Source organism: Oncorhynchus kisutch, linkage group LG2, assembly GCF_002021735.2.
Source record: "Oncorhynchus kisutch isolate 150728-3 linkage group LG2, Okis_V2, whole genome shotgun sequence".
NCBI lineage: Eukaryota > Metazoa > Chordata > Actinopteri > Salmoniformes > Salmonidae > Oncorhynchus > Oncorhynchus kisutch.
Window position 1 is genome coordinate 61930168 of NC_034175.2, and position 72089 is coordinate 62002256.

General features: G+C 44.0%; 2 protein-coding genes across 3 annotated transcripts in view; both read right to left on the minus strand.

Moving 5' to 3' along the window:
* LOC109869637 (lysophosphatidic acid phosphatase type 6) overlaps positions 1-11455 on the minus strand; it is a 15253-nt gene extending 3798 nt beyond the window's left edge. The window contains exons 1-9 of one of the 2 annotated variants that reach the window (XM_020459918.2): positions 11171-11455; positions 10513-10736; positions 9932-10060; positions 4909-5039; positions 3961-4040; positions 3768-3855; positions 3501-3633; positions 2857-2957; positions 2573-2665 (exon numbers count right to left, since the gene is read on the minus strand). In XM_020459918.2, the coding sequence (XP_020315507.1) occupies positions 2573-2665; positions 2857-2957; positions 3501-3633; positions 3768-3855; positions 3961-4040; positions 4909-5039; positions 9932-10060; positions 10513-10731 (974 nt within the window). In that variant the 5' untranslated portion in view covers positions 10732-10736; positions 11171-11455. Of the gene's footprint in view, positions 1-2572; positions 2666-2856; positions 2958-3500; positions 3634-3767; positions 3856-3960; positions 4041-4908; positions 5040-9931; positions 10061-10512; positions 10742-11170 lie in introns of both variants that reach the window. The other variant, XM_020459910.2, reaches the window with a different exon arrangement.
* Positions 11456-18677: 7222 nt separating this feature from the next.
* Positions 18678-38680, minus strand: LOC109869659 (gap junction alpha-5 protein). Its single transcript, XM_020459932.2, has 2 exons — positions 38009-38680; positions 18678-21658 (listed from the first exon to the last, which is right to left on the minus strand). The coding sequence occupies exon 2, from the start codon at positions 21624-21626 to the stop codon at positions 20448-20450; it is 1179 nt and encodes a 392-aa protein (XP_020315521.1). The 5' UTR covers positions 21627-21658; positions 38009-38680; the 3' UTR covers positions 18678-20447.
* Between the last annotated feature and the right edge of the window lie 33409 nt (positions 38681-72089).

Here is a 72089-nt window from a genome sequence, read left to right on the forward strand (position 1 = left end):
TGTGCCATTTAGAAAATTACATTTGCTACCATCAAGTGGTTGGGTTGAGATCTGCAGCTCAATAAATCTCTTATTGGCTGTGTTTTATATTGCAGTCCTCTAGTACCCCCCCCCACAAACAGTACATATTTTGTTTGTGGCCCTGGACAAGCACATCTGATTCTACATGTCAACTAATCATCAATCCCTTGCAGGCACTCCCTTCTCAAATCAAACCGTAATCTGCACCACTCATTCATGTTGTCACCAAGGCAGCATGATGCATCGTTCAGAAACATGCATCTCTTTTCCATAAAATAGAGTGGGGCGAAAAAGTATTGTCAGCCACCAATTGTGCAAGTTCCCCCACTTAAAAATATGAGAGAGGCCTGTAATTTTCATCATAGGTACACTTCAACTATGACAGACAAAATGAGAAGAAAAAAAATCCAGAAAATCACATTGTAGGATTTTTAATGAATTTATTTGCAAATGATGGTGGAAAATAAGTATTTGGTCAATAACAAAAGTTTATCTCAATACTTTGTTATATACCCTTTGTTGGCAATGACAGAGGTCAAATGTTTTCTGTAAGTCTTCACAAGGTTTCACACACTGTTGCTAGTATTTTGGCCCATTCCTCCATGCAGATCTCCTCTAGAGCAGTGATGTTTTGGGGCTGTTGCTGGGCAACACGGACTTTCAACTCCCTCCAAAGATGTTCTATGGGGTTGAGATCTGGAGAATGGCTAGGCCACTCCAGGACCTTGAAATGCTTCTTACGAAGCCACTCCTTCGTTGCCCAGGCGGTGTGTTTGGGATCATTGTCATGCTGAAAGACCCAGCCACGTTTCATCTTCAATGCCCTTGCTGATGGAAGGAGGTTTTCACTCAAAATCTCACGATACATGGCCCCATTCATCTTTCCTTTACACGGATCAGTCCTGGTCCCTTTGCAGAAAAACAGCCCCAAAGCATGATGTTTCCACCCCCATGCTTCACAGTAGGTATGGTGTTCTTTGGATGCAACTCAGCATTCTTTGTCCTCCAAACATGACGAGTTGAGTTTTTACCAAAAAGTTATATTTTGGTTTCATCTGACATTCTCCCAATCTTCTTCTAGATCATCCAAATGCTCTCTAGCAAACTTCAGATGGGCCTGGACATGTACTGGCTTAAGCAGGGGGACACGTCTGGCACTGCAGGATTTGAGTCCCTGGCGGTGTAGTGTGTTACTGATGGTAGGCTTTGTTACTTTGGTCCCAGATCTCTGCAGGTCATTCACTACGTCCCCCCGTGTGGTTCTGGGATTTTTGCTCATCGTTCTTGTGATCATTTTGACCCCACGGGGTGAGATCATGCGTGGATCCCCAGATCGAGGGAGATTATCAGTATGTCTTCCATTTCCTAATAATTGCTCCCACAGTTGATTTCTTCAAACCAAGCTGCTTACCTATTGCAGATTCAGTCTTCCCAGCCTGGTGCAGGTCTACAATTTTGTTTCTGGTGTCCTTTGACAGCTCTTTGGTCTTGGCCATAGTGGAGTTTGGAGTGTGACTGCTTGAGGTTGTGGACAGGTGTCTTTTATAATGATAACAAGTTCAAACAGGTGCCACTAATACAGGTAACGAGTGGAGGACAGAGGAGCCCCTTAAAGAAGAAGTTACAGGTCTGTGAGAGCCAGAAATCTTGCTTGTTTGTAGGTGACCAAATACTTATTTTCCACCATAATTTGCAAATAAATTCATTAAAAATCCTACAATGTGATTTTCTGGATTTTTCCCCCTCATTTTGTCTGTCATAGTTGAAGTGTACCTATGATAAAAATGACAGGCCTCTCTCATCTTTTTAAGTGGGAGAACTTGCACAATTGGTGGCTGACTAAATACTTTTTTGCCCCACTGTATATGTTAAAATTTTCAAAATCGTTTTCATTGGGAAGGCAGATAAATCAAAAGCAATCACTTTTGCATGTGAAAACACTGGATCTTACTCATCTTGGACAGGTAGCACTGGACGTGCTACCTGTCCCAGACCTGCTGTTTTCAACTCTCTAGAGACAGCAGGAGCGGTAGAGATACTCTCAATGATCGTCAAAGAAAAGCCAACTGACATTTACTCCTGAGGTGCTGACTTGTTGCACCCTCGACAACTACTGTGATTATTATTGTTTGACCATGCTGGTCATTTATGAACATTTGAATATCTTGGCCATGTTCTGTTATAATCTCCACCCGGCACAGCAAGAAGAGGACTGGCCACCCCTCATAGCCTGGTTCCTCTCTAGGTTTCTTCCTAGGTGTTGGCCTTTCTAGGGAGTTTTTCCTAGCCACTGTGCTTCTACATCTGCATTGCTTGCTGTTTGGGGTTTTAGGCTGGGTTTCTGTACAGCACTTTGAGTTATCAGCTGATGTAAGAAGGACTATATAAATACATTTGATTATTATAATTTTTTGTTGTTGATTAATCCACATGCTAAAATCTAGGTCACTTCGTCGTTGGCCAGAGCGGGGCACCCGGTTCACGGCCGGGAGGCAGCTCCGGTTCACGGCCCCATTCAAAATGAATGCAATCAAAAGTAAGACTAACTCACCTTTTGGACTCTGAGGTTGTGCCCTGTAGATGGTCTTCAATGTTGCCCATCAGGGTGTGGAAGAGGGGACCCACACACAGCTGCAGGTTCTCCCTGATCACAACAAGCAAACCTCAGACAAGATGAAGGAAACAACAACTGTCTTGGGGGAATTTATTTCTGAATGTGGAATAAGAAAGCACCTTATGCTCATGAAACAGGGAACTATATTGTCTCTGTTCTACTACCCGGCCCTCTACACAGGCCCATCTGTATTTACATCCCACTACCCTTTGACCCCTGACCTCTTGCTGGGTTCGTAGATGTGACAGATCATCTCCACAGCTCTCTGCTCCACTGTGTTCCTCCAGGAGTCCAGGATTGGTGGGCAGGGCAGTCCGTGTGTCTGATATAACGCACACACACACACACACACACACACACACACACACTTTGTCATGTTAACATCTCCATGCAATGCAAACAAAATGACTAAGTGATTTTGCTGTAACTAGCAAAAGGGAAGGGAAGTAAGGCGCAGGAGAGCAAAACTGGGTATTCAACGGAGCAGGTATATTGATAAAACCCCTGGAAACCAGAATAATAAACAAATGGGTACAAAACCCATCGCGCACCAGAGAAAATGTGCACATGCACTTACAATAAACAATTCTGTACAAAGACATGGGGGGAACAGAGGGTTAAATACACAACATGTAATGAGGGATACTGAGACCAGGTGTGAGAGAAGACATGACAAAACAAATGGAAAATGAATCGATGATGGCTAGAAGACCGGCGACACCGGGCGCCGCCCGAACAAGGAGAGGAACCGACTTCGGCGGAAGTCGTGACAATATCACTATTTATACCTTTGGATCTCATAATACATTTAGTCAAGAAAAGGTTTGAAATTAAGAATATATATATATTTGTTGCATTGTGTCACCTCTCTGGCCACCATGTCATCCCTGATGAGGATGAAGTCAACCCGTTGGTGGCCAGCGATGCCCAGAGCACTCTGGATGCTCCTCAAGTCTGCAGCGATGTCTGGCAGAGTGGACGACTCCGCCCAGCGATGACTACAGCACACACAGACACAGCCAATCACAAAAATCAACAAGACAGAAACAACCAATCACAAACATTAAAGAGTGAGAGATCCAGCCAAACACAAAAATGTATAGGAAAGGGACCCAGCCAGTCACTCACTAACCCGCTGAGGTGTTTGAGCAGTCTGCACCCGTGGTAGTTAGGGTACAGGATCTCTGACTCTGCCTCAGTCGTCAGAATGGAAACCATGTCTTCAGAAGAAGAGAGGGGGAGCAACATTAGGAGATCGGAAATACTGGTCTTTGACACACACGCCTCCTACGCACATAAATAAACAAACATACAGTGACACCTACCACTCTGGCTTTGCTGGAACAGCCCTGCCACCAGGCACTTGGCAGACTCTATGGTCCTTACAATGTTAGTGGAACGCACACTGGGAGAGAGAGACGAAACGGCATATATATTAGAAGAATATATCAATGTCTTGTACATGTACTGTGGTATTATGTCTTCAACCTTTATGTTACCTAGCCTGATGTTACCTAGGTGACAGCTCAGGTGGGCCTTTATGCTTCAGCAAAAAAGGAAAGGAGGGGTGCTCAACAACAATGACAAAATCAATCTCTGTCTTGTTTTGTTGAGTGCTCCAACTCCTTTTTACCTCGAATTAGTCCATTTGGAAGTTTTTCTGAGTAAGCCATTCTCGTTACCTAGGTGACCTATACGTTAGCTAGGCTGATGTTACTTAAGTTACCTTCATGTTACCTAGATGCGGATCTGAGTTGGCTACAGAACGTGACTACCAGGCTATTGACAAGAGCACATGTGGCTGTGGTACATATCAGACCTCTGTAGGGCTGAAGGTGGGGGTTGAGAAAGGCTATGGTACTTCCTAGACCTCTGTAGGGCTGACGGTGGAGGTTGAGGAAAGCTGCAGTACTTACTAGACCTCTGTAGGGCTGAAGGTGGGGGTTGAGGAAGGTTGTGGTACTTACTAGACCTCTGTAGGGCTGAAGGTGGGGGTTGAGGAAGGTTGCGGTACTTACTAGACCTCTGTAGGGCTGAAGGTGGGGGTTGAGGAAGGCTGCAGTACTTACTAGACCTCTGTAGGGCTGAAGGTGGGGGTTGAGGAAGGCTGCAGTACTTACTAGACCTCTGTAGGGCTGAAGGTGGGGGTTGAGGAAGGCTGCAGTACTTACTAGACCTCTGTAGGGCTGAAGGTGGGGGTTGAGAAAGGATATGGTACTTACTAGACCTCTGTAGGGCTGAAGGTGTGGGTTGAGGAAGGCTGCAGTACTTACTAGACCTCTGTAGGGCTGAAGGTGGGGTTGAGGAAGGCCGTGTCCTTGATGTACCTCTTCCTCAGCCTCTCTCCCAGCTCATACAGCTGTTGCATGCCCACCGTGGTCAACTGACCTGGGTACGTACCCCCCTTCAGGGGAAAAGGACAGGGGTCAAAAGGTTAGGTTTTATTTATTCACACCAAAGAAAATAAGTGAAAGACAAAACAGTACAGATAAAAAAACTGGAAAAAACAGTGTGCGGGTGAGGCTGGAAGCCCAAAGGGCTGACATGAAAACCACACCACAAATAAGCAAATATATATATATGTTCAATCAGTTAAAAGCATTTGAATTATAATTGTACATGACATACTCAGTATACTCAGCCTATTTATATAATGAATATGAATTCGGAGGGCAGAAATGATTAAATATTAAAGCATTAGACCTCTCACTAAAGGCAAGTATAACGACCACTGCCTTGCTAAAGAAGCTGAGGGTAAAGGTGATGGACTGGCCAAGCATGTCTCCAGTCCTAAACCCTATTGAGCATCTGTGGGGCATCCTCAAATGGAAGGTGGAGGAGTGCAAGGTCTCTAACATCCACCAGCTCCGTGATGTCGTCATGGAGGAGTGGAAGAGGACTCCAGTGGCAACCTGTGAAGCTCTGGTGAACTCCATGCCCAAGAGGGTTAAGGCAGTGCTGGAAAATGATGGTGGCCACACAAAATATTGACACTTTGGGCCCAATTTGGACATTTTCACTTAGGGATGTACTCACTTTTGTTGCCAGCGGTTTAGACATTAATGGCTGTGTGTGGAGTTATTTTGAGGGGACAGCAAATGTACACTGTTATACAAGCTGTACACTCACTACTTTACATTGTAGCAAAGTGTAATATTTTCAGTGTTGTCACATGAAAAGATATATTCAAATATTTACAAAGATGTGAGGGGTGTACTCACTTTTGTGATATACTGTATATATTTACCCCAAAAATATATGGGGGATTGGAAATGATGCAGACAATTACATTGATGGAAGCAACATTCTTTCCGCAATATTAAGCTGATCCACCCCCCAAAAAATGTTATATTTTTATATATTTTTTAAATAATCAAATAAATCCATTTAATAAAACAATAAACAATTTTTTTAAAGACAGATCTAAAGAAACATGATATGAAGAAAATGTAGTCCATTTCAGAAGAACATAAGTTGTCCTTATGTTGTGCCCGGAACTGGCTATGCCATATGGCTGTGGGCTACACTAGTTCATATAGCTGACAAAATTTGCTTAGAATTCCGTGGCATTTTCTTATATTATGAAGAAAACAATTGAACATAGCTGAATAAAATAGAAAGGATATTTTCTCCAAACGATTTGAGGGAGTGAGCACATGTAGCTATTCTGTGTATTGCGGTTAGGAAATAAACAGGTCCTCATATATGCCTAATTTAGTTATTTATGCAACTTTAGTTGCGATACAAATGTTGGGCTATTTGTTTTGATTATTAATACATTCTAAGGCTGGATGATGTGACTCTAATGATGATTTGAAAACAGCATGAAAGTTATGAGCTCTGCTTTGTTATTTGCACAGGCTGTACACACTTTATCAGTCTCTCATTCACAATTTGACAAGCATGTTAATGCCTCAAAATTCCCGACAGCATCCCGTTTGTGTGGCCTTAATTGTGCCATTGTGCTGAATATACAAATTATAATTCCCTTCTCCCGGCTGCGTGCTCTGAAGCACCTCTCACTCACATGGCTCTCTCAAATAGCTCAATTCTTATTAGCCAATGCCCGTCAGGTGATCGATCGGGTCTTTCTCAAATGCTACAAGTGAAAAACACATCTGGGATGCAACTGCGCACGTCCTTATCTAATTCCGAGCATAATATTGAAGATATTGGAAGAACTGTCCACATTTACTTTATGGCAGCCAACAAGATGAGTAGGCCTAACGAACAGAAAAAGCACTAGCCTATGTGAATCTACCATCCGCCATGGTACAAAGGTTGACCTATTCTATTCTGTGCGAGAAATAAATATTTTGAACATAGTCTTGGACAGTTGTGGGTTGCGATAGATCCCAAATGAATACAACCACTAGCATTTTTAAGCAATGCGGACTGATGCAACAGATCAGAACGTTTTGCTTAAAATGTTGATAAACTATTAGGCTATTTCTTTACATTATAAGAGCATCAATGCGCACATTGCAGTAGGGTATAAGCGCGAATGATCCAAAATGCAATCAATTAAAAGGAAAACACCATTTTCAAAAGTGACCGCAAATACGATTATGCATGTAATTTTATTTTAAAGGTGCATTTTTATGGTGAAAATTATCTTCCCAAAACTTGAAACTCACGCGCTGCTTATGTATGCCAATTAGGCTCTACAGCCGTTGTAAAGTGGATTAATGTGCTTAATTTTAAGAAGCCATTTGGCCACGTTAGTTGTGATACAAACCGGATCAAAACATATAGGCCTATTGGCTACGTTGCATGGGCTGATCAACTATGATTCGAAAAAAAGGGCATGCACCGTTTCTTGCCTTACTGCACACAAGCTGGGCATTTACTTATTTTATATAGGCTTCATTCACAAGTGATAACATATACAGTACCAGTCAAAAGTTTGGACACCTACTCATTCAAGGGGTTTCCTTTATTTTTTACTATTTTCTACATTGTAGAATAAGACATCAAAACTATGAAATAACACATATGGAATCATGTAGAAAACAAAAAAAAGTGTTAAAGAAATGTATTTTATATTGGAGATTCTTCAAAGTAACCACCCTTTGCCTTGATGACAGCTTTGCACACTCTTGACATTCTCTCAACCAGCTTCATGGGGAATGCTTTTCCAACAGCCTTGAAGGCGTTCCCACATATGCTGCGCACTTGTTGGCTGCTTTTCCTTCACTCTGCTGTCCAACTCATCCCAAACCATCTCAATTGGATTGAGGCCGGGTGATTGTGGAGGCCAGGTCATCTGATGCAGCACTACATGACTCTCCTTTTTGGTCAAATAGCCCTTAACACCTCCAGGCTGTGTTAGTCATTGTCCTGTTAAAAAATAAATGATAGTCCCACTAAGCCCAAACCAGATGGTATGGATTATTGCTGCAGAATGCTGTGGTAGCCATGCTGGTTAAGTGTGCCTTAAATTCTAAATAATTCACTGACAGTGTCACCAGCAAAGCACCCCCACACCATCACACTTCCTCCTCCATGCTTCACGGTGGGAACCACAAATGCGTAGATATCTGTTCACCAGTCTCACAGAGACATGGCAGTTGTAACCAAAAATCTCAAATCTGGACTCAACAGACCAAAGGACAGATTTTCACCATTCTAATCTCCATTGCTCAAGTTTCTTGGCCCAAGCAAGTCTCTTTTTATTATTGGTGTCCTTTAGTAGTGGTTTATTTGCAGCAATTCTACCATGAAGGCCTGATTCAAACAGTCTCCTCTGAACAGTTGATGTTGCGAGGTGTCTGTTACTCGAATTCTGTGAAGCATTTATTTGGGCTGCAATTTCTGAGGCTAGTAACTCTAATGAAATGTTCCTCTGCAGCAGAGGTAACTCTAGTTCTTCCTTTCCTGTGGAGGTCCTCATGAGAGCTAGTTTCATCATAGCTCTTGATGGTTTTTGCGACTGCACTTGAAGAAACTTTGAAAGTTCTTGACATTTTCCGGATTGACTGACCTTCATGTCTTAAATGATGGACTGTCGTTTCTCTTTGCTTATTTGAGCTGTTCTTGCCATAATATGGACTTGGTCTTTTATTAAATAGGGCTTCTGTATTTTTTATTTGTATTTATTTCACCTTTATTTAACCAGGTAAGCTAGTTTAGAACAAGTTCTCATTTGCAACTGCGACCTGGCCAAGATAATGCAAAGTAGTTCGACACATACAACACCACACATGGAATAAACAAACATCCAATCAATAATACACTATATATACCAGCCCTACCTTGTCACAACACAACTGATTGGCTCAAACGCATTAAGAAGGAAAGACATTTCACAAAATAACTTTTGACAAGGCACACCTGTCAATTAAAATGCATTCCAGGTTACTACCTCATGAAGCTGGTTGAGAGAATGCAAAGAGTGTGCAAAGCTGTCATCAAGGCAAAGGTTGGCTACTTTGAAGAATCTCAAACAGAAAATATATTTTGATTTGTTTAACACATGATTCCATATGTGCTATTTCATAGTATTGATGGTCTTCACTATTTTTCTACAATGTAGAAAGTAGTAAAAATAAAGAAAAACCCTGGAATAAGTAGGTGTGTCCAAACTGTTGACTGGTACTGTAATTCCCAAGTGATAGGGGAAAATATTAGACTATCAGACTGTTCTTGATGTAATATTGTCTTTACATATACTAAATAATATATGTGACATTTGTTTTGATTTAGAATGGACCAAAAATATGCACTTATTTATGCACTTAAAAAGCGAATGGAGGACGCTTTTCCTGTGGTTCATTTTCATGCCAGCCAGTTAGGCTATACTCCTGTTGTAAAGGAAAGAAATGTGCTTAATATTAGGAAAGTTGAGAAATAAATGTAGTAGGTCTAGCCTATAGAAACTGATGGGATACGCCTCTTTTTAAAAAGAGGCCATCACATTCTCACGCAATTGCATAGCCTGTAGAAATGTTGCGCAACATGAGCTCATGGGCTCTCATGAAGTGTTTGATAAGATTTTCGATTACATTTGCATTGATGTCAGAGTGATTAGAAGAACAATAGCGTGCTGAGCACCAGGCAGTTAGCAAGTTTGGCAGACTACTAATGACCATCAGCAGCATCAGAGCTTGGAGAAGCCTAATTACTGTGACTAAACAGTCCCGTGGAATTTGACTGCCTTCATGACTCGTGACAGCCGGTGTGGCAGAAATACGGTCACCGTAACAGCCCTAACCATACTTATCAAAGCGCCTACTCCTCGCCCTGACCCTATCTCTTTAGGTACAACTTCCTCTGCTCACACACACACACACTCACACTCAGTATGTTGGCCCGGTAGCTGTCCTCCACCGGTGAGGAGGGCCGTGGACCTCCTTCCAGGTCTGTCACCACGTAGTTGATATGTGTGTGTGCTGGGGGTTCCAGGAGGTTAGGCACCCACTGGGCCTGAGAGACAGGACAAGGAAGTATTTTTAGCTTTTCAGATACTGGTGGCCATACCTTCAGCATGCATTGTCTTGTCAATGAGGCTAAACGTTGAAAAAAATAAAATAAAATATTTTTTAAACCTTTATTTAAGTAGGCAAGTCAGTTAAGAACAAATTCTTATTTTCAATGACAGCCTAAGAACAGTGGGTTAACTGCCTTGTTCAGGGGCAGAACACAGGCAGAGATGGAAAAGGAAACAAGACATCCCACTCCCTCATTTGTTCTGGTTAATGAATTAAGTGAATACATTAAGTAGATCATTTACACCCAGCTGCTAATGCATTGGTGCCTATGGGAGAGCCACCCCGTTAAGCAGACCGGAACTCATATTGTTTTCTACGGTAAAAGGCATGAGTGGGACATCTTAATGTATTATTTATTCACCATATTTGACACAAATGGTCCCTCACCTCCATGACATCCGGTATAGACTTCAGCGGAGTTCGGGCTCCGTGGCGGAACAGGACTTGCACGAGTTTGAGCTCATAAGGAGAAGGTGGTTCCGTGCATGCGGTGGTCGAACCCGTCTGAGTCGTTTCCGTCTTCTTCTGAGACCAGAACATGGATCCAAACGCCATGGATACCGAGCCCAGAACACCTGCTTTGGTCCAGAGCTTCCTCATCCTCATGATTACTGTGCTGCGGAGACAGACCGCACAATTACAACATTGAAAACATATTTAGCTAGCACAGTCAATAATTTACAACGAACCAGTTTATGATCTTCATACATTGTAATGTCAGCGACTCCAGAGTTGATTACCGGGTAGTTATACAACTGCAGTATGGTTGAACCTGGCACTTGATATTTTGGTGGCGATGGCAGCAAGTTTTGAAGCAGGAGCTACGAACAAGCTGGCTGCCACTGAGCTAATGGCTCTTAGCTAGCTAGCCGTCAAGATCGAGCAGTTGCTGCAGACTGAAGGTTAGCTAGCTATCAACAAATGTCAACTCATAGCTAGTTAATGTCAAACGTAAGAAATTAGTCATTCTATCGATTAGGGGTTAGCTAACGTTACATCTCAAGCTACTTGAATGGCACACGGCTTTGAACTCAAATGTACTTACGTTTAATACGCACTGGAACAGTTAACTAGCCAACAAATTTTTCTGATAAAAATCCTCTATGGACTAACTCAGGCTATTTTGAAAACACTGCACCGGTTAAGGATAAAAGGTTTTTTGGAATATGTAGTCCTTTCTGGTATGATCCATGCTTTCAAAGCGAATCAATGGTTGCGGTAAACTACTCTTCCCGAAAAAGCTGCCCACAAACGTCATTTCCCCCTTCCCCCCTTAAACTGTATTAGGCCAGTTTTAAAAATAATTGTATAAGTAAACCAAGATATACAACATTATTTCGTTTCCTATGGGAACAAATGAGCCATGGTGGGCAGAACATACAAGAAGGGGCAGAGCCAAGCACGAGCTAACGAGATCCTATTGGCGCGCTCTAGCAATATCTGCATATTTCCGTGAGAGAACGCCTAGTCTGTGAAGCGCGCGTGACTCAATTTGCCTTTGTGCTCCTTTAAACAACGCGATTTTTGCAAAGGTAAAGTCTACAAACTCTAGTCCACTCTGTTGGTAACATATGTAAGTTTTGGGAACAGAAAACTGTATTGACGTCAAATGTTTCATCGACTTGAAAATTTGCAGAATTTCGGCCAAAATCTTCTCCCACTGCCCGCAATTGGGCTTCCTCTCAATACCATATTTGGTAGGGAATGGAAATGCCAAGCAGATGCTTCACAATACATCCAGTGAAATATCTGTCTCGTTGTTCTATCTGTGCTTTTTTACACACGAGTGGAGGTCCTCGGGACAGGTTGAAGACAGGTCTGTCAAATAAATTTCAAACAGTGTTTACCAAAGTGCCAATATTTATTAGAGTTGGGCAGCAGGGCAATAAATAATGTTATATAAATTACATTCAGCTGGAAGATAGCACAGGCATGATAACACGGTAGGAACACGGTAGGATGATTAACACACTAGTGGTAAAAGCGACCATTAATTCATAACTCGATTTGCCTCTGCTGTCTAACAAAAATAGTCTTAAGAGGACAGCCAGTCCCGGAGCTCTCTGGGGTAGTGGTGGATCAAGACAAAAATACAAATAAGTTGTTTATTAGTTATTACCATGTTATTCGTTTGTTGGTAAAACTCAGGGTACGATGAAAAGCATTTGTTCTCAAATTCTTGAGTACTGGAGCTAAACAGATACTAAGTAGAGCGTTCTTAAAAGTGCAGGTAATAGCAGATAATCCACAGAAGTTACGTGAATATGTCACAGCATGGGTAAATATCCAGCACTCAAATGAGGTTCTAGTGAAGAGGCACATCAAAGCACAGCACACAGTGAAGCCACACAGAGCTATAATATTAAATACACAAAGTTAACTACTAAATGGCTGATGCTCAAGGCTAATTATAAAAATGTAGTCCTTCCCCTTTAAAACACACAATGATGTAAATAAAAACCATGTTCCAAGAAAGTAGTGCTTTACCTGAATGAGCTACATGGTGCCACACCTAGAAACAAACTATATACTTAAAATCAAATTTTATTGGTCACATACACATGGTTATCAGTTACTGCGAGTGTAGCGAAATGCTTATGCTTCACCTTTATTCACCTTTATTTAACCAGGTAGGCTAGTGTGAGAACAAGTTCTCATTTGCAACTGCGACCTGGCCAAGATAAAGCATAGCAGTGTGAGCAGACAACAAAGAGTTACACATGGAGTAAACAATTAACAAGTCAATAACACAGTAGAAAACAAAGGGGGAGTCTATATACAATGTGTGCAGAAGGCATGAGGAGGTAGGCAAATAATTACAATTTTGCAGATTAACACTGGAGTGATGAATGATCAGATGGTCATGTACAGGTAGAGATATTGGTGTGCAAAAGAGCAGAAAAGTAAATAAATAAAAACAGTATGGGGATGAGGTAGGTGAAAATGGGTGGGCTATTTACCAATAGACTATGTACAGCTGCAGCGATCGGTTAGCTGCTCAGATAGCTGATGTTTGAAGTTGGTGAGGGAGATAAAAGTCTCCAACTTCAGCGATTTTTGCAATTCGTTCCAGTCACAGGCAGCAGAGTACTGGAACGAAAGGCGGCCAAATGAGGTGTTGGCTTTAGGGATGATCAGTGAGATACACCTGCTGGAGCGCGTGCTACGGATGGGTGTTGCCATCGTGACAAGTGAGCTGAGATAAGGCGGAGCTTTACCTAGCATGGACTTGTAGATGACCTGGAGCCAGTGGGTCTGGCGACGAATATGTAGCGAGGGCCAGCCGACTAGAGCATACAAGTCGCAGTGGTGGGTGGTATAAGGTGCTTTAGTGACAAAACGGATGGCACTGTGATAGACTGCATCCAGTTTGCTGAGTAGAGTGTTGGAAGCCATTTTGTAGATCACATCGCTGAAGTCGAGGATCGGTAGGATAGTCAGTTTTACTAGGGTAAGCTTGGCGGCGTGAGTGAAGGAGGCTTTGTTGCGGAATAGAAAGCCGACTCTTGATTTGATTTTCGATTGGAGATGTTTGATATGAGTCTGGAAGGAGAGTTTGCAGTCTAGCCAGACACCTAGGTACTTATAGACATCCACATATTCTAGGTCGGAACCATCCAGGGTGGTGATGCTAGTCGGGCATGCGGGTGCAGGCAGCGACCGGTTGAAAAGCATGCATTTGGTTTTACTAGCGTTTAAGAGCAGTTGGAGGCCACGGAAGGAGTGTTGTATGGCATTGAAGCTTGTTTGGGGGTTAGATAGCACAGTGTCCAAAGACGGGCCGAAAGTATATAGAATGGTGTCGCCCGCAGCAAGAGCAACATCATTGATATACACAGAGAAAAGAGTCGGCCCGAGAATTGAACCCTGTGGCACCCCCATAGAGACTGCCAGAGGACCGGACAGCATGCCCTCCGATTTGACACACTGAACTCTGTCTGCAAAGTAATTGGTGAACCAGGCAAGGCAGTCATCCGAAAAACCGAGGCTCCTGAGTCTGCCGATAAGAATATGGTGATTGACAGAGTCGAAAGCCTTGGCAAGGTCGATGAAGACGGCTGCACAGTACTGCCTTTTATCGATGGCGGTTATGATATCGTTTAGTACCTTGAGTGTGGCTGAGGTGCACCCATGACCGGCTCGGAAACCAGATTGCACAGCGGAGAAGGTACGGTGGGATTCGAGATGGTCAGTGACCTGTTTGTTGACTTGGCTTTCGAAGACCTTAGATAGGCAGGGCAGGATGGATATAGGTCTGTAACAGTTTGGGTCCAGGGTGTCTCCCCCTTTGAAGAGGGGGATGACTGCGGCAGCTTTCTAGATCCGACAGTGCAGCAATATCTATCAGGTAATATCTAACAATTCCACAACAAAACCTAATATCTAAAAAATTCCACACCAAAAACCAATACACACAATCTATTAAAGGAATGAGAATATATAAGTATAAAATATATGGATGAGCAGTGACAGAGCAGTTAAGATGTAATCGATAGTAAAGAATAGATAGTGAAGGATACAGTATACAGTATATACATATGAGATGAGTAATGCAAGATATGTAAACATTCTTAGAGTGGCATTATTAAAGTGACTAGTGTTCCATTTATTAAAGTGGCCAATGGTATCAAGTCTGTAGGTAGGCAGCCGCCTCTCTGTGATAGTGGTGGCTGTTTAACAATCTGATGGCCTTGAGATAGAAGGTGTTTTTCAATCTCTGTCCCAGCTTTGATGCACCTGTGCTGACCTCGCCTTCGGGATGGTAGCGGGGGTAACAGGCAGTGGCTCCGGTGGTTATTGTCTTTGATGATCTTTTTTGCCTTCCCGTGACATCGGGTGTTGTAGGTGTCCTGGAGGGCAGGTAGTTTGCCCCCGGTGATGTTGTGTGCAGACCGCACCACCTTCTGGAGAGCCCTGCGGTTGTGGGCGGTACAGTTACCGTACCAGGCGGTGATACAGCCCGACTGGATGCTCTCAATTGTGCACCTTTAAAAGTTATTGAGGGTTTACTTTAATGCCTTACCAAGATCATCAAACAAAAACAAAAAAGAATCCTTCTAGACAGGGAAAGGCATGGCATCTTGGAGTGCAGCACTGACTACCTGACCTGGCTTGGCTTACGCCCAGAGCACACCATGTGCTCCTCATTTATAGGGAGGGGCACATGTGTACTCAATCAGAGCACATTCAACATAGACTATAAATACTCAAAGTTACTACTTGTAACAAGGCAATCCTGACCCTGTTACACATATATAAGCCAACAGTCTATGGTTTTATGTGTGGAGATTTACGTCTTTAAATGTTTCTTCTGGCTGGAAATGAAATGGCATCAATTCCCCTGCTTAGGCCTACTAATCAAATCAAATCAAATGTATTTATATAGCCCTTCGTACATCAGCTGATATCTCAAAGTGCTGTACAGAAACCCAGCCTAAAACCCCAAACAGCAAGCAATGCAGGTGTAGAAGCACGGTGGCTAGGAAAAACTCCCTAGAAAGGAGTTACTAGCCCTGTTCTGAAGTTGATCTTTAGACCCGTCCCGTGTGCTTTAGTGTGGAAGTCGTAAAAATGGTGCAGTAAAATGTGTTGTTTTACAAGGTTGTTTTAACATAGATACAAGTTGGATGTCAAGATGTATTCACATCATCTAATGATGAAGCTGATGGTCATCACTATATGGTCAGACAGGCAATATGGCTAAAAATGAATATCCATTGATGATCATAGTAGCCAATTCATTAAATGTAAGGCTATGAGTAGTGTGAATAAAGGCTATTTGAAGGAACGAGTAAAAGCCCATTTATGCTTGATATGAAAATGTGGTCGGAGGCTTCATATGAATGGTGTGACGCAATTGCGGAGGCTCCAGAGCCCAAATCAGCTCTGTACCGCATCGCCGTGCGCCTCTCAAATGTTCTAACAATACGGAGGGCTACGTATAGCTCCGCATTGACATGATTGGTTGACGGTAGGTGGGGGCGTGGTACGTCCTGTATAAACAAAAACACACTTCCTTGACAACTTCTTTCACAATAGCTCTGCTCTGCTTCGCTAGGTGCAAGAAGCATGAAAGCCCTGAAGTATGAAAGCCCTGCAGAGGCTGCATTGTAGTAAATGCTGTACTGCCTCTTCAGTTGAGCCTTTAAGATTGCATGTAGACCTCCAGTAGACAGGTTAGATATAGGGTGGGAACCATGGTTTTATTTTGTGTTTCCCAGGGGACCCTAATTGAAGAAGGACATGACAGAATGCATAAAACCACCCGGATGGCCAGGGATGGAATTAGGGATTGAGGCCAAAGGCAGGTGCCAGTCTGCCATACTATTTTTGTCCAGACATCATCAGATACAGAGGGTCTGCTGTCCGGACCTCTGGCAGTCTCTATGGGGGTGCCACAGGGTTCAATTCTTGGACCGACTCTCTTCTCTGTATACATCAATGAGGTCGCTCTTGCTGCTGGTGAGTCCCTGATCCACCTCTACGCAGACGACACCATTCTGTATACTTCCGGCCCTTCTTTGGACACTGTGTTAACAACCCTCCAGGCAAGCTTCAATGCCATACAACTCTCCTTCCGTGGCCTCCAATTGCTCTTAAATACAAGTAAAACTAAATGCATGCTCTTCAACCGATCGCTACCTGCACCTACCCGCCTGTCCAACATCACTACTCTGGACGGCTCTGACTTAGAATACGTGGACAACTACAAATACTTAGGTGTCTGGTTAGACTGTAAACTCTCCTTCCAGACCCATATCAAACATCTCCAATCCAAAGTTAAATCTAGAATTGGCTTCCTATTTCGCAACAAAGCATCCTTCACTCATGCTGCCAAACATACCCTTGTAAAACTGACCATCCTACCAATCCTCGACTTTGGCGATGTCATTTACAAAATAGCCTCCAATACCCTACTCAACAAATTGGATGCAGTCTATCACAGTGCAATCCGTTTTATCACCAAAGCCCCATATACTACCCACCATTGCGACCTGTACGCTCTCGTTGGCTGGCCCTCGCTTCATACTCGTCGCCAAACCCACTGGCTCCATGTCATCTACAAGACCCTGCTAGGTAAAGTCCCCCCTTATCTCAGCTCGCTGGTCACCATAGCATCTCCCACCTGTAGCACACGCTCCAGCAGGTATATCTCTCTAGTCACCCCCAAAACCAATTCTTTCTTTGGCCGCCTCTCCTTCCAGTTCTCTGCTGCCAATGACTGGAACGAACTACAAAAATCTCTGAAACTGGAAACACTTATCTCCCTCACTAGCTTTAAGCACCAACTGTCAGAGCAGCTCACAGATTACTGCACCTGTACATAGCCCACCTATAATTTAGCCCAAACAACTACCTCTTTCCCAACTGTATTTAATTTTAATTAATTTATTTATTTTGCTCCTTTGGACCCCATTATTTTTTATTTCTACTTTGCACATTCTTCCATTGCAAAACTACCATTCCAGTATTTTACTTGCTATATTGTATTTACTTTGCCATCATGGCCTTTTTTGCCTTTACCTCCCTTCTCACCTCATTTGCTCACATTGTATATAGACTTGTTTATACTGCATTATTGACTGTATGTTTGTTTTTACTCCATGTGTAACTCTGTGTCGTTTTATCTGTCGAACTGCTTTGCTTTATCTTGGCCAGGTCGCAATTGTAAATGAGAACTTGTTCTCAACTTGCCTACCTGGTTAAATAAAGGTAAAATAAAAATAAAATAAAATAAAATAAAAGATACATGGCTACACATACATGTCCTCTTCCTCAATGACAATGGCAGTATTATCAGAGCACCTGTCTTTTTACTAAAGAAATGTGTTAACTAAGATAATTTAACTGTTAAAATTAAATATGATTTATTTTTCTTTTCTCTGCCCTGCTCTGAAAGCGCCTAATTTCTGCAGTTTAATTTCAATAAAAATCACCTTTGCAATCATATCTCATGAAACAATGAATGGGAACTCTGTCAGGGTGGAATAGTCCATTATTATGAACCAGTTCATGGATGATGAATGACACTTGTTACTTCTATTATAAGAAATACTTGAATTATATTAATATTTATATGAAATATATGTATATGTATGAAAATACATTATTGATCTATTAGGAATTATTATGTATTCATTATTATGGGGGTTGCACAGCTCACAAGGCCTTTTGAGGATGTGAGGCCTGAGGTAATTGCCTCTTCTGCCTAATGGTATATCTGCAACTGTGGACAACCAGATGAGAGCTTGTCTGGAGGCAAGAGTAGAGGTTCAGCGTTGCAATGCCAATGTATTTCTTTGAGGGCAACTATTTTTAGGACCAGTCTGTTGAGGACAAATGTTTGGGCTGGGGTAGACTTTTTCTGAGGATGTATGCGTTACATTGACCTCGTTCGGGAGCATCACATCCATGATGCTTTGTGGGTAAATGGTGATTGACTGATCTACAAATAACAATAAGTAGTTATTTATGATGCAAGGGGATTTGTAGATTAGTCAGTCAGCAGATCGCCTGCACTGTTGGCTACAATGTCGAAAAAGCCCATTAACTTCTGGGAGAACAATTTATTTGACATATTCGTGTTATTGCAGACTTTACAAAAACACAATGACATTGAAATGTGCACAGAGAAACGTCAACCAGTCACCCGTTTGTTGGCATTCCAAAATACTATTACTGTAAATTACTGGTTGTTGCTCTCTATAGAAAAAGAAAATATGATTCATGTAATTACAAAGGGGTCTTTATAGTCCAAACCCCACAAGGCCTAGTCTAGTGCAAAATCAGTTGAGAACTCCACAGATTGTGGTTATGCCTTCTCTATTAGCCTATAGGCCTAGACATGTCATTTTCTGACCAGCCTCACACAGTTAAACAAAAATAAATCACATTTAAACAACGATGAAAAGATATGGAAGAGAGGTGGATAGCTACTAATGTGACAATCAACAGTTGCACAGTCACAATGAATGAACTACACTGTATTTTAAAGGTTCAAGGGGAAATTTCTCCACCTAGTGGTTAACAAAAAAAGAAATGCTGAAATATACTGAAGGATGATCAACTTTTCAAACTTGTGCCTCCGTTGAAGGTAAATTATTTGTATACATACTGTATATGGCTCTTGAACACACTTTTAAATGATATCAGGACATGTTCACACATCTAATATGGAGCTAAAAGACTTTGACTTTGAACATTTTGCAGATTCACATTTTGTAGGCACTTTTGCATAGCTCTTCATTATTTGTACCTGAGTGCATACAACCCTCTGTAATTATTGGTCTAAGCGTCTGTTGAATGGAGAGAAATCAATTATTTTGGCACAGCTGTCCCTTGTTCTGACTTCTGACTGGAAGACAATGCTGGTGCTATGTTTCTGTTTGTATGCCATCAGGATTAAACACAGAGAAAACAGTTGCTCCTGCTATATTTGAAGGTGATATAATGCACAATGGATTCCATTGCAGGGATGTGTGTCACAATTTCACTTTCCAAACAACATGACAGCTGCAAATAGCTTCCGTCACTGGATGCCAGGGATCGGGGCAACACTGTTTGGTCAGACCCCTGAGGATAAGGTTTTGTCCTTCTATGACAGCAGTGTGTGCATGTGTGTGTTTTTGTGCATGCGTGTTTACATTTGCAAGCTTGTAAATGTTTGTTATTATAATGGGCAGTTGGACAGACAGTGGGACAGTTTTTAGCATAGTGAATGTGCAAGTTTAAAGTACAATATTCTCAGACTTTAAAAAGGTACTTTAAAACATCAAAAACATACAATGCAATTATCTGTTATTTATTTGAAGGCTTTTTCCACACAGTGATTTAAAAGGTATATTTATATTTAGCTTCCATGTCAATATTTGATCAACGTTATGAAAGTCCATGTTTCAAGCTTGGCCAGCCACTTGTTGCTCTAACAAAAACAACCAGTTCTCCCAGCACCAACGGTCACAGTCTCAAAGCTCAGTCCAATATGCAGATGTTCCCACTTCCCCCAACCCACTCCCAGGGAGCTTACAGACCCCAAGGTCTTTCTTCCTATAGTGTTTATGGAGTCCTAGGCCAGGCAATCTTCCACAGTTCCCCCAGATTTGGGCTGAATGGAGCCCTTCACTTGGAGTTTGCTAACACATCCATCTTTAGCCCCAGTGTCTGCCTTGCCTGCTCCCCTTCTCTGTCTCTGGCTGGGTATATAGACCCAGCCTGCTCCACTCTCCTCTAAGCAGGGCATTTCTCTCTCTGTGTGTCTGAAAGTCCGCTCCCTCCGCACCTTCTAAGCCCCTCTCTGTCTCTCTCTCTCCGTCTGTCTGGTTCTACACGGCCAGGTCGTCTGGTCGAACCCGGCTGCTGGTGCTGCTGATCTTACTGAGACTCTGTTTGTCCTTCAGGTACGCGGTATGCAGTAAGGGTGGCGCAGAGCACCCGCTGGGCATCTCCCCTGGCACCTGGGTGTAGTTCATCCTCAGGAAACCTCCCTCTCCCTCCAGGTCGTCATGGGAATGGTGACGCTCGGTGGCCATGTTGACGGAGTTCTGCTGGTGCGCCATTCTGTTGTTGAAGGGGTGAGAAGGCATGGAGTTCATGGGGTTCACAGGGGTCAAGGGGGTCATTGTCCCCGACAACACCAAGCACTGGCGGAAGTCAGGGGGAGGGGTGCAGCCTGGGGAGTTGTGACTGGTCGGGTTGTCGGGGTCCCTGGTGAAGGGGATTGCCACAGCATTATGAGTGGTGTTTTTGAGGGAGGCACGAGTGCGTCTGCACTTCCTGTACCGCCTGTAGGCCAGGTGGTAGAGCTCGACCACAGAGAGGAGGAGGGAGACACCTGCCACCACCAGCATGAAGACGATGAATACGTTCTTTTCTGTGGGCCGGGACATGTAGCAGTTGACTGGGTTGGGGCAGGGCCAGGCCTTGCAGTGGTACAGAGCCCTGAGGAAGACTCCATAGATCATGTACTGGACCACGATGAAGATCACCTCCATCACAGTGCGGATCAGGATGCTCAGAATGTACGTGGATAACAGCGCCCCCCGCAGGCGAACTCGCCCAGATGCCTCCAGCACCTTCCCACAATCCCTCTGCTGGAGATACACCTTCTCCCCCGATACGCTCCCCCCCTCTCCCCTCTCCTCCTCCTCCTCCATCCCCTCTGTCTTCTCCTGCTCCCTCCTTTTTCGTTTCTCATCCCTCCGCACTATGTGCATGGCATGGCCCATGTAGATCAGTGATGGTGTGGACACGAAGACGATCTGTAGGACCCAGTAGCGGATGTGTGCGATAGGAAACGCCCGGTCATAACAGACGTTGGTACAACCAGGCTGCTGGGTGTCGCACAGGAAGTCACTCTGTTCATCTCCCCATGAGGACTCAGCGGCTGTGCCCAGCACCAGGATCCTGAAGATGAAGAGGACGGTGAGCCACACCTTCCCCACCGACGTGGAATGTTCCTGAACTTCCTCCAGGAAGTTCCCCAGAAGACTCCAGTCCCCCATGATGGTTCACTCGTCACAGGTCACTGGCACACCTGAGAGAGGAGGAGAGGGAGAGAGAAAGATAGAGAGGGGCAGGGTATGGGTAAAGGAGAGAGAGAGAAATGGGTCAAGGAGGGAGGGAGAGAATGGAGAAGAGATAGATAGGTAGTGAAGAAAGAAAATGGGCAGAGTAAAGAAAGGAGACAAAATGCAGATTATGATCGACCATGACAGCCTAGAGACCCCTTATCCTGTTGATAAAATGACCAGTGTGTGTGTGGCATGGTATAAATAGCCTGTGATCAGCCTGGAGACTTGGACACAACACAACGGCCTGAGAATGAACCTTTCCCACATCACACACAAACACAATGTACTGTATGTTTTATGGCATTTCGAAGTAAATAGTGAGGTCGTTTCTAAGAAATGATATTTGGATGTTTTTGTTGCTATCCCTGACACTGACCCATTATAACCCAGATAATATATAACAGACAGAGCGGTTGATGGACCATAGGGCAGCACAATAGTTCCTAATGTTACAAATGGAATTCTGTGACAATCTTCATCATCTCCAGAGCACCTGGCAAAAGTCCTCGGTCACCATGTTTGAACCGGTTAATTGACGTCTTTGATGTTTGATGTTTTTCACTCTCTCTACACTTTCCATCTCTAAGTTCCACTCCTCCTGTGATTTATATGTGTGTGCGTGTGTGTGTGTGTATATGTGTGCCTGTGTGTATGTGTGCGTGTGCATGTGATGTTGCCCCTTGACCTCAGTGTGAGAGTTAGGGTGAGACCCCAAAATGGCAGTGACAGGCTGGTGTGTGTCTAATACCCCTATAAGGCATCTCAGTGGACAGCTTTATGGGTGTCATAAACGCCCCAATCATCCAAGGGTTAAACCAGGGTAGCCTAGTGGTTAGAGCGTTGGACTAGTAACTGAAAGTTTGCAAGTTCAAATCCCTGAGCTGACAAGGTACAAATCTGTCATTCTGCCCCTGAACAGGCAGTTAACCCACTTTTCCTAGGCCGTCATTGAAAATAAGAATTTGTTCTTAACTGACTTGCCTAGTTAAATAAAGGTAAATAAATAAATCCATCAGTCCTCAACAGGAAACATCAGAGAGACAGAGAGCTGTCTAAATATATACCCAGAGCACGATTTAGGATGGCAATGAGTAACTAATAACAACGAGTTAGAGCAGAAAGGATGACGGTAGAACAGTCTGAGAGTTTTTTCCACCATTTCAGCCTCAGACTCACTTGTACCACTAAGTACTCACTGAGTGAACTAATCTGAATTTTACTACAAATACTCAACAGGATAAAAAAAGTATCCTATACCTCTGTGTATACCTCCACCCACACACGCATACAAATACACACAAACATTCTTACCGTGTGTGTCATATCCCATTGATAGTTATCCATAAAGCTGGTTTGAAATGTTAGTTGAAATTCTCTTCGAACATGATTAAGACTGTACGTTGAGTAGGACACTGGCTCCATCTTATCTGCCTCTCTCACCCTCCCTGTGAAGTGACCATGACCATGAGACGTTTTGCAGTTCTCTCTCCCTGGTTTATGGCAGCAGGATGGAAACCGGGTGGTGCTCCAAGCAGAGTCAGTGCTCTTATCCCCCCCAGGCGGATTGCGTTTCAGGGAGGGGAGAGGGGTGAGGTGAGGAGGGGGGAGGGGAGAGGTTCAATGAGACTGGAACACTGGAAAAAGCACCACTATGAGAACAGGAGAGGGGAACTGTTAGCGGTGTCCATCCATGCCTTGAGCTCAGAACTGATATGTAGGAGAGTTAGCTAAGCTAGAACCCTTCAATTCCATGCTCCCTAAATGCTCGCAAAGTAATTGAATTCGCCACAGGGTCTTAGATAATTTGTGTACAGCAAGCCACAAAAAACAGAGGTGTAGCCAGCCTAGACAAGAGGAAGGGAGTGAGAGCCTGGCCTTAACAATAGCAGGAGGTAGGAGTTAAAACAGTCATGTTGCTACCAGGCTGGACTGACAACGGGTTTCCTCACAAGTTTACAACGCAACCTACAGGCTGTCTAGCCTTGCTGGTCAACATTAGCTACATTATTAGGACCATGATGAAGTCAGAAGTATACATAGACTCCTATATACTAATGTTGTGCTTAGTTAGTTGAAGTAAGTTATGGTATGTTCAGACAAAGTTTGCTCAAAGTGGTGAGGTTGTCTTTTGTTATTGTTCTTCATTCTGTGTCTTGAGCATTCCAGTAAGCTTTACTCACCCCTAAGAGTCACTCTTGATATTTCTGACTATGTTTATTTCTCAGACTTTATTTTACTTTTTTTTTGTTCCCAGACAGAGTTGGCATGGTCAGTCAGAGGAGGGTAAGAGGGGTGAGAGGTAGAAGCACGGGCACCGGGGGCACAGACCTGTCACTGGAGCAATTATTAGTCTGTCAGTCTGTCTGGACAAACACACATACACACTGGCAGTAGAGTGGTGGGAACGGAATCTTAGCTACACTGAGAAACGGGGACAGAGCGGATATCTCAATCGGTTGGAGTAGGCCTGAGCGGTCTCAGTGTCTCCCTCCTTTACTTTACTTCCTGTTCTTATTCTCAGAGGAAGCAATCCAAAACAATATGATTTCCTAAAGACAAGCCACTGAAAAGGAAACCTCCCTCTTAATAACTCGTAGTTGAGAAGAGAGCTAATTTGATATGAATGGAAAAGGAGGAGTGGTGGAGCTGGATGAGAGGAGTTATTGTTTTTTAGAAAGTGGTTGGCTGAAGGTAAGACGGTTTGGTTTAAATACAATGGGGAGGGATGCACTGCATTGAAAAATATGTTAACAAAAATTACAAGTTTTACATATGTGTTATTACTAGTCAAAAGAGAAGTTCCAGTCATTTGTCCTGATGTATACATAGCACCACCTGGTATCTTCCCATCTTTGCCGTCACATCTGAGATTGTTCCATTCCTAGATGCCCAGTAATAAATAGGGATTTACTGTAATACACTGGTAGCACCATGGATCATCTGTACACTGTCATAGCTGTCGTATTGGTTTATAATATCTGTCTGCGAGTAATGGGCTATGAGGTATGTAACACTGAGCACACTGGGTATTGCACATCACTCAGCTAAGTCTCTTTGACATTGATCAGAGCACAGGGGACGTTACAGAGCAGGTAGGCAGATGAGCCAATAGGCTGCGTCGGCATGGAGAGAGTCTGTGGTCTGTATTGTACTGTATAGAGAAAGAGAGTTATTGTCAATAAAAGAGAGTAAGATAATCCTGTATGTTTAGAGATATAGGGATGGGGTTGTGGTTGGACAGTAGGCCTACACACTTTGCATTGAGTGAGGTTGCACTTCATTTAGTGAACACACTGTAAACGGAGGGCTACAGAGGATTGGAAAAGTGGGTGTCATGACTCTTACCATAGGGACCTATAGACAGAGAGTGGATCAGGAAATAACCAGAGAGACACACAGAGTGATATGGACAACCTGTGGTCCAATATAGTAGAGGTAGAATCTTGGCTGGTATTTACAGCCGTTTATACATACATGGACATTGAGTTGACCTAGGCTGGAGAGCAGCCAGGCTGTATTCCTTAGAGATAAAATGGCTAGCAAACTGCATTGCTAGTGTGTGTTGGTGACTGCTGTTCCACTGCAGTGCAGCTACAGACCCAGCAGCAGCAGCAGGGCTAACAAAGCCATTGGAATGAATGCAGTGTGTTCTCTCCATGCAGGGCAGGGCAGGCAGCAACACAACAACAATAAATCCTGTCTGACGCCTCTCCTCTCTGCCTGGGCTCAAAGCATTGCCTTAGAGGGCAGTTAGTCCTTCTCCAGCTGGAGAGCCACCACTCCAAACGCTGAGTGTAAGACTTTTTTCTGCGCTAACAAGTGACGTTTAACAAGTGATGACTCACTTGAAAACCCTAACCCACAACCCCAGTTAGTCCTCTATCAAGTCTTCAATGCTCTATCTTTACTTACCACAGGTATATGGACTCCCGCAAGAGTACTATCAGAACTGGTCAGTCTACCTTACTGAACTATATGAGAGAAAAGTGATTCCCTCACACCGACAAGTAAATGAGAAAACTTTACACAGGCTTGTTGAGAGAAATCAGTCTTGCTACAAAACAGCCACCCCCCTCCATCCCCTATTCTTCCCATCACAACCCTGTTCTCCCTCCCAATCTCCCCCACCCATCATCCCCAATCTCTCCCTCCTCTCATGTATCCACCAGATGAGAACAACAGGGGGCAGGGTTGATTTATATACATACTCCCTTTAATGCTATCAGTAGTCTGACCCACTGACATGCACCTTTTCTGTTCTCATAGAGGACAACACTATATATAACAACAACATACAGTATATAACAGCAATATATACAACAAAAATATATATAACAACAATATCCAGTATATAACAACAATATATAGAACAACAGTATATTTATGTATTTTAACTAGGCAAGTCAGTTGAAGAACAAATTCTTATTTTCAATGACGACCTAGGAACAGTGGGTTAACTGCATGTTCAGGGGCAGAATGACAGATTTGTACCTTGTCAGGTCAGGGGTTTGAACTTGCAACCTTCTGGTTTCTAGTCCAATGCTCTAACCACTAGTCTACCCGGGCGGCACCAATAACAACAATATATAGGAAAAACAACAATATTTAGAACAACAACATATAGAACAACAATATATATAACAACAATATACAGTATACAACAACAATATATAGAACAACAATATGTAGAACATCAAAATATAGAACAACAATATACAGTATTTAACAACAATAAATAGACCAACAATGTACAGTACCATTCAAAAGATGGGACACATCTATTCATGCATGGGTTTTTCTTTTTAATATTTTCTACTTTGTAGAATAATAGTGAAGACATCAAAACTATGAAATAACATATATGGAATCATGGGTTAAATATATTTTGATTTGTTTAACACTTTTTTGGTATCTACATGATTCCATATGTGTTATTTCATAGTGTTGATGCCTTCACTATTATTCTACAATGTAGAAAATAGTCCAAATAAAGAAAAACCCTTGAATGAGTAGGGATGTCCAAACTTTTGACTGGTACTGTTTATAACAAAAATATATAGAACCACAATATACAGAACAACAATATATAACACAACAATATACAGTATATAACAACAACATATAGAACAACAATATATAGAAAGTATTCAGACCCCTTGACTCTTTCCACATTGTGTTACATTACAGCCTTATTCTAAAATGTATGAAATAGTTTTTCCCCTCATCAATCTACACATAATACCCCACAAGGACAAAGTAAAAACAGGTTTATAGATTTTTAGATAAAAAATACAAACTGAAATATCACATTTACATAAGTATTCAGACCCTTTACTCAGTCCTTTGTTGAAGCACCTTTGGCAGCGATTACAGCCTCGAGTCTTGTTGGGTATGAAGCTACAAGCTTGGCACACCTGTATTTGGGGAGTTTCTCCCATTCTTCTCTGCAGATCATCTCAACCTCTATCAGGTTGGATGGGGAGCGTTGCTACACAACTATTTTCAGGTCTCTCCAGAGATGTTCGGGCTCTGGCTGAGCCACTCAAGGACATTCAGAGACTTATCCCGAAGCCACTCCTGCGTTGTCTTGGCTGTGTGCTTAGGGTAATTGTTTTGTTGGAAGGTAAACTTTCGCCCCATTCTGAGGTCCTGAGCGCTCTGGAGCAGATTTTCATCAAGGATCTCTCTGTACTTTGTTCCATTCATCTTTTCTTCGATGCTGACTAGTCTCCCAGTCCCTGATGTTGAAAAACATCCCCAAAGCATGATGCTGCCACCACCATGCTTCACCGTAGGGATGGTGCCAGGTTTCCTCCAGACGTGAAACTTGGAATTTAGGACAAAAAGTTCAATCTTGGTTTCATTAGACCAGTGAATCAAGTTTCTCATGCTCTGAAAGTCCTTTTAGTGCCTTTTGGCAAAATCTAAGCGGGCTGTGATGTGACTTTTACTCAGGAGTGGCTTCCGTCTGGCCACTCTACAATAAACGTCTGATTGGTGGAGTGCTGCAGAGATGGTTGTCCTTCTGAAAGGTTCTCTCATCTCCACAGAGGAACTCTGGAGCTCTGTCAGAGTGACCATCGGTTCTTGGTCACCTCCCTGACAAAAACCCTTCTTCCCCGATTGCTCAGTTTGGCCGGACGGCCAGCTCTAGGAAGAGTCTTGGTGGTTCCAAATTTCTTCCATTTAAGATTATTATTTATTTTCTTGCCATTGTTTAACCAGGTAGGCAATTTGAGAACAAGTTCTCATTTACAACTGCAACCTGGCCAAGATAAAGTAAAGCAGTTCGACACATACAACGACACAGAGTTACACATGGAGTAAAACAAACATACAGTCAATAATACAGTACAAAAACAAGTCTATATACAATGTGAGCAAATGAGGTGAGAAGGGAGGTAAAGGCAATAAAAAAGCCACGGTGAATGCGCAATGTAGAAATACTGGGGTGCAAGGGAACAAAATAAATAAATAGAGTAGGGGATGAGGTAATTGTTGGGTTATTTATAGATGGGCTATGTACAGGTGCAGTGATCTGTGAGCTGCTCTGACAGCTGGTGTTTAAATCTGGTGAGGGAGATAAGTGTTTCCAGTTTCAGAGATTTTTGTCATTCGTTCCAGTCATTGGCAGCAGAGAACTGTAAGGAGAGGTGGCCAAAGGAGGAATTGGCCCTGGGGGTGACCAGTGAAATACACCTGCTGGAGCGTGTGATACAGGTGGGTGCTGCTATGGTGACTAGCGAGCTGAGATAAGGCGGGTCTTTACCTCGCAGGGTCTTGTAGATGACCTGGACCCAGTGGGTTTGGCGACAAGTATGAAGCAAGGGCCATCCAACGAGAGTGTACAGGTCGCAGTGGTGGGTAGTATATGGGGCTTTGGTGACAAAACGGATGGCACTGTGATAGACTGCATCCAATTTGATGTGAGTCTGGAAGGAGAGTTTACAGTCTAACCAGACACCTAGGTTTTTGTAGTTGTCCACATATTCTAAGTCAGAACCGTCCAGAGTAGTGATGCTGGACGGGGGGGCAGCGATCGGTTGAAGAGCATGCATTTAGTTATACTTGTATTTAAGAGCAGTTGGAGGCTACGGAAGGAGAGAAGTATGGCATTGAAGCTCGTCTGGAGGGTAGTTAACACAGTGTCCAAAGAAGGGCCAGAATTATACAGAATGGTGTTGTCTGCGTGGAGATGGATCAGAGACTCACCAGCAGCAAGAGCGACATCATTGATGTATACAGAGAAAAGAGTTGGCCCAAGAATTTAACCCTGTGGTACCCCCATAGAGCCTGCCAGAGGTCCAGACAACAGGCCCTCCAATTTGACACACTGAACTTTATCGGAAAAGTAGTTGGTGAACCAGGCGAGGCAATCATTTGAGAAACCGAGGCTGTTGAGTCTACTGATGAGGATGTGGTGATTGACAGAGTCAAAAGCCTTGGCCAGGTCAATGAATACGGCTGCACAGTATTGTTTCTTATCGATGACTGTTAAGATATTGTTTAGGACCTTGAGCGTGGCTGAGGTGCACCCATGACCAGCTCTGAAACCAGATTGCATAGCAGAGAAGGTACGGTGGGATTCGAAATGGTCAGTAATCTGTTTGTTAACTTGGCTTTCGAAGACCTTAGAAAGGCAGGGTAGGATTGATATAGGTCTGTAGCAGTTTGGGTCAAGAGTGTCCCCCCCTTTGAAAAGGGGGATGACCGCAGCTGATTTCCAATCTTTGGGAATCTCAGAAAGAGAAGTTGAATAGGCTAGTAATAGGGGTTGCAACAATTTCGGCAGATAATTTTAGAAAGAAAGGGTCCAGATTGTCTAGCCCAGCTGATTTTGAGGGGTCCAGATTTTGCAGCTCTTTCAGAACATCAGCTGACTGGATTTGGGAGAAGGAGAAATGGGGAAGGGTTGGGCGAGTTGCTGTGGGGGCTGCAGTGCTGTGGACCGGGGTGGGGGTAGGGGTAGCCAGGTGGAAAGCAAGCCGTAGAAAAATGCTTATTGAAATTCTCAATTATAGTGGATTTATCAGAGTTTCCTATCCTCAGTGCAGTGGGCAGCTGGGATGTGCTCTTATTCTCCATGGACTTTACAGTGTCCCAGACCTTTTTTTTGTTTGTGTTGCAGGAAGCAAATTTCTGCTTGAAAAAGCTAGCCTTGGCTTTTCTAACTGCTTGTGTATATTGGTTTCTAACTGCCCTGAAAAGTTGCATATCACAGGGGCTGTTCAATGCTAATGCAGAATGCCTCAGGATGTTTTTGTGCTGGTTAAGGGCAGTCAGGTCTGGAGAGAACCACGGGCTATATCTGTTCCTTGTTCGAAATTTCTTGATTATGGCATGCTTATTTAAGATGGTGAGGAAGGCATTTGTAAAGAATAACCAGGCATCCTCTACTGACGGAATGAGGTCGATTAGAAAGGCCTGCTCGCTGAAGTGTTTCAGAGAGCGTTTGACAGTGATGAGTGGAGGTCGTTTGACCGCTGAACCAGTAAGGATACAGGCAATGAGGCAGTGATTGCTGAGATCTTGGTTGAAAACAGCAGAGGTGTATTTAGAGGGCAAGTTGGTTAGGATGATATCTATGAGGGTGCCCGTGTTTACGGCTTTGGGGTGGTCCCTGGTAGGTTCATTGATCATTTGTGTGAGATTGAGGGCAACAAGCTTAGCTTGTAGGATGACCGTGGTGTTAAGCATGTCCCAGTTTAGGTCACCTAGCAGCACAATCTCTGAAGATAGATGGGGGGGCAATCAGTTCACATATGGTGTTCAGAGCACAGCTGGGGGCAGAGGGTGGTCTATAGCAAGTGGCAACGGTGAGGGACTTGTTTTTAGAGAGGTGGATTTTTAAAAGTAAAAGTTCAAATTGTTTGGGTACAGACCTGGATAGTAGGACAGAACTCTGCAGGTTATCTCTGCAGTAGATTGCAACACCGCCCCCTTTGGCCGTTCTATCTTGTTTGATAATGTTGTAGTTAGGGATGGAGATTTCAGAGTTCTTGGTGGTCTTCCTAAGCCAGGATTCAGACACGGCTAGGACATCTGGGTTGGCAGAGTGTGCTAAAGCAGTGAATAAAACAAACTTAGGGAGGAGGCTTCTAATGTTAGCATGCATGAAACCAAGGCTTTTACGGTTACAGAAGTCAACAAAATGGAGCGCCCGGGGAATAGGAGTGGAGCTAGGCACTGCAGGGCCTGGATTAACCTCTACATCGCCAGAGGAACAGAGGAGGAGTAGGATAAGGGTACGGCTAAAAGCTATGAGAATTGGTCGTCTAGGACATCCGGAACAGAGAGTAAAAGGAGCAAGTTTCTGGGGGCGATAAAATAGATTCAAGGTATAATGTACAGACAGAAGTATGGTAGGATGTGAATACAGTGGAGGTAAACCTAGGCATTGAGTGATGATGAGAGAGATATTGTCTCTAGAAACATCATTGAAACCAGGTGATGTCATCACATATGTGGGTGGTGGAGCTGAAGGGTTGGATAAGGTATATTGAGCAGGGCTAGAGGCTCTACAGTGAAATAAACACTAACCAATAAACACTAACCAGAACAGCAATGGACAAGGCATATTGACATTAAGGAGAGGGCTGCTTAGCCGAGTGATCATAAGGGTCAAGTGAGTAGTGAGGTTGTTTGGGGTCACGGGCGATTCAGACAGCTAGCTGGGCCATGGGTAGCAAGCTAGCATAAGGTGAGGTCTGTTTTTAGCCACCTTGTGCGTTCCCGTTGGTAGATTAGTGGGGTTCCGTGTGGTAGAGGGGACCAATCCAATTGTCAAAATAGTTATAGTTATAGTGGCCCAGGAAAATTGTCCCATAGACCTATTCAGCTAGCAGCCGATATGCTCAAGACAGCTAACGAATTATGGTCCACAGTTAGCAGATGGACGTTCAGGTTATGTCGCGACGGAGGGGCCAGTTGAATAACTCCCTCGGGCAGATAACGTTGGTAGTCCAGTTGTGAAGGCCCGGTGGGGCTCTGCATCGGCAGTAAAACGGGTCCGGCTAGGTGATTGTAGCCCAGGAGTGGCTGATGGAACTCTTCAGCTGGCTAACTCCAGGATAATTGGTATTTGCTCCGGGACCGACGTTAGCCAATAGTCACTCGGATAGCAGCTAGCTAGCTGCAAGCTCCAGGTGAAAATGTCCAGAGCTTGCGGTAGGAATCAGGGTATATGGAGAGAAAATAGATCCGGTATGCTCTGGTCTGAGTCGCGTTGTACAAGACTGGCGATAGCTTTCTGAGCTAAGGATAGCTGATGACTGCTAGCCGTGGTTAGCTGAATACTAACTTTAGCTAGTGAACTGGCTAACTTCCGGCTAGCTTCTGTGTGGATTTCAGATTTGAGGTGAATAATAGTTTTAAAAGAAAAACTGATTCGCACCACATTTGGTGAGGCGGGTTGCAGGAGAGTGTTTTGAAGTTACGTTTTTAGAAGAAAAAAAATATATATATAAAAAGATATGCGAAGAAAAAAATACATATACACGGGACACGATGAGGACAAAGGACGTCTGACTGCTACGCCATCTTGGATGAAGTGATGGAGAGAATGATTGTGATAAGGTTGCGTCTAGGTGGTAGGTGTAGGAGTCCAGCGCAGGAGAGCAAGGATGTCTGAGAAGCGTGTTTTAATAAGAAAGTCCACCAACACAGGAATGGCACAATCAAAAGGTACAACGCCCTCGACAACAGAGAACCCGTACAAATGCACAGAGGAACAAACAAAGTTTAGACAATCACACACTTAAGAATCTGTGAAAACAAATAACGGTATAACCTCACCGAGCACATCACAATGAAAGGCTAATCCCGCACAAACTAGGCAGGCAACAGGGTACATATATACACACAGAAATGAATGCAAATGAAACCAGGTGTGAAAAAGAACCATAGACAAAACAAACAGAAAAGGAAAAAGGGATCGTGATGGCTAGTAGACCCTCGACGCCGACCGCCGAGCGCCGCCCGAACAGGGACAGGAGCCACCTTCGGTAGAAGTTGTGACAATGATGGAGGCCACTGTGTTGTTTTTTATTTTTATTATATATGCAAAAATGTCTAAAAACCTGTTTTTGCTTTGTCATTATGGGTTATTGTGTGTAGATTGATGGGATTTGTATTTATTTAATCAATTCTAGAATTAGCCTGTAGCGTAACAAAATGTGGAAAAAGTCAATGGGTCTGAATACTTTCCGAATGCACTGTAGAACAACAATACTATACAACAATATATGGAACAACAATATAAATAACATCAATATACAGTATATAACAACAATATATATAGCAACAATATATAAATAACATCAATATACAGTATATAACAACAATATATATAGCAACAATATATAAATAACATCAATATAAAGAACAACAATATACAGTATATAACATCAATATATAGAACAACAATTTGACTGCCACGGCATCTTAAAAACATTTAGACACTCACTTTAAGAGCCATAGGTTTACACTGGGAGATTCCAGGCAATGCTATATGTTTAAATGAAACTCCTAGCAAAGACGCAATATACCTTGTCCATTAAGTATGTATTAGTGCCATTATGTATGGCTGATTGGGCCCGTTTTGTCAGATGGTATATGTTACTGTATGTCTGGTTGGTAGACCAAGGATTGTAATGTCCTGTATCCATGTTACTGCATGTGCCTGTTTAAGATGGAAGACATTGACAAATCTGGTAACATACTGAACTAAACACCCATGGCCATTAACAAAGTTTTCTTTATTATTTTTATGTAGTCCTTGACCTGGATGTTTTAAGGTCTATCTATACCACTGTAGAAACAAAGCATACCATGTCACTGTATGCCACAGTTTGCACTTTAAGTAGATGTATACAAACCTCTGCCAACGACGCTTTGAAACCGAAATATCCCCACTAATAACAGTCCCGCTTGCATGTACTGTGCAGTGACAGCATAGCAACAGCGGCACAACCTCAGGGAAATATTAAGAAAAGTTCAAATCCCCCTCCTCCCACCTTTCTCTTTGAAGTCCCAGTGCACTGCTTGGTGTACCATTAGAGAACAAAGATGTTGGATAAGGATGCCACACTCACCCTGAAATAAACCAGGTGCCCAATCGTTGTTTTGGTTTTAACAGACAGTACCAGTAAAAAGGCTTTTCTTTATTTGTACTATTTTCTGCATTGCAGAATAATAGTGAAGACATCAAAACTATGAAATAACACACATGGAATCATGTAGTAACCAAAAAAGTGTTAAACAAATCAAATTATATTTTATATTTGGAATTCTTCAAAGTAACCACCCTTTGCCTCGATGACAGCTTTGCACACTCTTGGCATTCTTTCATCCAGCTTGATGAAGTAGTCACCTGGAATGCATTTCAATTAGCAAAGTGTGCCTTGTTAAAAATTATTTGTGGAATTTCTTTCCTTCTTAATGCATTTGAGCCAATCAGTTGTGTTGTGACAAAGTAAGGGTAAAAGACCAAGTCCATATTATGGCAAGAACAGCTCAAATAAGCAAAGAAAAACGACAGTCCATCATTACTTTAAGACATGAAGGTCAGTCAATGCGTAAAATGTCAAGAACTTTGAAAGTTTCATCAAGTGCAGTCACAAAAACCATCAAGCGCAATGATGAAACTAGCTCTCATGAGGACCGCCACAGGAAAGGAAGACCCAGAGTTACCTATGCTGCAGAGGACAAGTTCATTAGAGTTACCAGCCTCAGAAGTAGGTGAACAGATGATATCTGCATGTGTGGTTCCCAACGTGAAGCACGGAGGAGGAGGTGTGATGGTGTGGGGGTGCTTTGCTGGTGACACTGTCAGTGATTTATTTAGACTTCAAAGCACACTTAACCAGCATGGCTACCACAGCATTCTGCAGCGATACACCATCCCATCTGGTTTGGGCTTAGTGGGACTATCATTTGTTCTTCAACATGATAATGACCCAACAAGGAGATTGATGGAGTGCTGCATCAGACCTGGCCTCCACCCGACTTCAACCCAATTGAGATGGTTTGGGATGAATTGGACCGCAGTGTGACGGAAAAGCAGTCAACGTGCTCAGCATATGTGGGAACTCCTTCAAGACTGTTGAAAAAGCATTCCAGATTAAGCTGGTTGAGAGAATGCCAAGGTGTGCAAAGCTGTCATCAAGGCAAAGGGTGGTTACTTGGAAGAATATCAAATATCAAATATATTTTGATTTGTTTGACCTTTTTGGTTACTACATTTGTGTTATTTCATAGTTTTGATGTCTTCACTATTATTCTACAATGTAGAAAATAGTAAAAATAAATAAAAACCCTTGAATGAGTAGGTGTGTCCAAACTTTTGACTGGTACTGTATATGTATGAGATGGAAACTGTTTGAGGTCTGAGTGACCCTCCTCTCTAAGCACCGGGAGCATCCCCTGGATTAACATTGACTATTAGTTTAATCATGAATGGGTGGGGATAGAGGGTGACAGGGGGGCCACATGACTGCTACTTACAGAGCAGTGAGCCACCAGCAGGCCATGGGGATTGGGAAGCCATAAATCAGTCACAGTCTCACCCCTCCAGACACCACACAGCTAGCCAGATGATCTGCTACCTTACATGGAGGTCTGCCTTCTCATCTGCCCACTAACTGTACAGACCCACATGAGCTATTGTTTTAACTGCATAGTGTTACTGGGTCGCTCAGACCAGACACCAGCCTGTTGCCAGAGGGGAAGACAGTTGATCTTATCTATTTGATGTTTGATTATCAAGTACCTTTATTTAAGTAAGGTTTTGAAAGGAAATGTTCTGTTATTGCACATATTTCTAGTTTGATTATAAAGTTGAGGTTCATATTTTCTGTGGTTATCAGGATTATCAAATTGGATTAAATCCATAATTTTATTGTTTTTATGTCACTAGTTTGTTTTCATGGAAAGAGGGTAGAAAGTGAGGCAATGTCAGTAGCATACAGAACAGAGACCAAGTGTTACTTCAGATGTTTTACTGTTATCACTCAGTTTCCAAAGGCTCTTCTAGTGAACAGGGTTGTATCAGACCATGGAATGTTTGTGCCATACATTAACACTATTATAATGCTCTTTCTTATCAATAGCATCAGTATTTCCGTCTGCACAGAAATGCTTGTTATCATTTACTGTGTCAATTTTCTCTCTTGTGTTTAGAAATGATAGGAAGTGAAGATTGCCCATCTCTGCCTGGCTTCTATATAAACTCTAATGACAAGATGCTGTGTCATGTGTCATGAGACTATGTGCGTCTACGAGGTAAACAAAGAGCTATAGCTACAACACTGAAAAAGGTAGAAATCTGTCACCTAAGCTATAGAACATATGGGTACTCTTTAATGCCAAATTGGTATGTGTCTGTATTTGATAATGATGCCGTTTTGATATTTCATGATATTTCATGCCTTTTTAGTTTACTTATTTGATGACAATGGATAATTTCTTGTAGATTTTTAATGGTGGTGTAGCTGTATGAATATCCCTCATTGTCAGCAGCATACTGATAAACACAAGAAAGAAACCTTTTGTAATATACACTGAGTGTACAAAACATTAAGAATTACCCCCCCCTTCTGGACCCTTCTTGATACGCACAGAAAACTGTTGAGCATGAAAAACCCAACAGCGTTGCAGTTCTTGACACAAACCAGTGCACCTGGCACCTACTACCATACCCTGTTTAAAGGCACATATATTTTTTGTCTTGCCCATTCACCCTCTGAATGGCACACACACACAATCCATGTCTCAATTGTCTCAAAGCTTAAAAATCCTCCTTTAACCCATCTCCTCCCCTTCATCTATAACCTGTCTCCTCCCCTTAATCTACTCTGACTGAAGTGGATTTAACAAGTGACATCAATAAGGGATCATACTGTAGCTTTAACTTGGATTCACATGGTCAGTCTATGTCATGGAAAGATGTGTTGTACACTCAGTGTAAGGTTTGATATTTCAGCTGTGTCATCTTACACAGCTGAACGTTGAAGTAGTTTGTTCAATCAAATTTCAATCAAATGTATTTATAAAGCCCTTTTTACATCAGCTGATGTCACAAAGTGCTACACAGAAACACAGCCTGAATCCCCAAACAGCAAGCAATGCAGATGTAGACACACGGCGGCTAGGAAAAACTCCCTAGAACAGCAAGAATCTAGGAATAAACCTAGAGCGGAACCAGGCTCTGATGGGTGGCCAGTCCTCTTCTGGCTGTGCCCGGTAGAGATTATAACAGTACATGGCCAAGATGTTCAAACGTTCATAGATGACCAGCATGGTCAAATAATAATAATCACAGTGGTTGTAGAGGGTGTAACAGGTCAGCACCTCAGGAGTAAATGTCAGTTGGCTTTTCATAACCGAGCATTCAATGTTAGAGACAGCAGGTGCGGTAGAGAGAGAGAGTCGAAAACAGCAGGTCAATACATTGTTAAAGTATATTTGCCTCTTGAGCTGCTGGCTGGATGAATTATACTCTGGAGGAGAGGTATATGACTGGAGCTGGTGTCACAGAGAAACACAGCCAAAGAGTTTGAGTGAGGGAGAGAGAGAGACTAAAAAGTGAAAGGCAGAGAGAGCGAGAGATATGGAAAGAACGAGAAAAAGAGAATGGGAGACCGGGGAGGAGAGGGACTGAGAGTAACAGTGTTTCTGGGACAATAGAGCTACTAATGCACACCAAAACCCCTAGAAATTGCCCCTCCACTCTTGTCTGTGACAGAGACTTCATGGCTATGGACCAGCGCCCTGTAAATGCTCTGTCTCAAATAGTAACTGACAGAGACACTGCGTATGATGCTTTAGTGGCACAGCAACAATACAGAATTAATAAAAGAGACAGATGTTATTTAGCATGCCTCTATACAACCCTCACACACACTCACTGAGTAACACCTGTATGATGCCTGTGGAGTGCACCTAAGAAAAGAGACTCTTTCCCTCCCACTGGGCAAAAACTGGTTGAATCAACATTGTTGTTTTCACATAATTTCAACAAAATAAATCTACGTGATGATGTTGAATCAACATGGAAAACTGATTGAATTTGCAAGAAGGCTTCAACGTAAGGGAAGTGTGCCTTCTTTTCCCCCTTTAACCTAAATTCAATGACATGGTGAAATGTTTAGTTAATTTCACATTGAAATCACAGTAGTTGACAACTCAACCAAATGTAAATCACAACTAGATGTTGAAATGACGTCAGTGCCCAGTGGGCTGAGTTTCCTTTATCTCCTTTGAAGTGTCCCCCTTATGTTTGTATGCACGATCGAAGGTGATGTGGTGGTATTTACCTGTTCTTGCTGCAGATGGTGATGGCTGTCAACACTGAGGAAGAGGGTCCTTGGAGCTGCTTCCTAGCAATGTCTTCCCCTCAGAGATGGATGGAGTGGAGGATGGAGGATGGGACCGGGACGTAGAGGAGTGGTGACCTGGTCGGATGAGTGGAGATGTGCTGGCTTGGAGGACAGAGGTTGGTGGAGGTCAGTGATGCTGAGTCGTACCTCTTGCAGACAGCATCAGATGTCATCAAAAGGAGCTGGGTAAAGTAGTGTAGAGTAAGATCTGTGCAGAGTATAGTAGGATCTGAGTAGATTAGAGTAGATAGGATAGGATCTGAGTTGAGTAGATAGGATAGGATCTGAGTAGAGTAGATAGGATAGGATCTGAGTCGAGTAGATAGGATAGGATCTGAGTAGAGTAGATTGGAGTAGATTAGAAAGGATCTGAATAGAGTAGATAGAATAGGATCTGAGTAGTGTAGATAGGATAGGATCTGAGTAGAGTAGAATAGAGTAGAGTAGATTAGGATCGGAGTAGAGTAGAGTAGAGTAGAGTAGGATCTTTGTAGAGTAGAGTAAAGTAGAATAGAGTAGAGTAGAGTTGAGTAGGATCTTTATAGCGTAGAGTGTAGTAGTGCTGGAGCACTGTGCCGTCCCAGGGTGAGAATGCTAGCCTGCGCAGGGGGCATGGGAAGAAAAGCAGGGGCATCACGAGAGAGCGTTTCCTCTATGCCCTCCTCCCTCTCTCTCCTCCTCCATATCCTCCTCCTCTTTCTTTCCTTACTTCCCTCCCAGTCTCCTCAAGCTACATCCCTCTCCCAGATTCCCTGGTTGGCTTCCTGCCACTTAACAGTATTTTGGTGGGAAGAATTCCTTAACATCAGGAAGGAAAGTATAATTGTGTTCAGGGATCAACAGGAATTCTGTTCTGACAAAGATTCCAGCTGCATTATTTAGTTTTTATTGTGTGTTTTTTGTTTACTACCATCAAGAGTATAGTCTGTATGTGGCAGTCAGCATAAACCTCAGACAGCAATACATTCTGTCCCAGCTTACTATATAACTACTGCAATTTTTCAGTTGTGAAATGTGTAGTTAACATGAGTAGTTATGTCAAGGAATATACGTAGTAGAATCACTCTACTGGGAAATAAATAGGATTTCAGATGACTGCAAGTAGTTATGAAATATTGTGTCTTCGAGCTTTAAAAAAGTTTTGTGGAAAATGTTTAGTGTTGCAAAGTTTCAAGTGTGTTATTTGCAGTAGATAATGTCATTGTTATATTTGAAACAGGTTGAATGTTTATGATACATTTTCCCAAAAAATATTGATTATGATTAATAGGTAACAAACTTTAAAAAATATGAACGTTGATCAGAATTCAATAACCATTTTAAATGAGCCAGAATCGGATACCTCACCCTTGTTCAACTACTCTGTAAACATGAAGTCAGCGATATTACAAGCATATCTGGCCTACTGTATAATACAGTATGCCCCACAGATGCCAACAACAATCGACCCCCTCCACTCTGTGGTGAGAATACCTGTTTTGGTCATGTCTTGTGTTCTCTCCCTCCTCCCTTGCTGTCAAACACGGTCCTGCTCTCGAGTCAGGAGACAAAGTTTGGGATACCGGCCGATACTCCTCTTCACCCTCTTCCTCCTCCTCCTCTCTCTTTTTTCTCTCCTCCTGTCCTGTACACAGAGCCAGTGTCTGGCCTGGCTGGTTGCACTGTTGTAGATGTATGAGCCCGCAGATATATGACAACATTATATAATGGCAATCTTTTATGTGATTCCTCCTTGCTGCAGGGCTCGAGTGTGCACAAATGCAGCCTGTTCAAACAACTGTAATTATGTGGTGGGGGCACACACACACTGAATGTCACACACACCGAATGCCACACATGCACAAGTGTGCACACGTGTACATGGTCACGCATGCACACACAGTACACGCACATACATCATGACAATGTTAATTTAGTGGCAGGGGCACCTCTGTCGAATGTGACATTGCTTTCCATCACCTTGTGGGAACTCTGTTTTCATCTATAATGAGAGGAGTGAGAGGAGACATGGAAAAAGACCTTGTCCCGACAACACACATGCACACATGGAAAATGCTGGAAGGTGGGTGTTATCACCTTCCATCTTTCTTGCCAGCTCTAATCTACCATTGATTAGCCTCCTAAAGGCTATAACGGCTTAGGCCACCTGGACTTCCCCTCACTCACTTTTCCCATGTATGGTTAGTTTAGTCAAGTAATATATCAATATTTTTTTGCCATTTAGTTGATATCATCCCAGAGACTATACTTCTCCCTACAGTAGGTGCTGTCTGTGCTGGCCCCAGAGACTATACTGCTCCCTACAGTAGGTGTTGTCTGTGCTGGCCCCAGAGACTATACTGCTCCCTACAGTAGGTGCTGTCTGTGCTGGCCCCAGAGACTATACTGCTCCCTACAGTAGGTGTTGTCTGTGCTGGCCCCAGAGACTATACTGCTCCCTACAGTAGGTGTTGTCTGTGCTGGCCCCAGAGACCATACTGCTCCCTACAGTAGGTGCTGTCTGTGCTGGCCCTAGAGACTATACTGCTCCCTACAGTAGGTCCTGTCTGTGCTGGCCCCAGATACTATCATGCTCCCTACAGTAGGTGCTGTCTGTGCTGGCCCCAGAGACTATACTGCTCCCTACAGTAGGTGTTGTCTGTGCTGGCCCCAGAGACTATACTGCTCCCTACAGTAGGTGCTGTCTGTGCTGGCCCCAGAGACCATACTGCTCCCTACAGTAGGTGCTGTCTGTGCTGGCCTCAGAGACTATACTGCTCCCTACAGTAGGTGCTGTCTATGCTAGTCCCAGATCAGCCAGATCTCTGTGGGTAAGATCTGCAGAGTCATGCTAATGTCACAGCCTTATGGACCATCTAAAAGAGCCTGTTGTCTCCCGTTCTCCCTGTAACAAGTGTGTCTTTGATGGCAGCCTGTAGATAATGCCTCTGTGTGTATATATATATCTGGGAAACTAGTTCATGATGCAGATCTCATGCCGTTCCCCCCAGCCATGCTAGGCTCCTCGTGACCCTGTGACATCAGCACTCCTGGATCTCTCTCCCTTTCTTTTTCTCTTCTCCTCAATGTGTTCCTCTTCATGTCTGCTATCTGCATCTTTTTGATAATCTTCCATCTTAGGAATGAAGATATGATAACAAATGACACCATAGCTTACAGAGAGAGGGTATAAGGTAAGATATACTGTACATAATGGCATTTACAAAATAGCCTCCAACACTCTACTCAGCAAACTGGATGCAGTCTATCACAGTGCCATCCGTTTTGTCTCCAAAGCCCCATATACCAGCCACCACTGCGACCTGTATGCTCTAGTCGGCTGGCCCTCGCTACATATGCGTCGCCAGACCCACTGGCTCCAGGTCATCTATAAGTCTTTGCTAGGTAAAGCTCCGCCTTATATCAGCTCACTGGTCATGATAACAGCACGCGCTCCAGAAGGTATATCTCACTGGTCATCCCCAAAGCCAACGCCTCCTTTGGACGCCTTTCCTTCCAGTTCTCTGCTGCCAATGACTGGAACAAATTGCAAAAATCGCTGAAGCTGGAGACTTATATTTCCCTCACTAACTTCAAACATCAGCTATCTGAGCAGCTAACCGATCGCTGCAGCTGTACATAGCCCATCTGTAAATAACCCAACAATTACCTACCAATTATCTACCTACCTCATCCCCATATTGTTTTTATTTACTTTTCCTCTCTTTTGCACACCAGTATTTCTACTTGCACATCATCATCTGCACATCTATCACTCCAGTGTTATTTGCTAAATTGTAATTACTTTGCTACTATGGCCTATTTATTGCCTTACGTCCTCACGCCATTTGCACACACTGTATATAGTCTTTATATTGTGTTATTGACTGTACGCTTGTTTATTCCATGTTTAACTCTGTGTTGTTGTTTGTGTCGCACTGCTTTGCTTTATCTTGACCAGGTCGCAGTTGTAAATGAGAACTTGTTCTCAACTAGCCTACCTGGTTAAATAAAGGTGAAAGAAAATTACAGTAGTTTTGGCAATGAGGTGACAGGGGTAGGATATATCTGTCTGTATGTCTGTTTCAGCCTGTGTCAGTGTGTCTGTGTCAGTGTCTGTGTCTTCTCCCCCTATAGCTCCATTTGGCCAGGTGGCCAGCTCTAGGAAGAGTCTTGGTGGTTCCAAACTTCTTCCATTTAAGAATGATGGAGGCCACTGTGTTCTTGGGGACCTTCAATGCTGCATATATTTTTTGGTAACCGATCTTGTGTCGGAGCTCTACGGACAATTCCTTCGACCTCATGTCTTGGTTTTTGCTCTGACATGCACTGTCAGCTGTGGGTCCTTATATAGACAGTTATGTGCCTTTCCAAATCATGTCCAATCAATTGAATATACCATAGGTGGACTCCAATCAAGTTGTAGAAACATCTCAAGGATGATCAATGGAAACAGGATGCACCTCAATTTCGAGTCTCATTGCAAAGGGTCTGAATACTTATGTAAATAAGGCATTCCTATTTGGTAAAATGTATAAAAAACAGTTTTCGCTTTGTCATTATGGGATATTGTATGTAGATTGATGAGGAAAAAAAAAGATTTGATACATTTTAGAATAAGGCTGTAAGGTAACAAAATGTGGAAAGAGTCAAGGGCTCTGATGTCACGCCCAGGCCATAGAGAGGCTTTTTATTCTCTATTTTGGTTAGGCCAGGGTGTGACTAGGGTGGGCATTCTATGTCTTGGCCTGGTATGGTTCTCAATCAGGGACAGCTGTCTATCGTTGTCTCTGATAGAGAACCATACTTAGGTACCCTTTTCCCCCACCTGTTTTGTGGGAAGTTAACTTTGTAGTTGTTCAGGGCACATAGCCCAAAGCTTCACGGTAGTTTTTTTTGTTCTTTGTTTTGTCCGCGTCATTTTTAAATAAAGTTCAAATGTACACTTACCATGCTGCACCTTGGTCCAGTCCTTCAGCCAGCCGTGACATCTGAATGCTTTCCGAATGCACTGTAGCTGTCTTCATGCATGGACAGGCACACACACGCATACACACACACAGAAAATAATCACATACAGTATTTGACTTTCACCTAATGTAACTCCAGTACAACCCCAAAGCAAATTCAGAGCCAATCAGAGCTAAGTCTCTATTACTGTAAAAACCAAACAAATCTTCCCTTTAGCTTCTTGAGGCTCAATCAATCAGTAATACTCTTCATGGAAATCTTCAAGGAAAGGAAAGATGTAGTTAATTCCTAATCACCCTCTTTTCATTCTAAGGGATATTCAACCCTGTCGTTCCCCTCTTTAGTGTTCAGCAGGCAGGATTATGGTCAGAGCACAGTTTGTTTACTCAGTCAAACAGCATCAAGTGATCTGGAACAGAGAGGTGACGCTCCACAACTTAACTTAATCTCACCATTTACAACATAACAGCACTGCCAGGGTGTGGGCTGTGTGTGGGGAAGAGTGTGTGTGTGTCTCTGTTTATGTATGTGTGTGTGGGAAAAAACAACCTGCCAGATCGTATTAACATAACCACACAACCCCTCCACCTACCACCCCTGCTTGTGACCCGACCCGATATCAGCCCTGCTGCACCCGTATCTGAGGAAAACCAGGCTTGATGGACACTCTCTGTGTCTCCTAAACGGACCTCATCCCCAGTCACCCTCCAAATTGCCCCCAAAACTCCCTCTCATACCACTGTAGGCCTAGGTTACACCACTGTGGAACATCTAAGGCACACAGACAGACAAACATTCAGTACAACACACACAATTTGCACAACTGCCATGAGCTGACCTGACTATGGTTTTTAAGTGACATGAACAGTGATATGCTGTGATACACAATGATATAATCACCAAACCTTGCGCATGTGTGTGTATATGTGTGTGCATGCATATGTGTTCACACAGACTGTATGTAGGTGAAATAAGTGCTCTATTTAAGTGTGCGCTGAGTGATTTGCCAGGGTGTACTGCTTTCTTCTCCCATGTGGGGTCACACACCAACTTCACACACCCTACCTCACATACTGTAGACCACATAGTGACCTGAGTAGGCATCCTGTTAACGATGTTGTTCTACTGTAGCCTCTCTCTCTCTCTGTCACTCCACAGCCACACCTGGAGAGAATACAGAATGTTGCTCCTATTCCTGCATGGGCCCTGTTGCTTTCTCTTTCTTTGTGTCACCAGTAACATGATCTACTTAGTAGGGGAGTGTTATTGTTGACATGAACAAATGACACAATCCGTCTTTAGATGGAGTGTGTGGTGATTACAAGTCTGTATATGTAAGAGTAAGTGTCTGATAAGACACGGGTGCTGTTGGTTAGAGCTTACCTTAATGCACATACTGACAGCCACTCTATCTAGATAACACTGTATGCGTTCCTAACAGTAAATTAGTCAATGCATTGTTTGTTCGCACCATGGTGACACTGTCAGAGCAGGTGAGGTGCAGGTGACCAGTCAGACCAGATGACAGGGATGGAGGGGATTGGTGACAATGTCACAGCGGGCCGCACTTTGCCGTCTCTCTCCTTGTCGACCAGACACGTGGCCGTTGCTCAGATCTGTCTACTGGACCATTCATTTTTAGACTGCTCCTGCTATTCTTACACAGTGACCTCTGACCTCTGTACTCATTATAGTGTTGTTATCCCAGACCTGAGGGATGGAAAGAATATGTGGGTCATGTGAGTCTTATAATGTGTGTTAAGGTTGACTGACAGGTTCCCCCTCCATCCCCATCCATTCACCTCTCTCATATTGCCGCTAAACACTGGAGACAGCACATCCTGTTTATGTGTGTGTGTGTTTTCCTTTCAGCCTCTCAATGACCATTCTAGACTTTTTCCATATAGAAAATGATGATGATGTGTCCGGTAACACTTTGTTTCTTGAAAGTCCAACATCTTTGAAACTTGACTGCTGACATGCAAGACATTTTGGCACTGTTGTTTCAACAGTGGATTTATGAAGATACCAAAACCAAAATACCAAAATCTAGTTTTTGAGTGGATTTCCCCTTTAAGTTGTTATGAAAATAACCATGATATTGATATCCAACAGCTATAGGTTGTACCAATACAGTGCCTTGCGAAAGTATTCGGCCCCCTTGAACTTTGCGACCTTTTGCCACATTTCAGGCTTCAAACATAAAGATATAAAACTGTATTTTTTTGTGAAGAATCAACAACAAGTGGGACACAATCATGAAGTGGAACGACATTTATTGGATATTTCCAATTTTTTTAACAAATCAAAAACTGAAAAATTGGGCGTGCAAAATTATTCAGCCCCCTTAAGTTAATACTTTGTAGCGCCACCTTTTGCTGCGATTACAGCTGTAAGTCGCTTGGGGTATGTCTCTATCAGTTTTGCACATCGAGAGACTGAAATGTTTTCCCATTCCTCCTTGCAAAACAGCTCGAGCTCAGTGAGGTTGGATGGAGAGCATTTGTGAACAGCAGTTTTCAGTTCTTTCCACAGATTCTCGATTGGATTCAGGTCTGGTCTTTGACTTGGCCATTCTAGCACCTGGATATGTTTATTTTTGAACCATTCCATTGTAGATTTTGCTTTATGTTTTGGATCATTGTCTTGTTGGAAGACAAATCTCCGTCCCAGTCTCAGGTCTTTTGCAGACTCCATCAGGTTTTCTTCCAGAATGGTCCTGTATTTGGCTCCATCCATCTTCCCATCAATTTTAACCATCTTCCCTGTCCCTGCTGAAGAAAAGCAGGCCCAAACCATGATGCTGCCACCACCATGTTTGACAGTGGGGATGGTGTGTTCAAGGTGATGAGCTGTGTTGCTTTTACGCCAAACATAACGTTTTGCATTGTTGCCAAAAAGTTCAATTTTGGTTTCATCTGACCAGAGCACCTTCTTCCACATGTTTGGTGTGTCTCCCAGGTGGCTTGTGGCAAACTTTAAATGACACTTTTTATGGATATCTTTAAGAAATGGCTTTCTTCTTGCCACTCTTCCATAAAGGCCAGATTTGTGCAATATATGACTGATTGTTGTCCTATGGACAGAGTCTCCCACCTCAGCTGTAGATCTCTGCAGTTCATCCAGAGTGATCATGGGCCTCTTGGCTGCATCTCTGATCAGTCTTTTCCTTGTATGAGCTGAAAGTTTAGAGGGACGGCCAGGTCTTGGTAGATTTGCAGTGGTCTGATACTCCTTCCATTTCAATATTATCGCTTGCACAGTGCTCCTTGGGATGTTTAAAGCTTGGGAAATCTTTTTGTATCCAAATCCGGCTTTAAACTTCTTCACAACAGTATCTCGGACCTGCCTGGTGTGTTCCTTGTTCTTCATGATGCTCTCTGCGCTTTTAACGGACCTCTGAGACTATCACAGTGCAGGTGCATTTATACGGAGACTTGATTACACACAGGTGGATTGTATTTATCATCATTAGTCATTTAGGTCAACATTGTATCATTCAGAGATCCTCACTGAACTTCTGGAGAGAGTTTGCTGCACTGAAAGTAAAGGGGCTGAATAATTTTGCACGCCCAATTTTTCAGTTTTTGATTTGTTAAAAAAGTTTGAAATATCCAATAAATGTCGTTCCACTTCATGATTGTGTCCCACTTGTTGTTGATTCTTCACAAAAAATACAGTTTTATATCTTTATGTTTGAAGCCTGAAATGTGGCAAAAGGTCGCAAAGTTCAAGGGGGCCGAATACTTTCGCAAGGCACTGTATATTACAATTAGCGTGCTTCTTAGGAATGTCTCTTTCTTCAGTCATTGATGAAAAATGTATATCGTACATTGCTGGGTCATTGCTGTAGAAATTCAGATCTTATTAAAATGCTCCATTACTTTTCTGACCTACATGAGTTTTCCCAACATAACTGACTGGACTTTTAGTCAAATCAAAACAAGCAGGAATGTAAATTGGCCCCTGTCGGTACCTCCATGAGAACAAGGCAACCAAGGTTGAGGGAAAGTTTGGGCTCAAATGCTATATTTATCTCCATCTAGCTTGAAGCTTCAGTTTCACCATCTAGAGTAGGAGAGGGATAACAAACACAGGAAGAGGTGTATCTACATCAGATATGCGGAGAAACATGCACTGTGTGTGTGTGTTTGCGTGTATGTGTGTGTGGACAGACATGGCTCCTTTTGTTATTGTAGACAGAAAAGGGTGTGTATTGTGTGTGTGTGTGTTTGCTATACGTCCATGCAAACAGAGGAGAGGAGGGCATCGCTCATCAACGTGTCCAATAAACATACACTGCATCACGCAACACACAATACCCAGTCACTGACACAGGGGTCGACTGAAGGTTCATGAATTGGGGCTATTCCAGAAATTTCACCACCTTAAGTAATTGACCACACGGGTTAATGATGTATTAGATTGATACATGTCTCATAGGATACTATTAACAGAAAGAGCTTGTTGTTGCTAGTCTTATTATGTGTTTGTGTTGCATTGACATGCTGTTTCTTGTACATGTGGTGATGTTTTATTCACTTCAACTTGGGTCTTCTAAAATGGCTCAGTCGCATTTCAGGAAATACGAACAGTAATGAACACGTTTTATTACACGCTGTACACGTTTGTGAGAATGTGTGTACGGGCGTGTGTGTGAGGGGAACGGGAGGCTTGTAACTGTGTGTCCACACACTCGTATCCGCTGATAACATTGTGTTGGGCTGCTGGCTGTCTGTCTGCCTGGCTGAAGGCACCAGCAGGGATGAAATACTACCCGGGATGACGTGTGTTCCTCAGATAGGACAGGGAAAGGGTGTTACCCTTCACTTACTACTACAGTATGTACCTTTTGCACAAGCCCGACAAGACCCCCTAGATCCCCCTTCTCACCCCTACATCCCCCTTCCCCCTCCCTTATACCGTACTCCCTCTTACATCCCTCTGTTCCTCCTTACATCCCCCTGCCTGACATCCCTCTGCTCCACCCTATGTCCACCTGCTCCCCCTAAAGCCACCAAACTAAAGCAGGAAGTACCAGTGACTCGCTCAATACGGAAGTGGTCAGATGACACGGATGCTACGCTACAGGACTGTTTTGCTCGCACAGACTGGAATATGTTCTGGGATTCATCCAATGGCATTGAGGAGTATACCACCTCAGTCACCGGCTTCATCAATAAGTGCATCGATGACGTCATCCCCACAGTGACCGTACATACATATCCCAACCAGTAGCCATGGATTACAGGCGACATCCGCATCGAGCTAAAGGCTAGAGCTTCCGCTTTCAAGGAGCGGGACACTAGTCCAGATGCTTTTAAGAAATCCCGCTAAAAGGCAAAGCATCAATACAGGATTAAGATTGAATCCTACTACAGCAGCTCTGATGCTCGTCGGATGTGGCAGGGTTTGAAAATTATTGCAGACTACAAAGGGAAACCCAGCAGTGAGCTGCCCAGTGACACGAGCCTACCAGACAAGCTAAATGCCTTTTATGCTTGCTTCGAGGCAAGGAACACTAAAGCATGCATGAGAGCACCAGCTGTTCCGGACGACTGTGTGATAATGCTCTCGGTAGCCGATGTGAGCAAGACCTTTAAACAGGTTTGACATTCACAAAGCCGCGGGGCCAGACGGATTACCAGGACGTATATTCAAAGCATGCATGGGGCAACTGGCAAGTGTCTTCACTGACATTTTCAACCTCTCCCTGACCGAATCTGTAATACCTGCATGTTTCAAGCAGACCACCATAGCCCCTGTGCCCAAGGAAGCGAAGGTAACCTTCCTAAATGATTATCGCCCTGTAGCACTCACGTCAGTAGCCATGAAGTGCTTTGAATGGCTGGTCATTCACATCAACAGCATCATCCAGGATACTCTAGACCCACTCCAATTATCATACCGCCCCAACAGATCTACAAATAAGGCAATCTCAATCTCACGCCACACCGCCTTTTCTCACCTGGACAAAAGGAACACCTATGTGAGAATGCTGTTCATTGACTACAGCTCAGTGTTCAACACAATAATGCCCATAAAGCTCATCACTAAGCTGAGGACCCTGGGATTAAACACCTCCCTCTGCAATTGGATCCTGGACTTCCTGACGGGCCACCCCCAGGTGGTAAGGGTAGGCAACAACACATCTTCCACGCTGATCCTCAACACTGGGGCTCCTCAGCAGTGCGTGCTTAGTCTCCTCCTGTACTCCCTGTTCACCCACGACTGCGGGGCCAAACACGACTCCAACACCATTAAGTTGGCTGACAACACAACAGTGGTAGGCCTGATCACCGACAATGATTAGACAGCCTATAGGGAGGTCAGAGAACTGGCAGTGTGGTGCCAGGACAACAACCTCTCCCTCAATGTGAGCAAGACAAAGGAGCTGACCGTGGACTACAGGAAAAGGCGGACCCCATTAACATCGACGGGGCTATAGTGGAGGGGTCAAGAGTTTCAAGTTCCTTGGTGTCCACATCACCAACAAACTATCATGGTCAAAACACACCTCGGGAAGAGGGAACGACAACACCTTTTCCCCCTGAGGACACTGAAAAGATTTGGCATGAGTAGCCAGATTCTAAAAAACATCTACAGCTGCACCATCGAGAGCATCCTGACCGGTCGCATTACCACATGGTATGGCAACTGCTCGGCATCTGACTGTAAGGCACTACAGAGTATAGTGCGTATGGGCCAGTACATCACTCGTGCCAAGCTTCCTGCCATCCAGAATTTACATACTAGGCGGTGTCAGAGGAAAGCTCAAAAAAATGTCAGACTCCAGTCACCCAAGTCATAGACTGTTCTCTCTGCTACCTGCACGACAAGCGGTACCAGATTGCCAAGTCTAGGACCAAAAGGCTCCTTAACAGCTTCTAACCCAAGCCATAAGACTGCTGAGCAATTCATCAAATGGACATCTGGACTATTTACATTGACCCCCCCATTTGTTTTTACACTGCTGCTACTTACGGTTTATTATCATTTTAGTTTATTTGGTAAATATTTTCTTAACTAACTTAACCTAACTCTTCCTTGAACTGCATTGTTGGATAAGGGCTTGTAAGTAAGCATTTCACGTTAATGTCTACACCTGTTGTAATCGGCGCATGTGACAAATAAATTATTAGATTTTACCCCTACATCTCCCTTCTCCCCTCCCCTTACATATATTACATCCCTCTGCTACCCCCTACTCCTTTTACATCTCCTTTCTCCCGCTACATCCCTCTGCTCCTTCCAAATTCCCTTCTCCCCCTGCATCACCTTTCTCCCCTTACATACCCCTTCTCCCCTACATCTCCCTTCTCCACACTTCTCCCCTATATACCTTGGTCCCCCCTTCATCCCCCTGCATCCCCATTCACCCCATACATCCCCCTTCTCCCCCTACATCCCTCTTCTCCCCCTACATCTACCTATTACCCCAAATCCCCCTACATCCCCTTATCCCCCTACATCCCTCTGCTCCCCCTACATCCCCCTACATCCCCTTTCTGCCCCCTACATCCACCTACGTCCCTCTGCTCCCCATACATTCCTCTAATATCCACGACATCGCTCTGCTCCCCTACATCCCACTTCTCCCCCCTACATGCCTCTGCTCCCCCCTACATCCACCTACTCCCCTCTACAGCTCCCTTTTCCCTGTATATCTCCCTTCTCCCCTCCCCCTACAAACTCTTCTCCCCCTACATCCCTCTGCTCCCCCCTTCTCCCCTACATCCCTCTTCTTCTCCTACATCCCCCCTGCATCCCCTTTCTCCCCCTACATTCCTCTGTTCCCCCCACATCCCTCTGCTCACCTTACATCCCCTTACATCTCCATACTCTCCCTACATCCCTCTGTCTCCCCTACATCCCCCTGCATCCGACTGCTCCCCCCTACATCCACCTTCACCCCCCTACATCCCTCTGCTCCCCCTCTGCATTTCTCAGAAACCTTTACTCACTCGTATCCCACACCCTCTCAGTTCTCAACCCATGTTCTGTACCTGTGCCACAAATACTGTATTCATCCTGTGTTGGGTTAACAAATAATATATGTCCAAATCTAAAAAGATTGCTTGATAATCTGTGGTCGCCCCAAGACCTAATTTTAACCCTACACTTATGCATTTCTCCCTGCACCCCAACTCCTCAAATGCATCAGCAATGCCCTACCCTCTATTCTCTTTCCCTCCTTATCATCTTATCACACACTGAACCTGCTCACCTCTCTTCCACCCCGTCCTACTCGCCCTCTTGCTCTCTATTGTGTGTCGATCCTCCTCTCTGTCCCAATGGGCCCGGCGGTACGCAGAGAGGAAGCTGTCCTTCCACCTCCTGTCAGAATGTTGGGAACACTCAATCCCTCTCTTTCTCTCGTTCACTCTCTCTTCCTCTACTCATTCTCTTCATCTTTCTCCCTCCTTAGGCCCATGTTTTCTGTGAGTATTAGCTGGAATTCTTTTTAATGGCATAATTAAATGTTCAGTCTTCCTGAAGCAGGGTTTGGTCTTGTGAACCTGCAGTGAGGGCTGACGACAGGACTATGACTCACTCATCCCTCCTGGCTCCAGGACCAGGACTGAGCCCTCACTGAGTGTGTGAACATTTGAGGAATGTAGCCTAGATTATGCATGGACACAAAGTCCAGTGTTTTCCCTGCCTTGCCTGCTTGTGTCCCCTGCTCAGGTAAGTTCTCCTCTACATAGCTACCTCTAAATGCACGTGTGTACATGGCAGGAAGCAGGCCCTGGTCTAAAGTAAGCTTTTGCCCAGCAGCCTGGAGTATGTCCCATGGGGACCAATAAACCACTAGAGATCCTAAACATACTTGTCTGGAGTGGAAGTAACACAGTTAACACACACTGAGGACAATAGAGGCCTTCTCGACACTCTGAGCGTTAGATACAGGAACTCTGTCCCCTCACAAACACCCAGTGTGGTTTGTGTTAGCCTTGTGTTCGCATTGTGGCAGGACATGGGAAGGAAAGCCTCGAGCACAAACACAAGTGAGCCCAAACAACCCAACCCTCTCACCATCTATCACTCTCTGACAATTTTTACAATCTAACTAGCAACCTAGCAGTATTTAACTCTCTAACAAACCATGTAACGATGGTCAGCACAAATATTTATCAATGGCTAAACGATAAGGATTAGCTTGTGAGATGAATTTCCTTTTTTTGCTTGGCTCTAATACAACACTTAAAATGAAGGATGCTTGGTTTGTATGTGTGTGTTTGTGTGTGTGTGTGATGGCCTTGGCTTATGCCCTGTCTGATTTATGTCAGCAGGTCCAGTGAGGATATCAACCAGGCCTGCTCCAGCAGAAGGAGGGACAAAGTGCTCATCCAAACCCAACAAACCTGACCTCCCAAGTCCAACTGGGCAACAACAGATCTACACTCTTAAACACAAAGGTATGGTCCGTGACCAGCTGAAGAGCTACAAGACCTTTCATAACCCAAGCTGTGTGTGTGTGTGTGGGTTTGTGTGTGTACCGCTCCTGCCTACCTGGCACAGGAGCTTGGTCCAAATGGGGTTTCAGTTCAAACAGTGAGATTGAAAAGTCTTATCACCAGTTTGACGTGGCCGACATTGATGCCAGTTCTCTCTATGTACAAACAGTTGGCTCTGTTTGCTTTGGTGAGTATGAAGTTTCGGAAATGCCTTTGTGTGGTCTGTTCAATCTTAAAAACAATCTTTGGAAAGTAATGATCATTGGGTTCTTAGAGGAAACACGAAATTGCTCAGGGGTAGAGAGAGGTGATTTGTTTTCACAGAGGTGTGAGACAGGTTAGATCTGCCATGACCATATAAAACTCTCTGCCCGGCTTAATGAAGCCTTCTAAGACCCTTAATAAAGATACATACACTACCGGTCAAAAGTTTTAGAACATCTACTCATTCAAGGGCTTTTCTTTATGTTTACTATTTTATACATTGTAGAATAATAGTGAAGACATCAAAACTATGAAATAACACATATGGAATCATGTAGTAACCAAAAAAGTGTTAAACAAATCAACATATATTTTATATTTGAGATTCTTCAAATAGCCACCCTTTGCCTTGAAGACAGCTTTGCACACTCTTGGCATTCTCTCAACCAGCTTCATGAGGTAGTCACCTGAATACACTTCAATTAATAGATGTGCCTTCTTAAAAGTTAATTTGTGGAATTTCTTTCCTTCTTAATGCGTTTGATCCAATCAGTTGTGTTGTGACAAGGTAGGGGTGGTATACAGAAGATGGCCCTATTTGGTAAAAGACCATGTCCATATTATGGCAAGAACAGCTGAAATTGCAGCGACAAATAAATGCTTCACAGAGTTCAAGTAACAGACACATCTCAACATCAACTGTTCAGAGGAGACTGTGTGAATCAGGCCTTCATGGTCGAATTGCTGCAAAGAAACCACTACTAAAGGACACCAATAAGAAGAAGAGACTTGCTTGGGCCACAAAACATGAGCAATGGACATTAGAATGGTGGAAACTTGTCCTTTGGTCTGGAGTACAAACTGGAGAATTTTTGTTCCAACCGCCGTGTCTTTGTGAGACGTGGTGTGGGTGAAAGGGTGATCTCCGCATGTGTATTTCTCACTGTAAAGCATGGAGAAGGAGGTGTTATGGTGTGGGGTGTTTTGCTGGTGACACGGTCTGTGATGTATTTAGAATTCAAGGCACACTTAATCAGCATTTCTACCACAGCATTCTGCAGCGATACGCCATCCCATCTGGTTTGGGCTTAGTGGGACTATCATTTGTTTTCAACAGAACAATAACCCAACACACCTCCAGGCTGTGTAAGGGCTATTTTACCAAGGAGAGTGATGTCGTGCTTCATCAGATGACCTGGCCTCCACAATCCCCCAAACTCAACCAAATTGAAATAGTTTGGGATGAGTCAGACCGCAGAGTGAAGGAAAAGCACAAGTGCTCAGCATATGTGGGAACTGTTGGAAAAGCATTCCAGGTGAAGCTGGTTGAGAGAATGCCAAGCGTGTTCAAAGCTATGATCAAGGCAACGGGTGGCTATTTGAAGAACCTCAAATCTCAAATATATTTGTGTAACACTTCTTTGGCTACTACATGATTCTGTGTGTTATTACATAGTTTTGATGTCTTCACTATTTTTCTACAATGTAGAAAATAGAAAAATAAAGAAAAACCCTTGAATGAGTAGGTGTTCTAAATATTGTGACTGCTAGTGTACATAGGTTCTTCGTAAGTTAAAATCAGATGTCACATTACCCTTTAGTGCATCATTTCAGTGTATAGTAATCTTACTGCTTTATTGGTCATGATTGTGTGCTATGCAGTAGTGTGTATTCATGGATGCCAATGGAAGCCAGGCTTCTCTCAAAAATTGACCAAGAAGAAATGTAATCTAATAATTTTGCTTCAGTTCGCAAGAGGTGGAATGAATCTCACCAGATAAAGCATCCGAACGAGCATAACAGCACCCCTCTGTCTTTGTACGTGTAGGCCGTCTATCTGATACTGTCTGATCCAAAAGAGTATCACATTGTTTTGACACAGACACACTGACACAGGCTGAAACAGACATACTGACAGATACATCCTACCCCTGTCACCTCATTGCCAAAACTACTGTATTTTTTACATTTTAATTTCAACGTTATTTAACCAGGTAAGCTAGTTGAGAACAAGTTCTCATTTACAACTGCGACCTGGCCAAGATAAAGCAAAGCAGTGCGACACAAACAAACACTCACAAAGAAGGTGAGGACCAAAGCGCAGCGTGGTAAGTGTCCATCTTATTTAATGAAAAAACTGAACACTGAATAACAAACAATAAAGAAACAACCAAAACAGTTCTGTCTGGTGCAGACACACAAAGACTGAAAATAACCACCCACAAAACACAATCGAAAACAGGCTACCTAAATATGGTTCTCAATCAGGGACAACGATTGACAGCTGCCTCTATTTGAGAACCATACCAGGCCAAACACAGAAATAGAAAATCATAGAAAAACTAACATAGACAACCCACCCAACTCATGCCCTGACCATACTGAAACAAAAGACAAAACAAAGGAACTAAGGTCAGAACGTGAGAAATACAGAGCTACACATGGAATATACAAACATACAGTCAATAATACAATAGAAAAAGTCTATATACAGTGTGTGCAAATGAGGTAGGATAAGGGAGGTAAGGCAATAAATAGGCCACAGTGGCGAAATAATTACAATATAGCAATTAAACACTGGAGTGATAGACGTGCAGAAGATGAGTGTGCAAGTAGAGATACTGGGTTGTAAAGGAGCAAAATAAATCAAATAAATAACCGTATGGGGATGAGGTAGTTGGATGGGCTATGTACAGATGCAGTGATCTGTGAGCTGCTCTAACAGCTGGTGATTAAAGCTAGTGAGGGAAATATAAGTCTCCAGCTTTGGTGATTTTTGCAGTTCATTCCAGTCATTGGAATCCGTTTTGTTACTAAAGCAAGATTATACCACCCACCACTGCGACCTGTATGCTCTAGTCGGCTGGCCCTCGCTACATATTCGTCGCCAGACACACTGGCTCCAGGTCATCTACAAGTCCATGCTAGGTAAAGCTCCGCCTTACCTCAGTTCACTGGTCACGATGGCAACACCCACCCGTAGCACGCGCTTCAGCAGGTGTATCTCACTGATCATCCCTAAAGCCAACACCTCATTTGGCCGCCTTTCCTTCCAGTTCTCTGCTGCCTGTGACTGGAACGAATTGCAAAAATCACTGAAGTTGGAGACTTATCTCCCTCACCAACTTCAAACATCTGCTATTTGAGCAGCTAACCGATCGCTGCAGCTGTACATAGTCCATCGGTAAATAGCCCACCCAATTTACCTACCTCATCCCCATACTGTTTATATTTAATTACTTTTCTGCTCTTTTGCACACCAGTATCTCTACCTGCACATGACCATCTGATCTCCAGTGTTAATCTGCAACATTGTAATTATTCGCCTACCTCCTCATGCATTTTGCACACAATGTATATAGACTCTTTTTTTCTTTCTACTGTTATTATTGACTTGTTCATGTGTAACTCTGTGTTGTTGTCTGTTCACACTGCTATGCTTTATCTTGGCCAGGTCGCAGTTGTAAATGAGAACTTGTTCTCAACTAGCCTACCTGGTTAAATAAAGGTGAAATAAAAAATATAAAAATATAAAATTGGCAGCAGAGAACTGGAAGGAAAGGCGGGCGAAGGAGGAATTGGCTTTGGGGGTGACCAGTGAAATATACATGCTAGAGCGCGTGCTTTGGGTGGGTGCTGCTATGGTGACCAGTGAGCTAAGATAAGGTGCTGCTTTACCTAGCAAAGACTGCCCATAGCATTGAAGTCAAGGGAAGCCAGCGAGCATTTGGCATCCCTTGATTTAAAAAATATATATAATAGCAAATCAGCACTGAGCTAAACTGAGTGAACTCAACTGTGAATGGTCCTGGAGCATTTTTTTTTTTTTAAGTGTCAAGGGAAGCAAGTTTGAATTTGGCGTCACTGCTATCAAATCGCACCGAGAGCATACTGTCATTGACAGAAACAAGTTGAATTGTTGCATCTCGTTGTGTTATTGTCCTCTGGCAGCTAGCTAGCTAGCTAAAATTGTCCCTTTCCTAAATTAGCCATGGATGGAGCCTAGGACAACAAAAAGAAAAGTGTTAGAACGTTTCGTCAACAGGAAGGAGGACGATGGATTTGGCGTTTCTCTACAAGTAGGGTGAGTCAGCATGTTTTTTCTACTTGCACGAACGTGCACACATGCATGCACAAACAGAAATCAGAACCATGGACAGCCACATAATTTTTAGCTTATGTTGATTGGACTGAATAGTTTTTGGTATCTTTTAGTTGGTACTGATTTAGACTAAGCATAGGTGATTTGATGTTAAAATTCTGAAGTTGAAATGGTGCTGGAATAGTGGAGGCAGCTCCTGTTTTCTTTGTGACTTGCGGTTACTCCGTAGTTCTAAATCAATAGTTGTTGAGTGGTCCGAAAATGATGGAAACATTAACTTCCCTGACCATTCTGTAGGTCCTTGTCCTTTGTAGCATCAGCTGGATTTTTTTGTGTCAATTGCCCTGCCTATTTGTGTCAAAAATAATTCTACTTGGTTTCTTACTTTTTATGTTCAAATCAAATCAAAGTTTACTTGTCACGTGCGCTGAATACAACAGGTGTAGACCTTACAGTGTAATGCTTACTTACAGGATCTAACCAATAGTGCAAAAAAAGGTATTAGGTGAACAATAGGTAGGTAAAGAAATAAAACAACAGTAAAAAGACAGGCTATATACAGTAGCGGGGCTATAAAAGTAGCGAGGCTATAAAAGTAGCGAGGCTACATACAGACACCGGTTAGTCAGGCTGATTGAAGTAGTATGGACATGTAGATATGGTTAAAGTGACTATGCATATATGAGAGTAGCAGTAGCATAAAAGAGCGGTTGGCGGGTGGTGCGGGACACACAATGCAGATAGCCCGGTTAGCCACTGTGTGGGAGCACTGGTTGGTCGGCCCAATTGAGGTAGTATGTACATGAATGCATAGTTAAAGTGACTATGCATATATGACAAACAGAGAGTAGCAGCAGCATAAAAAGAGGGGTTGGGGGGAGGCACACAATGCAAATTGTCCGTGTAGCCATTTGATTACCTCTTCAACAACTGTTGATGTCACGCCTTGGTCTTAGTATTTTGTGTTTTCTTTAATTATTTGGTCAGGCCAGGGTGTGACATGGGTTATTGTGGTGTGTTTTTGTCTTAGGGGTTTTGTGGGGTGTCTACGTAGTCTATGGCTGCCTGAGGCGGTTCTCAATCAGAGTCAGGTGATTATCGTTGTCTCTGATTGGGAACCATATTTAGGTAGCCCGGGTTTCACTGTGTTTTCGTGGGTGATTGTTCCTGTCTTAGTGTTTTGTATTTCACCAGATAGGCTGTTTCGGTTTTCCTTATTTCATTTCGTTAGTTTTGTAGTTTCTGTATGTATAGGTTTTCCTTCATTAAAATATATCATGAATCATCATCACGCTGCATTTTGGTCCGATCCTTGTTCTACCTCTTTGTCAGAGGAGGAGATAGAAGAGAGCCGTTACAGAATCACCCACCACACCCGGACCAAGTGGCGTGGTAACAGGCAGCAGGAGCAGTGCGAAGCAGGCTATAGGAGAATGGAGTTGGCGAAGCAGGCATGGCGGCGCGGACGGGAGACCGAGAGTCAGCCCCAAAATGTTTTTTTGGGGGGGGGGCTCAGGGAGAGTGTGGCAGAGTCAGGGTTCAGACCTGAGCCAACTCCCCCTGTCTACCGTAAAGAGCCATGGATGTTATCGGAGCTATTGGCGAAGCTGAGGGCTGAGTCTGTGAGGGTCGAGGAATTATTGGACAGAATGGGGGAGAGTGAACAGATGGGAGATGAGGAGACACTCGAGGAGTTGTTAATAGAATTGGAGGAGAGTGAAGAGAGAGAGCAGTTGATTTGGCGTAGTATGCAAGATAGTCGCCCGACGGAGCGTGTCGGGGATTTGATGGCACCTGGGTCAGCGCTCCATACTCGTCCTGAGGTGCGTGTTAGTCGGCTGGTGAAGATGGTGCCAGTCTCACGCATCAGGCCTCCTGTGCACCTCCCTAGCCTTGCACGTCCTGTGCCAGTCCTGCTCTCAGGTTCTCCAGTACGCCTTCACGGTCCGGTCCATCCTGTGCCACCTTCACACATCAGTCCTCCGATGGCAGCTCCCCGCACCAGGCTTCCTGTGCGTGTCCTCGGTCCAGTACCACCAGTACCAGCACCACGCACCAGGCCTTCAGTGCGTTTCTCCTCTCCTGCGCTGTCGGAGCCTCCCGCCTGTTCAGCGCAGCCAGAGCCTTCCTCCTCTCCTGCGCTGCCAGAGTCTCCCGCATGTTCAGCACTGCCAGAGCCTTCTTTCTCTACAGCGCTGCTGGAGTCTCCTGCCTGTTCAGCGCAGCCAGAGCTGCCAGCCTGCATGGAGCAGCCTGAGCTGCCAGTCTGCATGGAGCAGCCAGAGCTGCCAGCCTGCATGGAGCAGCCAGAGCTGCCAGCCTGCATGGAGCAGCCAGAGCTGCCAGCCTGCATGGAGCAGCCAGAGCTGCTAGTCTGCATGGAGCAGCCAGAGCTGCCAGTCTGCATGGAGCAGCCAGAGCTGCCAGTCTGCATGGAGCAGCCAGAGCTGTCAGTCTGCATAGAGCAGCCAGAGCTGCCAGTCTGCATGGAGCAGCTAGAGCTGCCAGTCTGCATGGAGCAGCCAGAGCAGCTAGATCCGCCAGTCAGCCAGACTCTTCCAGATCTGCCAGTCAGCCAGACTCTTCCAGATCTGCCAGTCAGCCAGGATCTTCCAGATCCGCCAGTCAGCCAGGATCCGCCAGTCAGCCATGATCTTCCAGATCCGCCAGTCAGCCAGGATCCACCAGTCAGCCAGGATCTTCCAGATCCGCCAGTCAGCCAGGATCTGCCAGTCAGCCATGATCTTCCAGATCCGCTGGTCAGCCAGGATCCGCCAGTCAGCCAGGATCTGCCAGAACCACCAGCTAGCCAGGATCTGCCAGAGCCTACTACCTGCCTGAGCTTCCTCTCAGTGCTGAGCGTCCTCTCAGTGCTGAGCTTCCTCTCAGTGCTGGGCTTTCCCTCAGTGCTGGGCTTCCCCTCAGTGCTGGGCTTCCCCTCAGTGCTGAGCTGCCCCTCAGTCCCGAGCTTCCCCTCAGTCCCGAGCTACCCCTCAGTCCCGAGCTACCCCTCAGTCCCGAGCTACCCCTCAGTCCCGAGCTACCCCTCAGTCCCGAGCTGCCTCAGTCCCGAGCTGCCCCTCAGTCCCGAGCTGCCCCTCAGTCACGAGCTGCCCCTCAGTCCAGTGGGGTTCTGGGTGAGGACTATTAGGCCATGGTCGGCGGCGAGGGTGGATTATCCCAGGACGCGAGGGGGAGGAACTATGACATTTATGGAGTGGGGTCCACGTCCCGAGCCGGAGCCGCCACCATGGACAGACGCCCACCTGGACCCTCCCTATGGTTTTGAGGTGCGTCCGGGAGTCCGCACCTTAGGGGGTGGGTTCTGTCACGCCTTGGTCTTAGTATTTTGTGTTTTCTTTAATTATTTGGTCAGGCCAGGGTGTGACATGGGTTATTGTGGTGTGTTTTTGTCTTAGGGGTTTTGTGGGGTGTCTACGTAGTCTATGGCTGCCTGAGGCGGTTCTCAATCAGAGTCAGGTGATTATCGTTGTCTCTGATTGGGAACCATATTTAGGTAGCCCGGGTTTCACTGTGTTTTCGTGGGTGATTGTTCCTGTCTTAGTGTTTTGTATTCCACCAGATAGGCTGTTTCGGTTTTCCTTATTTCATTTCGTTAGTTTTGTAGTTTCTGTATGTATAGGTTTTCCGTCATTAAAATATATCATGAATCATCATCACGCTGCATTTTGGTCCGATCCTTGTTCTACCTCTTCGTCAGAGGAGGAGATAGAAGAGAGCCGTTACAGTTGAGAAGCCTTTTTGTCCTAGACCTGGCACTCCGGTACCACTTGCTATGCGGTAGTAGAGAGAACAGTTTATAACTCGGGTGGCTGGGGTCTTTGACTATTTTTAGGGCCTTCCTCTGACACCGCCTGGGGTAGAGGTCCTGGATGGCAGACAGTTTAGCCCCAGTGATGTACTGGGCCGTACGCACCACCCTCTGTAGTGCCTTGCGGTCAGAGGCCGAGAAGTTGCCGTACCAGCCAGTGATGCAACCAGTTAGGATGCTCTCGATTTTTGCAGCTGTAGAACCTTTTGAGGATCTCAGGATGCATGCCAAATCTTTTTAGTTTCCTGAGGGGGAATAGGCTTTGTCGTGCCCTCTTCACGACTGTCTTGGTGTGTTTCGACCATTCTAGTTTGTTGTTGATGTGGACACCAAGGAACTTGAAGCTCTCAACCTGCTCCACTACAGCCCTGTCGATGAGAATGGGGACGTGCTCGGTCCTCCTTTTCCTGTAGCCCACAATAATCTCCTTAGTCATCTCCTTAGTTGAGGGATAGGTTGAAATTCTGGCACCACCTGGCCAGGTCTCTGACTTCCTCCCTATAGGCTGTCTCGTTGTTGTCGGTGATCAGGCCTACTACCACTGTTGTGTCATCTGCAAACTTAATGATGGTGTTGGAGTCGTGCCTGGCCATGCAGTCGTGGGTGAACTGGGAGTACAGGAGGGGACTGAGCACGCACCCCTGGGGAGCTCCAGTGTTGAGGATCAGCGTGGCAGATGTGTTGCTACCTACCCTCACCACCTGGGGGCGGCCCGTCAGGAAGTCCAGGATCCAGTTGCAGAGGGAGGTGTTTAGTCCCTGGATCCGTAGCTTAGTGATGAGCTTTGAGGGTATGGACAGGTGTCTTTTATACAGGTAACGAGTTCAAACAGGTGCAGTTAATACAGGTAATGAGTGGAGAACAGGAGGGCTTCTTAAAGAAAAACTAACAGGTCTGTGAGAGACGGAATTCTTACTGGTTGGTAGGTGATCAAATACTTATGTCATGCAATAAAATGCAAATTAATTACTTAAAAATCATACAATGTGATTTTCTGGATTTTTGTTTTAGATTCCGTCTCTCACAGTTGAAGTGTACCTATGATAAAAATGACAGACCTCTACATGCTTTGTAAGTAGGAAAACCTGCAAAATCGGCAGTGTATCAAATACTTGTTCTCCCCACTGTAGATGTAAAATTGTACGACTAAGACCTCCTTGGAAAAAACGTCAACATATTTCTTTATTTATCTTCGATTAATTCTGGCTATATTGAATGTACTGGTTATGTTTTTGCTACCGTGGCTCAAGGGGGACAAATAACAGTAATATTGACGTTTTTGGTACACTTTAGGGAGTGTACAAGCACGGGCGTTCGCTTCGCCTTCGCCTGAACCTACAGTGCATTCGGTAAGTATTCAGAACCCTTGACATTTTCTAAATTTTGTTACATTACAGCCTTATGCTAAAATTGATTAAATTATTTTTTCCCTTCATCAATCTACACAGAATACCCCATATTGGCAAAAAACAGAAATACCTTATTAACATAAAAATTCAGACCCTTTGCTATGGGACTCAAAATTGAGCTCAGGTGCATCCCGTTTCCATACAACTTGATTGGAGTCCACCTGCGGTAAATTCATTTGATTGGACATGATTTGAAAAGGCACACACCTGTCTATATAAGGTCTCACCGTTGACAGTGCTTGTCAGAGCAAAAACATAGCCATCAAGTTAAATAAATTGTCCACATAGCTCTGAGACAGGATTGTGTCGAGGCACAGATCTGGGGAAGGGTACAAAAATATGTCTGCAGCATTGAAGATCCCAAGAACACAGATCCCATCGTTCTTAAATGGAAGAAGTTTGGAACCACCAAGACTCTTCCTAGAGCTGACCGCCCGGCCAAACTGAGCAATCGGGAGATAAGGGCCTTGGTCAGGGAGATGCCCCAAACAATCGGAAAGGGGATGAATCGGAAAGGGGATTCATCAGAGACAATGACTTTATCCCAGTCCTCAGTAGTCCAATCCCTGTACCTTTTGCAGAACAAGAGTCTGTCCCTGGTGTTTTTCCTGGAGAGAAGTGGTTTCTTTGCTGCCCTTCTTGACACCAGGCAATCCTCCAAAGGTCTGCGCCTCACTGTGCGTGCAGATGCACTCACACCTGCCTGCTGCCATTCCTGAGCAAGCTCTGTACTGGTGGTGCCCCGATCCCACAGCTGAATCAACTTTAGGAGACGGTCCTGGCGCTTGCTGGACTTTCTTGGGCACCCTGAAGCCTTCTTCACAACAATTGAACCGCTCTCCTTGAAGTTCTTGATGATCCGATAAAGTGCAATCTTACTGGCAGCAATATCCTTGCCTGTGAAGCCCTTTTTGTGCAAAGCAATGATGATGGCACGTGTTTCCTTGCAGGTAACCATGATTGACAGAGGAAGAACAGTGATTCCAAGCACCACCCTCCTTTTCAAGCTTCCAGTCTGTTATTCGAACTCAATCAGCATGACAGAGTGATCTCCAGCCTTGTCCTCGTCAACACTCACACCTATGCTAACGAGAGAATCACTGACATAAAGTCAGCTGGCCCCTTTGTGGCAGGGCTGAAATGCAGTGGAAATATTTTGGGGGGGATTCAGTTCATTTGCATTGCAAAGAGGGACTTTGCAATTAATTGCGATTCATCTGATCACTCTTTATAACATTCTGGATTATATGCAAATTGCCATCATACAAACTGAGTCAGCAGACTTTTTGAAAATGTATATTTGTGTCATTCTCAAAACTTTTTGCTACGACTGTACACACTTCTTTTTTTGAATATACCTTTATTATTCCCTGCAAACCCTACCACCCTTCCCCCAATAGAGTAAATGAATAAACAATAACATTTAGGCTTCTACCTTCTGTTTATACATATTATACACATTTTACAGACACATTCTATGCCTTTAGTGAGAGGTCTAATGTTTTAATATTTAATAACGTCTGCTCTGGCTTGCCATTCCAAATAAAATGTCATCGTTTTTGTTCATATCATTTAAAAAGCTGGTCCCTTGGTGTAGGCAAATCCATAAGCAAATAGGTGAACTGTGATGTGACTAAAGAGTTAATCAGGGTGATTTTTCCACAAATAGACATATATTTTCCTTTCCATGCTAGCAAGATCTTATCTATTTTTGCTAACTTTCTATAAAAATGTATTGTTGTGAGATCATTTCTTTATTTTGGGATTTTTATACCGAGTATGTCTACATCCCCGTCAGACCATTTTATTAGTAAACTTCAAGGTAATACAAAAGTACCATTTTTTTGTGATCCAATATGTAATATAGTACACTTATCATAATTTGGTTTTAATCCAGAGAGGTTAGCAAAAGTGTCTAGATCCTCTATGAGGCTGTGGAGGGAGTCTAATTATGGTTTTAAAAGAAAACATGAATCATCAGCGTACAATGACACCTTTGTTTTTCAGCCACGGATTTCTAATCCCTTAGCATTATTGTTGGATCTAATTTTAACAGCTAACATTTTGATGGCAATAATAAATAGATATGCCGTTAGTGGACAACCTTGTTTTACTCCTCTTGGCATTTTATAACGTCTCACTAGGTCAGGGTATTTAAGCCTCCATATATCCACAAATTCCAGAATATCCATGACATTCATGATGTCCTTAAGTGCCTGAGGGTGATTGTTTGTAGTGCGATTTCCTTTCCTGTCCATAGAGATATTTAAAACCGTATTCAAATCCCTAAACATAATAGAGTCTAGTGTTGCTTGTAGAGTTGATAAATTCTTATATATATTTTCAAAGAAGCTTGGATCATCATTATTTGGACCGTAAAGGTTAATAAGCCATATCTGTTTATTGTCCAATAACATATTTAAAATAGTCCATCTACCTTGATGATCTGTTTGGACAATTTGCACATTTGGATCAAAATTACTGTGAATTAATATTATCACCCCTTTTGAATTTCTTTGCCTATGGGAGAAATATATTTTGTCCTCCCAGTCCTTTTTCCACAAAACATCATCTAAAATTGTTGAATGAGTTTCCTGTAAACAATAGATATTATATTCCTTCTCTTTTAGCCAGGTAAATACTGATCGTCTTTTCTTATTATCTGCTAAGCCATTACAATTATAACTGGCTATACTTATTTCACCACTTACCATAATGAGACACAACTTCCAATTCTATTTATCAAAATATATGTTTGTAAACGTACCATTAAAAAGTAACATGATGATTGAGTGTCTATATAGCTGTACCATGATATTGCATTGCCACTAAGTTATTCTCCAATTGGTCCCCACTATTCCACCTGCTAAAACCCCTCCTCATCCCGAGTTGGGTTGTCATCCCAATGCCCGGCAGACCACCCCGAGCCCCAGGATCCCACAGCTCCAGAGAGACTGGTACCCATCCTTCATAAATGTCACGGCTTTTTATTCTCTATTTTGGTTAGGCCAGGGTGTGACTAGGGTGGGCATTCTATGTTCATTTTCTATGTTTGGGATTTCTGTGTTGTTTGGCCGGGTGTGGTTCTCAATCAGAGGCAGCTGTCTATCGTTGTCTCTGATTGAGAACCATACTTAGGTAGCCTTGTCCCACCTGTGTGGTGTGGGTAGTTAATTTCTGACGGAGCTGTTTCGGTTGTCTCTTTGTTGTTTTGCATTTTAGTGTTCAGTTTCGAATAAACATGGTAGAGGACAAGACCCGGTCACTGAAGCCCGAGAGGCAGCCCCCAAAAACTTTTTTGGGGGGGGCACACGGGGAGTGTGGCGCAGTCAGGTTGGAGACCTGAGCCCACTCCCCGTGCTTACTGGGGCGAGCAGGTGACAGGTCGGGCCCCGTGCTATGGGGTGATGCGCACTGTATCTCGGCCGAGTATTCACAGGCCGGTGTGCTCGGTGCCAGCGTCCCGCATTTGCCGGGTGGAAGCTGGCATCCAGCCAGAACAGGGGCGGGCAGCTATGCGGTCGAGAACTCCAGTGCGCATCCACGGCCCTGTGTATCCGGTGCCTCGGCCAAGGAAGAGGTCGCTTGTATGTCTCCCCAGCCTGGTGAGTTCTGTGCCTGCTCCCAGAATCAAATCAAATCAAATGTATTTATATAGCCCTTCGTACATCAGCTGATATCTCAAAGTGCTGTACAGAAACCCAGCCTAAAACCCCAAACAGCAAGCAATGCAGGTGTAGAAGCACGGTGGCTAGGAAAAACTCCCTAGAAAGGCCAAAACCTAGGAAGAAAACTAGAGAGGAACCAGGCTATGTGGGGTGGCCAGTCCTCTTCTGACTGTGCCGTGTGGAGATTATAACAGAACATGGCCAAGATGTTCAAATGTTCATAAATGACCAGCATGGTCCAATAATAATAAGGCAGAACAGTTGAAACTGGAGCAGCAGCACGGCCAGGTGGACTGGGGACAGCAAGGAGTCATCATGTCAGGTAGTCCTGAGGCATGGTCCTAGGGCTCAGGTCCGAGAGAGAGAAAGAAAGAGAGAAAGAGAGAATTAGAGAGAGCACACTTAAATTCACACAGGACACCGAATAGGACAGGAGAAGTACTCCAGATATAACAAACTGACCCTAGCCCCCCGACACATAAACTACTGCAGCATAAATACTGGAGGCTGAGACAGGAGGGGTCAGGAGACACTGTGGCCCCATCCGAGGACACCCCCGGACAGGGCCAAACAGGAAGGATATAACCCCACCCACTTTGCCAAAGCACAGCCCCCACACCACTAGAGGGATATCTTCAACCACCAACTTACCATCCTGAGACAAGGCTGAGTATAGCCCACAAAGATCTCCGCGGCACAACCCAAGGGGGGGGGGGGGGGGGGGGGGGGGGGGGGGGGGGGGGGCAACCCAGACAGGATGATCACATCCACAGAATCAAGTCTCCCTCCTGTCCGGAGCTGCCAGAGCCGTCCTCCTGTCCGGAGCTGCCAGGCCGCCCTCCTGTCCGGAGCTGCCAGAGCCGCCCTCCTGTCCGGAGCTGACAGAGCCGCCCTCCTGTCCGGAGCTGCCAAGAGCCGCCCGTCTGTCCGGAGCTGCCAGAGCCGCCCGTCTGTCCGGAGCTGCCAGAGCCGCCCGCCTGTCCGGAGCTGCCAGAGCCGCCCTCCTGTCCGGAGCTGCCAGAGCCGCCCGTCTGTCCGGAGCTGCCAGAGCCGCCCGTCTGTCCGGAGCTGCCAGAGCCTCCCGTCTGTCCGGAGCTGCCAGAGCCGCCCGTCTGTCCAGAGGCGCCAGAGCCGCCCTTATTTTCTTTCGGAATGTAGTGAAGTAAAAGTAAAATTTGCCAAAAATATAAATAGTAAAATAAAGTACAGATACCCCCCAAAATACTTAAGTAGTGTTTTAAAGTATTTTTACTTAAGTATTTTACACCACTGCTTCATAACCCAAGAAGACGCGAGCCTGTAATCGTTTCCAAAAGTGATTCAACAAAGTACTGATAAAGGTTCTGAATACTTATGTAAATTTGATGTTTCATTTTTAATACATTTGCCAACATTTCTAAAAACCTGTTTTTGCTTTGTCTTTATGGGGTATGTGTGTAGATCGATGAGACATATATTTTTTAAATCAATTTTATAATAAATCTGTAACGTAACAAAATGTGGAAAAAGTCAAGGGGCCTGAATACTTTCCGAATGCACTGTATGTATGCGGATGCCTTAACTATCTCTGTCAATAACCTCCATGCACAGGTATTTGGTATTTAGTATTTTATTTGGATCTCCATTAGTTGTTGCAAAAGCAGCAGCTACTCTAACCTGGGGTCCACACAAAACATGAAACATAATACAGAATGACATAATACAGAACATCAGTAGACAAGAACAGCTCAAGGACAGAACGACATACATTTTTAAAAGGCACACGTAGCCTACATATCAATGCATACACACAAACTATCTAGGTCAAATAGGGGAGAGGTGTTGTGAGGGGAGAGGTGTTGCTTTATCTGTTTTTTGAAACCAGGTTTGCTGTTTATTTGAGCAATATGGTGGAATAAGTGTGTGTGTCAGAGCTGTGTGTAAGTTGACTATGCAAACAATTTGGGATTTTCAACCCATTAATGTTTCTTACAGGTGAGACTTGCGTGTGCTAACCACACAGTTATGTATGATCATGTGGTGTGTGTGTGTTCAGATGTAGAAATTCCACATTTGTCTGTATGGAAAAGAGGATGCTTTGTGTAGACCTCTTATAAAGAACTGATACCTCACCTGACATGTACTGTATGAAAAGTGTAGGTTGTTACATGCACAATGTTCCATAAGGATCCTAATCAAGTATTCAAGTGTGTGAGTAGGCTATCTTAGGACAACAACAAGCTCACAGGATCAAGCCCAGGGCTTTCAGTCTTCTTTTTATACTCATCTCTATCACTCTCTTTCTTTGCTCTCCTTTTTCATCCCCCTCTCATGACACTCATCCTGTATCTGTTCTATGAGACTTGTTTCATTCCTTCCTTTTGCCTCATGTGGCGAGGAGGAGGAGGAGTAGACAGGCTGAGACTTAGCCATGGGGTCGTTATTCAAGGGAGATGAATCTCTCTTGGGATATTCAGGACTGTTGTGACTACTGGGATATGTTCTGCCCATTTATGCCATCCTCAAGGAAAACCCAATATAATCTTTCATTTCTACCAAACTGAGTAAATTAACTGTATTACTTACAGCAGTGGTCAGGCTAAAATCCGGTGTTTGTAAATCGCATTGAGAATAAAGGAAATCTTCAGTCAGTCTTATGGGCTGCAGCTGTAAGCACAGCATTAATATGACATGTATTTGATTTAACTTATTGGTCTTATAAGTTCTCAATACATAGAACTGGTTGTTTAAGATTCTTAACTTTGGGTAAATGTATGTGGAGTCATTGAGAGAGATAGTTTACTTAATGGTATTGCTGCAGAGGTCACAACTGTCAGCAAGGTCAATGACTAATGATGGAAGATAATGTAGTAACCAGAGAAACCCGAGAGGTCGTTTTCTGGTCAGGGTGGGGTGTGAATGTGTTTGTGTGCACAGGTATGTGTGTAAAAGGGGAGGGGGCATTGTTTGGCCATCATACATAAGGTCATCATAACATAATGAAAACCATTAGATGACAAATGACATGAACCCTTATGTTGTGTCTCCTTACTGTATTTACTCTGCTATTTACCATACTCACTGTATTTTCTATGTTTACCATACTCACTGTATTTACTCTATTTACTATCCTTACTGTATTTATGCTGTCTCCTCTCCTCACTGCATTTACTCTGGTTACTATACTTACTGTATTTACTCTGTTTACTCTCCTCACTGTATTTGCTATGTTTACCATACTCACTGTATTTACTCTATTTACTATCCTTACTGTATTCTCTCTCTCTCTCTCTCTCTCTCTCTCTCTCTCTCTCTCTCTCTCTCTCTCTCGGAACAGGCTAACCTGGAAGCAGGAAGTGCGTGGTGCATTGGCAGATCGCCGTACAATAGGTTTGTTAGCATGTTAGCATTCTGATTAGCGGCCGTTTAGTGCCCTGCCGCAGGGATCTAATCTTGCCTCACGCCTCACCGCACATGCTCAATAGAGTTTTTTTTCCGGTTGTTCTGCTGGGGTTGCTGGTTTGCAGTGATCTCCTTTAGTGGGTTGTTCTCCTGGGGTTGGTGGTCTACAGTGATCTCCTTTTAGTGGGTTGTTCTCCTGGGGTTGCTGGTCTGCAGTGATCTCCTTTAGTGGGTTGTTCTCCTGGGGTTGCTGGTCTGCAGTGATCTCCTTTAGTGGGTTGTTCTCCTGGGGTTGCTGGTCTGCAGTGATCTCCTTTAGGGTGTTGTTCTCCTGGGGTTGGTGGAGAGGAAATGTGCATCATAACCTTTTGCTTGGGATTTTTCAATGATATTCCCATCTGAGGATGAGTGGCAGGCACATCACGACTAGCCTCCTAATTCTGGGAGCACAGAAAACTATTTCCTAAAATATCCACTAACTTGACACCTGATGTTCTGGAAGTCTCATCAGTAACATAGACAAAGAATCAAATCAAATCAAAAATCATTTGTTACATGCTTGGTAAACAACAAGTGTAGACTAACAGTGAAAAGCTTACCTACGAGTCCTTTTCCAACAATACAGAGTTAAATCATTTATTTTAAAAATAGTGACACAAGGAATTAATACACAGTGAATAACGAATAACAATAACATGACTAAATACAGAGAGGACCAGTACCAAGTGGATGTAATAATTTGATAAGTCATAACACTATGTGATAAAGGAAGACCAGGATTCATTCTTTTTCTTGGTTTTGTCCGGAAATAGCCATTAGTCTTGGGTCAAAACCATTCTGGTTATTGCTGTACTGCTGTTCCAGGCAGTTTGCTCTTGCTATACAGACTTTGAGACCAAATACCTAACTCATTGACACCCCAGAGACAGAAGACCCAGGTTGTGGGGTCCAGTCCACAAACCAATGATGTCACACAGGGCATAATAATTTACTGGTTGGAGGAAATCCCAGTGGAGGGCTTAGTAAAACGAGACAGGAGATGTAGTGGTGTAGAAAGGTGTTGTGGCTTGTCTCCACTATTTACTAGGGCTTTAACTGAGGAAGACTGAGGAACTGAGGAAGGTACTGGGAGGTACTGAGGAAGACTGAGGAACTGAGGAAGGTACTGGGAGGTACTGAGGAAGACTGAGGAACTGAGGAAGGTACTGGGAGGTACTGAGGAAGACTGAGGAACTGAGGAAGGTACTGGGAGGTACTGAGGAAGACTGAGGAACTGAGGAAGGTACTGGGAGGTACTGAGGAAGGTACTGGGAGGTACTGAGGAAGACTGAGGAACTGAGGAAGGTACTGGGAGGTACTGAGGAAGACTGAGGAACTGAGGAAGGTACTGGGAGGTACTGAGGAAGACTGAGGAACTGAGGAAGGTACTGGGAGGTACTGAGGAAGGTACTGGGAGGTACTGAGGAAGACTGAGGAACTGAGGAAGGTACTGGGAGGTACTGAGGAAGACTGAGGAACTGAGGAAGGTACTGGGAGGTACTGAGGAAGACTGAGGAACTGAGGAAGGTACTGGGAGGTACTGAGGAAGACTGAGGAACTGAGGAAGGTACTGGGAGGTACTGAGGAAGACTGAGGAACTGAGGAAGGTACTGGGAGGTACTGAGGAAGACTGAGGAACTGAGGAAGGTACTGGGAGGTACTGAGGAAGACTGAGGAACTGAGGAAGGTACTGGGAGGTACTGAGGAAGACTGAGGAACTGAGGAAGGTACTGGGAGGTACTGAGGAAGACTGAGGAACTGAGGAAGGTACTGGGAGGTACTGAGGAAGGTACTGGGAGGTACTGAGGAAGACTGAGGAACTGAGGAAGGTACTGGGAGGTACTGAGGAAGACTGAGGAACTGAGGAAGGTACTGGGAGGTACTGAGGAAGACTGAGGAACTGAGGAAGGTACTGGGAGGTACTGAGGAAGACTGAGGTACTGAGGAAGGTACTGGGAGGTACTGAGGAAGACTGAGGAACTGAGGAAGGTACTGGGAGGTACTGAGGAAGACTGAGGAACTGAGGAAGGTACTGGGAGGTACTGAGGAAGACTGAGGAACTGAGGAAGGTACTGGGAGGTACTGAGGAAGACTGAGGAACTGAGGAAGGTACTGGGAGGTACTGAGGAAGGTACTGGGAGGTACTGAGGAAGGTACTGGGAGGTACTGAGGAAGACTGAGGAACTGAGGAAGGTACTGGGAGGTACTGAGGAAGACTGAGGAACTGAGGAAGGTACTGGGAGGTACTGAGGAAGACTGAGGAACTGAGGAAGGTACTGGGAGGTACTGAGGAAGGTACTGGGAGGTACTGAGGAAGGTACTGGGAGGTACTGAGGAAGACAATCCGTTTAAGGCCCAATAAAGTATTGTTGTTATCTAATTATTCCTCAAATGTGTCAATTCTATCTTTCCTTACAAGTGTGTGGTTGTACAATGAGATTGTACAGAGGAAATACATTTTATAAATGTAAATACATGTTCTGTCTAGGTTGCATGAAACATTGCCCATTGACTGCATAACCACTTTTCCCTTCCTTTGAATCGATGCATCAACGGCTCCCTCTGGATCACAATATTTCAACAGTTTAGATAACAGACAAACACTTATTTTCTTCAAATAAACCTCTCCCACTTCTGAGTGTTGTTTGTATGTACTGTATCTGGTGTCTCAAGTCTTGGCGCTGTGAGAAGTAGGATTGTGGTTTCCAAGTTGGAGGACACTCAAGGTCTAAGTGTAGAATTGACCTAAGTTCAAAATTAAAATATGCAGTCACTTATTTGTGATCATAAAAAGTGACTCCACTGAAATACTCACGTTTATGGCACTAATATATCTCTCTTTTAGCCACTGACAAGTCACTAATATATCTCTCTATTAGCCACTGACAAGTCACTAATATATCTCTCTATTAGCCACTGACAAGTCACTAATATATCTCTCTATTAGCCACTGACAAGTCACTAATATATCTCTC

What these genes read in the sequence shown, in the direction of transcription:
- LOC109869659 (XM_020459932.2), bottom strand. Translation starts at nt 21,626, where the DNA reads ATGGGGGACTGGAGTCTTCTGGGGAACTTCCTGGAGGAAGTTCAGGAA.